General features: G+C 31.0%; 8 protein-coding genes across 8 annotated transcripts in view; 2 read left to right on the forward strand and 6 right to left on the reverse strand.

Annotated features, from left to right (window-relative positions):
* The first annotated feature begins 2,893 nt into the window (after window positions 1-2,893).
* Window positions 2,894-7,456, forward strand: LOC137818853 (uncharacterized). Its single transcript, XM_068622479.1, has 7 exons — window positions 2,894-3,449; window positions 3,570-3,719; window positions 5,189-5,287; window positions 5,381-5,425; window positions 5,726-6,074; window positions 6,211-6,400; window positions 6,649-7,456. The coding sequence occupies exons 1-7, from the start codon at window positions 2,954-2,956 to the stop codon at window positions 7,285-7,287; spliced, it is 1,968 nt and encodes a 655-aa protein (XP_068478580.1). The 5' UTR covers window positions 2,894-2,953; the 3' UTR covers window positions 7,288-7,456.
* A 3,270-nt stretch (window positions 7,457-10,726) lies between these two features.
* On the forward strand, window positions 10,727-12,827 carry LOC137812834 (uncharacterized). The gene is made up of 2 exons (XM_068615061.1): window positions 10,727-10,855; window positions 12,447-12,827. The coding sequence occupies exons 1-2, from the start codon at window positions 10,727-10,729 to the stop codon at window positions 12,825-12,827; spliced, it is 510 nt and encodes a 169-aa protein (XP_068471162.1).
* A 2,384-nt stretch (window positions 12,828-15,211) lies between these two features.
* LOC137812842 (small ribosomal subunit protein eS17y-like) lies at window positions 15,212-15,789 on the reverse strand. Its single transcript, XM_068615072.1, has 2 exons — window positions 15,458-15,789; window positions 15,212-15,269 (listed from the first exon to the last, which is right to left on the reverse strand). Exons 1-2 carry the CDS (start codon window positions 15,787-15,789, stop codon window positions 15,212-15,214), a joined length of 390 nt encoding a protein of 129 aa, XP_068471173.1.
* Window positions 15,790-30,709: 14,920 nt separating this feature from the next.
* LOC137812852 (small ribosomal subunit protein eS17y-like) lies at window positions 30,710-31,117 on the reverse strand. Its single transcript, XM_068615084.1, has one exon. It carries the CDS (start codon window positions 31,115-31,117, stop codon window positions 30,710-30,712), a length of 408 nt encoding a protein of 135 aa, XP_068471185.1.
* A 2,206-nt stretch (window positions 31,118-33,323) lies between these two features.
* LOC137819167 (non-specific phospholipase C4-like) lies at window positions 33,324-36,336 on the reverse strand. Its single transcript, XM_068622937.1, has 4 exons — window positions 35,637-36,336; window positions 34,111-34,520; window positions 33,857-34,027; window positions 33,324-33,731 (listed from the first exon to the last, which is right to left on the reverse strand). The coding sequence occupies exons 1-4, from the start codon at window positions 36,272-36,274 to the stop codon at window positions 33,400-33,402; spliced, it is 1,551 nt and encodes a 516-aa protein (XP_068479038.1). The 5' UTR covers window positions 36,275-36,336; the 3' UTR covers window positions 33,324-33,399.
* Window positions 36,337-40,976: 4,640 nt separating this feature from the next.
* Window positions 40,977-42,009, reverse strand: LOC137812861 (uncharacterized). Its single transcript, XM_068615096.1, has 3 exons — window positions 41,710-42,009; window positions 41,525-41,629; window positions 40,977-41,453 (listed from the first exon to the last, which is right to left on the reverse strand). The coding sequence occupies exons 1-3, from the start codon at window positions 42,007-42,009 to the stop codon at window positions 40,977-40,979; spliced, it is 882 nt and encodes a 293-aa protein (XP_068471197.1).
* An 856-nt stretch (window positions 42,010-42,865) lies between these two features.
* LOC137812869 (uncharacterized) lies at window positions 42,866-46,565 on the reverse strand. Its single transcript, XM_068615108.1, has 5 exons — window positions 44,460-46,565; window positions 44,248-44,414; window positions 43,864-44,172; window positions 43,688-43,772; window positions 42,866-43,600 (listed from the first exon to the last, which is right to left on the reverse strand). The coding sequence occupies exons 1-5, from the start codon at window positions 46,563-46,565 to the stop codon at window positions 42,866-42,868; spliced, it is 3,402 nt and encodes a 1,133-aa protein (XP_068471209.1).
* Window positions 46,566-54,565: 8,000 nt separating this feature from the next.
* The window catches only part of LOC137818313 (3-hydroxyisobutyryl-CoA hydrolase 1-like), a 22,115-nt gene continuing 4,591 nt past the window's right edge, over window positions 54,566-72,089 (reverse strand). Inside the window, exons 5-14 of the mRNA XM_068621649.1 lie at window positions 71,387-71,466; window positions 71,215-71,298; window positions 65,929-66,013; window positions 65,364-65,449; window positions 64,537-64,658; window positions 59,324-59,384; window positions 59,117-59,215; window positions 55,179-55,280; window positions 55,059-55,100; window positions 54,566-54,930 (exon numbers count right to left, since the gene is read on the reverse strand). Of these exons, the coding sequence (XP_068477750.1) occupies window positions 54,790-54,930; window positions 55,059-55,100; window positions 55,179-55,280; window positions 59,117-59,215; window positions 59,324-59,384; window positions 64,537-64,658; window positions 65,364-65,449; window positions 65,929-66,013; window positions 71,215-71,298; window positions 71,387-71,466 (902 nt within the window). The 3' untranslated portion in view covers window positions 54,566-54,789. The remainder of the gene's footprint in view (window positions 54,931-55,058; window positions 55,101-55,178; window positions 55,281-59,116; window positions 59,216-59,323; window positions 59,385-64,536; window positions 64,659-65,363; window positions 65,450-65,928; window positions 66,014-71,214; window positions 71,299-71,386; window positions 71,467-72,089) is intronic.

Consider the following 72,089-nt stretch of genomic DNA (forward strand, 5'->3'; position numbering starts at 1 on the left):
TTTCAAAAATGATTTTCTATCCGTACTTACAATAAATATTTTTTCTGATAAAAATACTGTCAATTACATATACATTATATATGTGTATATATATATATATATATATATATATATATATATATATATATTCATCAACTAGTATAAAAAAAATTAACTCGATTTAGACTATATTTTAATTTCAATATAAATTAAATATGTCATTAGTCCTTATAAAATGACAAATTTAGTCAAGTGAATATTTTGTACTAATAACATAATCATAAGAAAAATAAAAAGTTTTGAATTCAATCCCATACATTATTTTTTATTCATCACTCATAAATTTAAAATACTAGTTTTTTGGTTTTGTAAATTATTTTTCTTTGTTTTTTAACTCTCAAAAATATAAAATTAGAACATTTTATTTAATATACATAACTAAAATTTATTTTAAACTTTAATATCCATCACATACTAACATGTTATCAAATTGCTGTAAATATCACTCAAGATTTTCTTTATATACTGTATTCCATTATTGTAGAACATGCTAATCTCAAATCTTTTTAAAATTATGTGATTATGATAAAATTACATTAATCGAACATGATTTAATATATTTATAACAAACAAGTACTCCAAAAAATTCCTAACAAATTATATTATAGTTTTTTTTTAATTCCAAACAAATTATATTGTAGTCTTTTTTTAAGTGAAAGGCTATGATGTGCTATATAACATATCTATTTTTTATATAAGTAAAAAAATGAATTAATATATGATATTTTAAAGATGCTCTAACTCTATTAAAAAAAACAAGTTATGTATCCGCATAACTCCGAGAAAGATTATCAAAATTATGATTAAAATGTATGATATGTAAAAAAACTGTCCATTATATACTCAAAATTAGTACAATATTTAAAATTAGTGCAAATATATTTAATGTATGTCTCCCTCCAACACACACCTATTTTTTTTTTCTATACTTTCATTTTTTTTTAAGTTTTTGTTGTTAAAAGTGACGTCATCATAACTTATTTTTACTTTTTACCTGTATTAATAACAGTTTTAATTTAAATGTCATGATTATTTTTATAACAACGGTTATATAATCGTCACTAATTTTTAACGACACCTTCATTAATTATAGTTAAAAAATTATCTTCCATTATTGCTAAAAGTTGTTTTTAGAGTAATGTGTTGTTTGCATTATAAATTAGGATGATTGTATTACTTAAACGAATAAATATAAGAATAGATATAGAAAGAATATATAGAGAATTATACAGAATTTATTGTATTTTTTTTAATAAATATTTATATGTATATGTGAACTTGTTTATATTTAAATTTTATTTTAAAATATATTATAAGTTTTTAACCTTCTATTAAGTTTATATTACGTGGATAGTTATTTTTTAGTTGTTACATTCAACTACTCACGTGAAAATCAAAGGAACTAGACTTTAACTTCCGCATTTTTATATTTTATATTTATCAATTATATAAAAGTTTAGAACTTCTAAATTAAAAAAATAATTTTAAAAAATAAAAACAACTTTTCACTGTCACTGTTACTAATAAGTGTCCCTCCACTATTAAAAGAATCATATATCGAAGTGTTTTTAAAAATGAGAGATCGAATTGAAATTTTGACAGAAAAGGAATAAAATTTAACAAAGTAAATAGTAATAAACAAAATTAATAATTATAAAAAGTTGTTAATGGTAAATTATTTTAAGAAATTCTCATTATTTCGTGAACTAATTGAAAAATTCAAAATTCCAATCTTATACCTACCACACAATAAAAGAAAAGGATAAAGGGAAATCTCCATAAAGAATAAGTAAACATGATAAAGAAAAAGAAAGCATAATAAGATGCTCAAAATTCTTCTCAACTCTCACTTAATGCACCTTTAATAAGGTTTTTGCTTTAAGTTAATTTAGTAACAATTATAATTAATTTTAAAAATACTGAAAGAACACACCGCAATTTTGGGGTTTTTGACCATGATGGGATTATTTTTTTTTGTTTTTTACTAAAATGGGATCCGTTTAAAAAAAAATTACAAATTTAGACAAGTCGTGCCAATTCGACAGGACTTCATATGCATAAATCGTCCCAATTAGACACGAATATGTCATGTCATACTGAAGTCGTGCCAACTTGACACGACTTCTGCCTTGTCATAATTTTCTTCAATAGAAATTTTCTTCATTTTTTAATTAATCAAATAATCAAGTTATTACATTATCGTCAAACAAGATCCATACACAATTATCCAATTTTTTGTTCCTTAAAACTAACACTCTTAGAAAATTATGTATCAAATTAATTTTTAACATTACATAATTTACTACCCAATATATAAACAATAAAAAAAATTATGACATGGCAGAAGTCGTGCCAAGTTGTCACGACTTCAGACGATTTGTGCATATGAAGTCGTGCCGAATTGGCACGACTTGCCTAAATTTGTAATTTTTTTTAAACACACCCCATTTTGGTAAAAAGCAAAAAAAATAACTCCATCATGATAAAAACCCGCAATTTTGATATTGAGTCAATCGCTTTCTATTGTTTAAATTCTTTATTTTGTATAATGATTAATCTATATATTTTTTTATCTATAAGAAGGCACACTTTAATTGTATAATATTTATATTTGAAAAATACATTACATTAGGGAATTAATTATTTTAATAAAAAAATTATGTAAAAATAAGACAGACTATAATTGTATCATATCAGTATTTAAAAATATATTATTACATTAAAGAACTAATTCTTTTAGTTAGGTATCTTCTGATTTTTAGTATGTAAAAGTCTTATTTGTCACATTATACATGTATGTGTCTATATATAGTGAGAACTTACATATTGTGAGTGATAAAGAATGGATGAAATGCAGCAGAAGGAGGGAGGAGAGCTGGAGAGAGTGGAAGAAACGAAACTGTTTTGTGAGGAAATGAAAGAAGCTCAAAAAGCAGCCATGAAAAAACAATGGGAAGAGTTCAAGAAAATAATGATGGAAAAGCCAGAGAACATCCTCAAGCAGTTTGATCTGTTTGGGAACACTGCGATCCATGTTGCAACTCGCTCCCACACTCAACTCCTCTCAGAGTTCATAGAAATGGTGCCTGCAGAAGAAAGGTGGAACGCTTTGTGCAAGAAGAATGTTGAGGGAAACACTGTCTTGCACGAGATTGTGTTTTCCAAACATGCGCAGGAAATGGCTGATGTGGTGTTCAGATTTGAAGAGCAGTTGCTGACACCACAAAAGAATCCATTGCTGGAGCTCAGAAACAACGAAGGAGAAAGCCCTTTGTTCGTCGCTGCCATGCATGGAAAGCTGAAGATTCTCAAGTATATGGCTAACCGTGTTCAGAATCTTGGAGAACATTTTCGTCTATCTGATGACAAATATAATGCTCTTCATGCGAGTGTCATTGGCCAACATTTTCGTATGTCTTTCATTTCTCTCTGCTTACGTGTCTGCGAGTGTCAGGAGTAAATTTCAGATACTTTTTTATAGTTGATTCAAAGTGTTTGATTGTGGAATATGAGTAACTTTTTTGGTGCAGATGTTGCAATTTGGCTGGAAAGAATGGATGAAAACCTTTCTCTGGAAAAGGATGGGAAGGACTTAACATGTCTTCAACTACTTTCCAAAATGCCACAGGTTTTCCGAAGCTGTATTCACATGGGACCCTTGAAGAACACCATTTATCACTGTACTCTCCCCATCTCTCTTTTTTTTTTAACCTTTATAATAATTGATGCCAAGATTCTCTAATAATTAACATATTGTATAGTTTGTTTATCTACACTAGAGAGCATGACAAACCATTTTAACAGTCTTGTTTAATACTAGATCGTCTAGTGTCAAGTCTGTTAACAAACTGTCTAGACCATCTTTTCTGTTAGTTAGTTTTCTTTTATTTTTTGTATGTGTATATTTATTGCTTGTCTGACTTTGGTATTGTAGAAAATATATAACTCCTTTGTTAGTTCACCTCTTTTTTCTCTCTCTCTCTCCCTCACTCTCTCCTTTTTTTCTTTAAGTTGTCTAATCGGTCCTTGAGCGAATGTATTTGAAGAGCTTTGTTATGCATTCTCTTGCTTTCTTGGTTCACTCTTGAACTTTCTTTTATCTTGAGTGCAAAACTCAGTCCATAGTTGTTTCTATCTACATCCAAACTTAAGCTTATTCCAATTGTGTCTTCCATTTAAGCAGGAGACATTTTTGCTAAACCCCTTTGCCCTCCTATATTCAAAAGTTTGTTTTCCAATCTAGCAAGGATAAACATATATTCCAAACTTGAGGGGCTGATAAAATCACTATAGACAGTCTTCCGTTAGAACGTCTAGCTTGTTTATGTAGACTGACTAACAATAGATCTAGTTTGTTTGTTTACACTAGACCATCTAGCATGTCTAAATTATCTTTTTTGTTACTTAGTTTTCTTTTTTATTAGTTAGTTTTGTTTTTTGCTTTTGTTGCATATATTCCTTGCTTGCATGACTTTTGCATTATGGAAAATATGAGTTTTTTATTTGCTCACCTTTCTCTTTCTCGTTACATTTATTTGTTGCTATCATGAATAATTTCACGAGTTTCATCCAATCCATTCTTAAAAAAATATACCGTATACCATATTATAAGTATTAAGATTGACACTAAAACTATATTAACTATATTGATTATGATACAATTGTATTATTTTGTTTATGAGTCTCAAAATAGTGATATTGTCTTGTGTGAATGAGCTTGAATTTGTTATGAGGTGTTTTTTTATTAAATAACAATAACTATTACGGTGTGTTAAAGCACTTCCTTAAGGAAAAAAAAAAACAAAGAGACACCCATCCTATTTTCAATAAAGTCATTTTTTAACAATAAAATTTGTATAAATATATAAAGAAAGTAACCAACAAGAATATTTTTTCTTCTTTAAGTCCTATAGGAGGTGATCACATTTATTGGAACATTGATTGCTACGATGGTCCTTCGTTAGACTCTTTTTATCCTACAATGTAGGTGTCACACACTAATAACAATTTAATACACATATTTGTAATTTATTACTATACCTAATAAATAAATTTTGCTCTTTTTCTTAGAATTGTTGCAATATTTATCATAACTCTTTCATCATTGATACCTATAGTTAATGTTAGTTGGTTATGATTGGGGTTTCAGTGCTTCCTGATGAATATGATAATGATGAACACTCCCAGTTGTTTAAAAAGAAGGATGAAGAAAATGGTAAAGAGGATGAGCCTACACTCTTTAAATCAGGTGTTCATGTAAATTTAATTTCATTTTTCTAAAATATTGTGAGTGACATGTGTTTATAAATATATAACATTAGAAGAAATTTACAAATTTCAGCCATTTCAGAGATCAACTACAGGTTCTGGAAACACTTGGCCAAAGGTATTTCTTACAAGCTTTTTCTGTATTCAATTATCTAAAATTAATCATTACTACATTATTTTTTCCCACAAAGTATTTACTTTAAACAACAATACTAATTCTAGTTAAAAAATCTTCTTAAATTTTAATACAAGTTAAAAATTTATAAAAAATTATTAACATAATTAAGGTGAAATTTACTCCACTTATATAATTTATATAATATAAAATATTGTTATATTTAATTGACGTGACATAATATTATTTATATTCCACCAATTATTTCTTTATGATAATGGTTATGTTTGATCTTGATTTCAGAGTTTGAAGGAATTGACCAAACGTGGAAGGAAAAGAAAAAACATAAGTTGGCTGAACATCTAGCGAGCACTTTAGTAACAAATGACTTATCATGGCAAGCATCAAAAAATAAGTATAATAGGACAATATTGATTACAATGCCACATGATCCTATAAATGTCGTAAAAAGGAAAAGAGTAAGTGTACGAAAAAGGGAAGAGAGGCGTAAGAAAACTGAAGAACGTCCAGAACGCACTGCACTCTTCTTAGCAACTAAAAATGGAATTGTAGAAATTGTTAATAAATTTCTTCAAGTGCATCCTGCAGCTATATATCATGTTACTGAGAAACAACACAACATATTGACCATGTAAGAGTAGATCAAAGTTCTCTCTATTAGTAGAAAACTTACATATATACCACTATAAAAAAATTATTAAATAAAAAAAAAAATTTCTTTTAATAGCATCATACTAATTTTGATTAGTGTGTCAATTTATGCACAGGGTTGTTAAGTATCGACAGAGAAAAATTCTTAAACTAATAGAAAGAACAGGTACAATTGAATCATTGGTTGCTCAAATCACAGATAAAAGAAGAACTGTGTTGCATGAAGTTGCAAGAATGCATTACTACAAAGCAGAGCACTTAGCTGGAGTGGCATTCCATCTACAAGATGAGTTGCGTTGGTATGATGTAAGTACTTAATTAAACCTTTACAACTTACTATATACGCATTTCAACACTATTTTCTACATAAAATTTATTCACTTAAACTCAATCATAATGGGTTAGGTTTTTATTATTAATAAATATTTTCTAAATTTATATCTAATGAGTTATAAAAAAAAGATTTTGCTACCAACTTTAAATCTAAATAATTGATAACTAAATTATATATACATGCAATTGACTTAAAAAATAACTATTCTCTGTGCGTTCAGAGGGTGAGAAGATTCACACCTAAACATTATAACATGCACTGTGACATAGATGGACACACACCAGAAGATATGTTAGAAATTGAGCATGATGGAATGCTTAAGGAGGCAAAAAAATGGTTAAAGGAAACAGCTCAATCATGCTCCACTGTTGCTATTTTGGTTGCTACAGTTGTATTTGCTGCTGCATACACCATTCCAGGGGGAACTGAAAATGGTACTCCTGTATTCATTCATTCAAGTGTGTTTCTATTTTTTACCATCATGGATGTTGTGGCTCTTGCTACCTCACTTGCTTCAGTCGTCATCTTCCTTTCCATCCTCACTTCCCCATGTGACTTATGGGATTTTCACAAGTCTCTCCCTCGAAAACTGAATTTGGGATTTGTTTTGTTGTTCTTTTCATTGTTGACAACAATGTTTGCTTTCAGTGCAACCATGTTGCTCACTATTCGATTGGAATGGAAGAAATGGACATTGATATACAGTGCAACTTTCTTTCCTGCCACTATATTTGCAATCATTCAATTTCCTGTTTATGTCATGGCTCGAAGTATCACCAAGAATCTATGGAAGCAACTTAAGAAGCTCTTTCCAACAAGATTGATTCAACACTGCATGAGTCATATTGGATGTTATTAGTATTGAATGCACCATTTTAACTTTTGTGTGGACTTTGATTATACATTTTGGACTAAAAATAGTTGGTCATGTATGATCTTTAATGCATTCTTTGGATTTGAATATGGATTTAGTGAAATGATGAATTTGAGGGAAAAGAGAGTAAAAAATAAAGTTGTTTGGATAATAGGAGAGAGTTGAAAGTGAAAGAAAATAAAGAAAAAATTTATGAAAGTTTGTGATGTGAATTATAAATTTATTTTTTAATTGTTAAAATTGTAAGATTATAAATTTTCTCTTGTGGTTAAAATTAATTCTAAATAAAATATGATGTACATGAAACTTTTGTTTGATTAAAATATTATTTCTACTACGGTTTATGAACTTGAAAAAAAATAGTAATATCGTGCAAGCATACAAAATTGTTGAAAGTGGATTTTGATAAAATTAAGTAAAATAGGAATAGAAATAATTGTAAAATTAAATTAATATTATCATAAATTTAATATTATTATTTTTAATTTTATTATTATTAGTTTATTATTATTATTATTATTATTTTATAATCTCATTATTTTTATTATTATAATGATTATTAATGATTTGATTATTATTTTTATATTTTATTATTATCTTATAAATTTATTTTAATTATTATTGTTTTAAAATTTTATTATTATTATTTATAAAATTTATTTTAATTATTATTGCTTAAAATTTTTATCCAAAATCAACTATATCCTTACTATACTTTTTAACACTAATTTTAATTTAAAATATAAAGCATTAAATACATTTATATGAAGAAGAAAAAGAAGAAAAGTCAACACTTTGCACCACCACCTTGTACGATCATGGAGAAAAGGAATCACTATCTTATACTGTCATCTTGCACAATCACAAAAGTCAACACTTGTATCCACGTTGAAGTCGCCACTTGCAACACAACAACAAATAATGCAAAAACTCATGCAAATCAAGCATGTAGCGAAAACCAACACACATAATCAATTATTAACCAACATAATTGATTAACTTTCAAAAAAAAAATCCATAATTTATTTTCTCTAGTTCCTTAATCTAGTTTGTTTGTTTACACTAGACCATCTCGTTACTTAGTTTTCTTTTCTATTAGTTAGTTTTTTTTTTCTTTTGTTGTATATATTCCTTGCTTGCATGACTTTTGCATTATGGAAAATATATGAGTTCTTTGTTTGTTCAAATCTTGTTTCCCTCTCTTTCTCTTTCTCTTTACATTTCTTTTTTGCTATCATGAATAATTCCATGAGTTCATCCAACCAATTCTTAAGAAAATGTATTGTATACCATATTATAAGTATTAAGATTAACACTAAAATTATATTGATTATGATACAATCGTATTCTTTTATGCATGAGTCTCAAAATAGTGATATTGTCTTGTGTCAATGAGCTTGAACTTGTTTTGAGGTGTTTTTCTTATTGAATAACAACAACTATTATGATGTGTTAAAGCACTTTCTTCATGAAAAAAAAGCAAGGACACACCCATCTTATTTTCAATAAAGTCATTTTTTTAGAAATAAAATTTGTATAAATATATAAAGTATTTACATATATACATATAAAAATTCAAATTATTTGTGGTGGAACTAAAATTGATAGTAGTGACATCAACCTATCATGTTCCACCACTCTATTACCCCAACATAAAATCAATTATACATAAACATCTACATTATACTTTTCTCCTATTGTCTTTGTATAATATGCTCTTGTTTATACCACAAAAATCTTTGAGTTACTTGTAGACCTCTTTTAGAGGGTTATGCACTCTGACATCATAAGAGCCTACTTTTTTTTGTACTGAGTCATACTTTTCCAGTAACCCAACCTAACTACAAAAAGTGTAGCATTTCCATAGGCTTGCCTCCCTATCATGAGAATGTTTAGATTTAATTTTCCATAGTCATGCCTCCTAAAGAATGTTCAAATTTATACCTGTTATCGAATGCCTAAATATAGACTTAGTACTTCCAAGGCATTTCATATGTATTTCAAGACTCTAACAAATTTAATTATCTAAGGATTTGATGTGTATGAATGGACAAAATCACTAGTTCGAGTAGGAAAACTCTGTATTTGGAAATTTATTTGTAATCCAAATTCAAGCCTTAACTTGTGCTAAAGTGAGCACCTCCTTGGATGTTATTCATATGCGTACGAATAGTCCATATTATGGTAACCTACACATATCTCCATACAATTGGTGTTTTGCAACTTCTGTTTGAACCCCTTTTTTCTCCATTCCCAAGATCCATCTTTCTAGTTGCCTACCTCCCCTAATTTAGTCTCCTTAGTAGGAGAATTAGTGTACAACCTAGGGAACCTTTTTAGCATTAAGCAATTTATCTTCCCAAAACAAAGTCTTATTTCCTCTTTAGTATTATTATCAAACAAGTTTCTTTTTTGTCGATTTCCACTTACTTTTCTTATATTCCTCCACCACAAGGATTCACTATTGTTATCATTTTTGTTGTTTAGGCATCTCCAAGAACCATACTTTGATTCCAAAATATCTTTCCACAAGTCATATGTTTCTCTTCCCAATCTTCACTTCCCTTTTTCCAATAAATCTATGTTGAAAATTTCTAAATTTCTAACTCCTAATTCACCTTTTTCTTTAAATTTGCATATTTCATCCACTAAACCCATGCAATCTTCATACATCCATGTCCCCAACCCCGTAAATATTTCCTTTGAATCCATAGGATTGATGGCATCTTAAAGAGGGAAAGATAGAGTAATGGTAGAGTAATTATAATTGATTTTACCATTGTGATTACGCTTAAGATAAATATTTTCATTTCCATTTAGCCAGTTTCTTTCTAATTTTTTGCATCATACTATGCAGGAATTGACTTTTCCTTTGATTTCTCCCTACCAGCAAACCTAAATCTGTAAACAGTATTATCATTATACTACAATTTAGAATCATCTAGAAGCTTTCTACTGTGTTAAGCTCGGTGCATATTCCCATTAACTTAGTCTTAGAAAATTTGACCTTAAACTCTAATGCTAGTTCAAAGAAATGGAGAATGCTCTTTAGTACAAAAATATGTCATCAGTGAACTACCACATGTTCACTTCCACTTCTTTCTTTCCAATCCTTATCCTTTCTAACAACTTTTTACTTACTGTCTGCCTAACTAGTCTTGCCAATCATTCCGCTACAATAAAAAAATAGGAAGGGAGCTAATAGATTCCCTTGTCTCAATCCTTTAATTGGTGTGTTGAGTTCCTATTAACTAGGACATAAGTTCATAAGGATTCTAAATAACAAATTTTCCAATTAATCCATTTTGAAAAAAGAAACGTAATTGTTTTATTATATAATAAAGAAATTCCTAATTCTTAGAAATGATGCAATATTTATCATAACTTTTTCACCATTGATACATATAATTAATGTTAGTTGGTTATGATTTGGGTTTCAGTGCTTCCTGATGGATATGATAATGATGAACAACCTCAGTTGTTTAAACAAAAGAAGGATGAAGAAAATGGTAAAGAGGATCATGAACCTACACTCTGCAAATCAAGTATTCATGTAAATTTAATTCTGGTTTTCTAAATTAATTGTGACTGACATGTGTTTATAAATATATAACATTAGAAGAAAATTACAAATTTCAGCCATTTCAAAGATCAACTACATGTTTTGGAAATGCTTGGCCAAAGGTATTTCTTACAAAGCTTTCTCTATATTCCATTCTCAATATGTTATGCTTACTCTCTAATCCAGATGGCATAGAATCATTTATATTACATCAATTATTTTTTTATGATATTGTTTTTGTTTGATCTTGATTTCAGAGTTTGAAGGAATTGAGCAAATATGGAAGGAAAAGAAGAAACATAAGTTGGTTGAACATCTAGCGAGCACTTTAGTAACATATGACTTATCATGACAAGTATCAAAAAATGAGTCTAATTGGACAAGATTGATTACAATGCCACATAATCCTTTAGTTATGGCTAAAAGGAGAAGCGTAAGTTTACAAAAAAGAGAAGAGAGGCGTAAGAACAATGTAAAACGTGCAGAACACACTGCACTCTTCTTAACAACTAAAACTGGAATTGTAGAAATTGTTAATAAATTTCTTCAAGTGCATCCTGCAGCTATATATATATATATGTTACTGAGAATAAGCAGAACATACTGATCATGTAAGAATAGTCAAAGTTTTGTCTCTTAGTAGAAACTGTCTTTTAGTAGAAAAATGAGATCATTACAAGAGAATTATTAAATAAAAAATAATTAATTATTATATTAATTAAATTAAAAATAATTAGTATCTAAAATAGTTTATATTATTAATAAAATTTATAAACTAGCTTCTAAATTGGTATTAACTAGTTATCAAGGTTTTAACTACCAATTTTAGAATTTAAATTAATTTGTAGTAAAGACCTAATAGTTAAGTAGATACCAATTTAAAAACTAGTTTATAAATTTTATTAATAATAAAAATTAATTTAGATATCAATAATTTTTTTAATTTCTAATTTAGTCAATATAGCAACTAATTATTTTTTGTCTATAAAATTGTTTTTTATTTAATAATTTTCACGTAGTGTATAAAAAAGTAGTTGGGTTTTATAATCATTTTCTTTTAGTAGTGTCACACTAATTTTGTTTATGTAATTTATGCACAAGGCTGTTAAGTATCGACAAAAGAAAATTCTTAAACTAATAGAAAGAATAGGTATAATTGAATCATTGGTTGCTCAAATTACAGCTAAAGGAAGAACTGTGTTGCATGAAGTTGCAAGAATGGATTACTACAAAGGAGAACACTTAGCTGAAGTGGCATTCCATCTACAAAATGAGTTGCGTTGGTATGATATAAGTACTTAATTAAACCTTTACAACTTATTAGAAAAATTCGTAGATAGAAACTAATTTTAGAGACAAAAAGTAATTAGTTGTTATATTAACTAGATTAGATACTATGTTAGAGACTAAAAAAATTATTAATTTTTAAATTAGTTTCTATTATTGATAAATAGTTGCTAAATTGATATCTAATTAGTTACCAAAGTTTTTGTTACCAATTTTAGGATCTAAATAATTGGTAGCTAAATTATATATACATGCAATGTGACTTAGAAAATAACTATTGTGTGTGTGTGTTCAGAGTGTGAGAAGATTCACCCCTAAACAATACAGCATGCACTGTGACATAGATGGATACACACCAGAAGATATGTTAGAAATTGAGCATGATAAAATGCTTAAAGAGGCACAAATATGGTTAAAGGAAACAACTCAATCATGCTCCACTATTGCTATTTTGGTTGCTACAGTTGTATTTGCTGCTGCATACACCATTCCAGGGGGAACTGTAAATGGTACTCCTGTATTCCTTCATTCAAGTGTGTTTCTCTTTTTCACCATTATGGATGTTGTGGCTCTTGCTACCTCGCTTGCTTCAGTCGTCATCTTCCTTTCCATCCTCACTTCCCCATGCGAGTTATGGGATTTTCACAAGGCTCTCCCTCAGAAATTGAATTTGTGATTTACTTTGTTGTTCTTTTCATTGATGACAACAATGCTTGCATTCATTGCAACCATGTTACTCACCATTCGATGTGAATTGAAGAATTGGACTTCAACATTGATATACATTGTTGCTTTCTTTCCTGCCAGTATATATGCAATCATTCAATTTCCTCTTTATGCCGTGACTCGAAGTATCACCAGGTATCTATGGAAGCAACTTAAGAAGCTCTTTCCAATAAGATTGATTCAACATTGTTTGAGTCATAGTTGATGTTATTAGTATTGAATGCACAAGAACACATTGTAAGACCTTTTAACTTTTGTGTGGACTTCGATTATACATTTTGGACTAAAAATAGTTGGTCATGTATGATCAATGCTTTATTTGGATTTGAAGATAGTTTTGAGAGAAATGATGAATTTGAAGAAAAAGAGAGTGAAAAATAAATTTGTTTGGATTAAGGGAGAGAGTGAAAAGTGAAAGAAAATGAATAAAAAGTTTATGAAAGTTTGAGATGTAAATGATAAATTTATTTTTTTAATTATTAAAATTGTAAGATTATAAATTTTTTTCTTAATTTTAAATAAAATATTATGTATATGGAAATCTCATGTGATTACAACATTATTTTTATTAGAATCTTAAACTCTCTTGAAAACAATGTTAACATCGTGGATACACACAAAATTACAAAATTGTTGAAAGTGAATTTTGATAAAATTAAATCAAATTGGCACTATAAGAAATGAGGCATCTATGTTGTGAATTAGAAGTGATTATAATTTTTTTTTAAAGATCTACATCTGATTAAAGTTATTCAACTTAAATGTTTAAACTAATTTAAGTTTAAACTAATTTATTCACAATTTTAAAAGTATAAATTTTTGTAATTGAGTAGTATGTTGATTGGATGGTATGAAATATGAATTATGTAAATTTAAATCGAGACATAAATCAAAATATATATTGGGATTGTTAAGATATGTATTTACTATTAATTTGTTTAGAAAAATATATCCTGCTTGTGATATAATAAAATTTTGAAGTTATGTAGTGATATAATGAAATTATATGTTGTTTAAAATATAACTAATTTAACATATTGTTATGCAAATAACTTTATGTATTCATAAAGTAGTATAACAAATAGAGATATCTAAGTCAAATGCACAAGTCCTTTATTTTATGAAAATGTTTATTTTGATCCATGTTGATTATTATGCAAATAACTTTATGTATTCACAATGAAGTAGTATAACAAATTGAGATATCTAAGTCAAATGCACAAGTCCTTTATTTTATGAAAATGTTTATTTTATTTTACGATGAGCATATAAAAATGTTTATTTTATTTTAAATATTTTATTTTAATCATAAATATTTAAAATTTCTAAAATAAACATATATTTTTAAATATTGAATGAAATATATGTAAATATTTATTTTAAATTTTCATGTAAATATTTATAGTTTTTAGATGACATTTCAAATATTCTTACTTCTCTAACGTAGTATTAAATGTCTTGAAAACCTTATTTTGAATTTTTTTTCAACATCTAAAAAATTACTTTTATCAACAAAAGTTAATAAATTAATAAGCCTTTATTTTAAATCCTTTACACCAACAAAGATAATATTTATTATATTTAAGCCACTACATTTATAAAAACATAATTCCAAAATTATAGTTACATTTTCTATTATCAATATTTTAATTTTTTTTAAAAACTAAAAATCACAAATTTAATTCGATTTAAAACCATGTTTTACTTGCCCTTAAATAATTATTTATTTTCATCCTCTCAAACCAATTAAAATTTATTCTCTATACTTTTAATAAATTATTTCAATTTATTTTTCTCTAATATCAATTTCTTTCTTTTTTTTATTATTTTTCATCTTTTCATTTTTCTTTCCTCCCGTTTAAAAAAACCAAAGCCCCCTGAAATTCATCTCCACACAAATCAAGGCTTAGAGAGCCGAATTCCCGAGATAAATATTAAAATGAATTCATTCAAAGAAATAAAATTAGCTTGGTCCATTTGGGATTTTTTTTATAAAGGTAATGATTTGGAAAAAAAATTACGTAAAAATGTACCAAACTAAATGAATAATCCTAACATTCATTCCATTAAGCAAACCCTAACAAGTTCATTCAATGACAAGTTGGGGGTACTGAAAAAGGGTTCATGAAATTAGGTTTGATCCACAAGGTCAAATTCACCTTAAACTGAGAAAATTATTCAAATTTCCCACGAAATTACGAGAAACTTGTTGATTGGGTACTGGAGTGAGCTGATGAAGTTTTTCTTGGCCATAATTTAAGCGATCAAATGCTGGTTTTAAGAACTAAAACCTAAACCCTAAACTACGGATCAAAATCCAATTATCGAAAGCAACTAGGGTAAGGGTTTACCCCCATTCCCCGCAAATTGCAGGGGAATCACCACAAAGCAGCTTCCATTAATGAAAATTAACGGCAAAATTGGGAATAACAGAAGTATATAATTTGATATAATCAAAATCTAGAAATGGTTCCGATTTAAAGCAGCGACAGCAGCAACATGATAAAGGTAAAGAGCATGAATGAAAAGCAAAACTGAAAGTGAAATTCAGCGGTTTTGTGATAACAAATGGATCAGTACCTCCTGGTGAAGGGGAAGTTTTGTTGGACAGGGACAGGGTCAACCTGGGTGATGCCGCTGATTTCGTTGAGTCCGAGGGAGTGGAGCATATCCATGGTTTCCTTGTCCACCTCGATGTGCTCGGTGTTGATGGCGGAGATTTCGGGAACGAAGTCCATGCGTCGCTCCCTCTCCTCCTCCTGCAGCTTGAGCGAGATGCCGCGAACAGAACCCTTCTGGATCCGTTTCATGAGATGTGTTGAGAAACCTGCGATCTTGTTCCGCAGCCTCTTCGAGGGGACGATCGCCACTTCTTCTAGAAGCTTCTTGTTCGTGTGAAAATCCAGCGTCATCCTCGAATAGTAACGCTCGATCACTTGGCGTGAAGATTTCTTCACCGTCTTAGTCCTCACGCGCCCCATGCTTCTTCTTCTTCTTTCTTCTTCTTCTTCCTCTCTGCGGCTTCTCTTCTCTTCTCTTGCAGTGTTACTTCAAATTTAGGTTTACATATTTTATCCCAAACTTGGGCTTTCTTACTTTGGGCTTCAACTTTTCAAAAAATATATACATTACTTTGTTTCTTCCTGTACCCCTTTTCTATTCTTATGTCACTCTCATAATTTAAAAATATATAGGTTTTTTTTTCCTATTTGTTTTTTGGATTAAACTTTTTGAATAATACAATTGATGGTTAGAAGGTTAATAAATCTAAATTTGTTATAAAATAAGGGTATATTTTCGTTATAAATTTTGGAATAGTAGATTTGGAATTATTTTTTCATTTAGATAACTTAAATAAATATTTTTTTTACTTTTGTAACTTGGATCATGCATACATAGTTAACTCAAGTAAAAATAGTTAAATCAATTTGACAGGTGAATGTAAATAATAATATTGAATCGTTTAAATCATTTTAACGCAAATATTATATGTAATAAATAGAAATTAAAAATAAGAATTTATACAAATCATAATTAGAAGTAAGAAATGAGCATTATATTAGAAAGAACAATTGAAAAAGAAAAGAAACTCAGAATGATGAACTCCAAATATTTACACTAGAATATATTTTTTTTATCAGATAATCTATAATAAAATATGAGAATGTGAAATAAAGGATTAATTGCAAATAGAAATAGTTAATTTTAATAATAATGTATGATACTTGTTTTGTATATGAGTTCATTTGAAATATAATGTTTTATTTATGTAACATGACATTAACACTATTAAAATACAAACAAAAAATTAAAAACTGCTTCACAAAAAAAACAGTGACTATGAAAATGGTTCGATTTGATATTTTTAAACTAATTGGGGTCACACTATTAAATTGCAAATTCTAGTAGTTTTTCTTTACGAATAGTGGTGATTAAAAGTTGTAACAATTGTTATCATTTTGAAAATATAAAATCACATTAGCAAAACACAAATTTAAAAATAGATGGAAAATAATACGAATTCCCAGTACGTTTATTCTTGCTTTTAAAAATAATTTTCAAATACTCATACAGAAAAAAAAAATATACATCTTTTTTTATTGGTTTTTATATAAAATTTTTAAAAAGGGATAAAAAAAGAACAATTATTAACTTATGATTAGCTTTTACATTATTATTGAAAAGTGTATTATATTATTCCTTTTAGCAAAGATTAATTTTAAATATATTTTCGGTAGTATTAATTAATATTGAGTTATAAACATAATTTATTTATACTTAAAAGCTTTAATTATAATTTTTTTTTTGGATTAAAATTATGAATAAATTCATTCTCTTAAATAGGATTCTTCTTCTAATTTAGTTTACTTGTATCTTAACTAATTTTACTGGTAATATTGTATTTGTAGTCATAGTGGACGGACGGTCTAGTGGTTAAATAGGGTAAATGGTCAAGTAACTTAAGAAAGCAAATCAGTAACATCACGTGTAATTAAGATGAAGGTGTAAAAAGAGTATGGTGTGAATATTTTAAACTAGACAATTTGAAGGAAGTTTTTACTACACCAATGCATGAGTTTGATAGGAGCGCCTACTGATGTGACTGAGCCTTTGATAAATCAAGTTCAAGTGGCTTTTCTGAATTACAATGCAAAAAATTGAGTAAAAAAATATTTAATAAAATCTACAATATCTCATAAACAGATTGAGAAACATATCAGTTGACAAAATAAGAAGAAACAAAATTGCAACAAAACTAGAAACAAAATATAAAAATTCTAGAGAGTTGGAAACTAAGAATTCATCAATAATATTTGAACCACGATCAAATTCCGAAATCCATGGAGCAAAGAAACTTATAATTACAGATGTGGGAGGTAATTCTCATATTGGAGCGTCAACTATTCCGCCTACCATTGTTGGAATTAATTCTGATCATATTGAAAATCAGGTTGTTTCAAAATTTTGGGCTGACTCTACTGAGATGGAGGAGGATGATAGTGATAATGGGGAAGAAACAGTTCGCACTAAAAGAAAACCAGGGAGACCACCTAAGGGGACTGGTAAATCCAGGAAAACTGCTAAGGCAGTTCTCTCTACAACGTCGCAATGAAGGTCTCTTCTTTTTTTTGGAATGTCAGAGGATTGGGAAACCACAAAACTGTGGAGATGTTGCTTAGTTTACTTAAGCTACATAAACCTCTCCTGGTTTTTCTTGCTGAACCCATGATGTCGTACACTACTGCTTTTGACGTCCTTTTCAAATCTGTCAATATGCATTTGGTGGCTACATCTCCTATTGTTAATAAAGTTGCTAAGCTTTGGTGTTTGTCAGTTCCTAATCTTGTCCAAAATTTCTTGGTTAATGATCAATTTATCTCTGTAACTTGTCTTTGGCAGGATAAAAGTTTTAGCTTTGCAGGTGTTTATGGTGCTAACACATACTTGTCTAGACGATTTTTGTGGAGGGATCTTAGTTTCTTCACAGGGCCTTGGTGTATTCTGGGAGATTTTAATGTTGTGCTCTCGGCGGATGACTATAAAGGGGGAGTGGCTCCTAATCAGGTTTCTTGTAATGAATTCCTGGATTGGATTAATACTAATGATCTTTCTTGTATGCCTTTTACTGGATCTTGTTATACTTGGTGTAACGGAAGGAGAGGGTGGCATAGAATTCACAGAAGACTGGATAGGGCTTTATGTAATGGAGTGTGTCTGGATGAATGGGATTCTTGTACTTATCAAGTTCTTGTTAAAAATTGTTCTGATCATTCCCCTATTCTTGCTAGTCTTGCTAGTAATTCTTTGCGGAAGGTTAGCAATTTTCGTTTCTTTTCTATGTGGCTTCAGGACACTTCGTGTATGAAGCTTATTCATGATTCTTGGGCTAATAAGGTTGTTGGTTGTCCTATGTTTATCTTGCAACATAAGTTAAAAAGGTTGAAACTTGAGCTCCGGGACTGGAATAAAAATTCTTTTGGTAATGTTCACAATGCAGTTCTTCTTAAGCAGGGTATCCTCCTTGGTATTCAAAAAAACTTAGACACTGCTAGTTTGTCTGATAGTGATGGGCTTCTTTGTCAAGAAAAGATTGCTAAGGAGGAGCTTGATCATGCTCTTCACTGTCAATATTTGTTTTGGAAAGAAAGGGCTAAGATGTTATGGTTCAAGGATGGAGATCGAAATACATCTTTTTTCCATGCTGTGGTCAAAAGGAGAAATAATTATAGTGGGATTCATCGTCTACGGATTGATAATGAGGTTACGGAGGATCCTAAAATCATTAAGGATCATATTTTGGACTTTTATAAAAATCTTTATGCTGAGTCTATTTCTAATGTTCTGAATGCTGATAATATGGAAGATTTTATTGGTACTTATATTCCTCCTATGGTTTCCTCTGAGGAGAATATGATGTTGATTAAATGTCCTGATTTTTCTGAAATCAAGAATGCGGTTTTTCATCTTAACGGTAATAGTGCTCCTGGTCCTGATGGTTTTGGTGGTGTTTTCTATCATTCTTGCTGGGAAATTATTGGGACAGATGTTTGTAATGCTGTTCAACAATTTTTTAAACAAAATTGGGTTCTCCTTGGAATGAACAGTAATGTGGTATCTCTTATTCCTAAGATTCAGGGTGCTGATTCCATTAAAGATTACAGGCCAATTGCTGTTGCTAATTTCAAATTTAAAATTATTTCCAAGATACTGGCGGATAGGCTTGCTCTTGTGGCTGCTAGAATCATTTCTCCTAATCAATATGGGTTTGTGCAGGGTAGACAGATTCAGGATTGCATTGGTATTGCTTCTGAGGCTATTAATATGCTTTCTAAAAAGGTTAGAGGAGGTAATGTGGCTTACAAAGTTGATATTCATAAAGCTTTTGACACTCTGAGTTGGAAGTTCTTATTATTAGTTTTGAAACGCTTTGGTTTTCACCCCTCGTTTGTCAGTTGGATTAGTACAATTCTCCGTTCAGCTATGCTTTCTATCAGAATAAGTGGTAGTTTGGTGGGTTTTTTTCCCTGCAGTCGAGGTGTAAGACAAGGTGATCCATTGTCTCCTTTACTTTTTTGTCTTGCAGAGGAAGTTCTTAGTAGAGGTATTTCTAAGCTTGTGAATGATAAGAAGATTTTAAATATGGCTAGTCCGAAAGGTTATCTCACTCCCTCTCATATTTTGTATGCTGATGACATTTTTATTTTCTGTAGGGGGGATATTAAGTCTCTTCGAAATTTGAGTACTTTTCTTAAAACATATGGTGATTTTTCTGGTCAATATATTAATAACTCTAAAAGTAGTTTCTTCACCATGGATAATTCTCCAAGATTTGTCACCAAAATTCAAAATATTCTTTCTTGTAGTCATGGTTGTTTGCCTTTCAATTATTTAGGAGTGCCTATCTTTGTTGGTGCTCCAAAGTGTCGATTTCTTCAACCTTTGGCTGATAAAGTCAAATTGAAGCTAGCATCTTGGAAAGGTAAATCTCTTAGCATGATGGGTCGGATCCAGCTGGTCAATACAGTGATTACTGGATTTCTAGCTTATAGTTTTAATATGTATAAATGGCCAGTTTCTCTTATTAAGCAAGTTGAGCAGTGGTGCCGGAATTTTATTTGGACTGGTGATATTATGAAAAAAGGTATCGCTACTGTTAATTGGGCGAAAATTTGTTCACCTCTTGAGGATGGAGGCTTGAATATTATTAATCTTCATCATGAAAATAATTCATATCTTCTTAAGCTTGCTTGGAACTTCGCTTATAGCAACAAACCTTGGTCTTTACTCTTGAAAGCCAGAGTTCTTAAATCAAAATACGAGTTTAGAATGGTTTATAGATCCTCCTCTCTTTGGCTTGGAATTAAACAATTTTATTCTATCATACTTGATTATACTTCTTGGACTGTTGGTACAGGTTCTTTTATTAATTTCTGGAATGATAAATGGTGTTCTACTACTTCTTTAGCAAATATTGCAGGGTTATCTGATGGGGCTAACATTCCGGATACAGTCTCTCAATTTTGGTCAGGTTATGATTGGAATATTCCCTTATCTTTACAGCAGATGCCGCATTTTTTTAATCATATCATGGTTAGAGAGGAACAAGATATTCCTAATTGGATTCTAGATGAGTCTGGTCGTTTCACTCTTAAATCGGCTAGGACTTTTTTCTTGGAACCAGGAGTTCCAGGTGGTTGGGGTAAGTTCATTTGGTCTTCATCTATTCCGCCTTCCAAAACTTTAGTACTCTGGAAAATTTTTCATGGGAGACTTCCTACAGATCTGCATATTCAGAATAAGGGTTTGCATATATGTTCTATGTGTACGCTTTGTGAAAAGCATGAAGAATCTATTCAACATCTATTTTTTGAATGTTCTAATGCATTACATATTTGGAGTTGGGTTCGACAGATTTTTCTTACTTCTCATTTCTCTAATAAGGATGATCTTCTTTCTTTTATTAAGAGTGATGGTAGTCCTTTGGTTAAATTGATTAAACTTGCTGTGACAACCTTTTCTATATGGATGATATGGCGTATGAGGAATTATGCTAGATTTCAGGATAAGATTGAGGTTTCTAAGGCTATTTCGGTAATTAAAGATTTAACTCGTCTAGTGGGAAATTCGTCTAAAGCTTCAATGAAGAATGATATGTTGGATTTCAACGTGATTAAGTTTTTTGGTATTAAGACTCGTAGTGGGAAAGTTCTTCATCCTCTTCCAGTTAGATGGGAATTTCCTTCACCAGGCTGGGTTAAAATTAACACTGATGGGGCTGCTAAGGGGTATCCTGGACTTGCTACTTGTGGAGGTATTTTCCGTGGGAGTATGGGAGAATTTATTGGTGCTTTTTCAGGGTTTCTTGAAATTCAAACTGCTTTGGTTGCTGAGTTTTATGGAGTTATACATGCTATGGAGGAAGCTCAGAAGATGGGACTTACTAATGTTTGGCTTGAATGTGATTCTGTCTTGGTTTGTGCTGCGTTTACTGCTAGGACTACTGTTCCGTGGATGCTTCGTAATCGATGGAATACTTGTCTTAATTTCTGTAGGACAATCAGGTTTAGGGTTACTCATATTTTTCGTGAGGGAAATGCATGTGCTGATAAGTTGGCTAATTTAGGGTTCATTCATAGACAATCATTTCATTGGTATAATAGACTTCCATCTAGTCTGTTCTTAGAATTCTTTATGAATAGGTATAGTCTACCTATGTTTCGTTTTTGTTAACATGTGGGTTTTGGTCTAGTCCCCCCATATTTTTGTATTTTCTTTCTTTTTTCTTTTTTTAATAATACTTTTTTCATGTGATGGCAGATGATTGTTGTTACTTGAGATGTCAGCCTAGCCGAGATGTCAAGTTGCATAGTGATGCCTAACATGAAAAATTTTCATTAAAAAAAAAAAATCACAAATCGTATTAATTCCCACTCTGGGATAAGTTCATAAAATAGAGTCTTAGTTTTTTCTTTGTTTTCTTATTGTCTTTTTTGTAATTCTTTCATTTTTCTTCCGTATGGAAGGTTAAACTCTATTAGTGTAATTCTCTTATAATTTCACTATTAATTTTGAGGTTATTGTTCAATAAAGTTTTGTTTTAAATATTTTTTACCAAATTATACTAGACGATATGATCTTTTTGAATTTTGGTTTCTGTTAAGGAATTGTGTTTTCATGCTTGTTGAGTATTTGGTTCTTTTCTTTAATTGGAGTTCTTACTTAGTTCACTTAATTCTAATCAATCTCTTGTTTGCTTAATTTAAGAGGTAGAAGATAAACATTTCACGAGCAGACACTTAGAGACAAGTGAGATACTGAATATGTCAATAGACACTTATTCTGTTGATAAGATTCTATAGAATTTGATTGAGACTAGTTTGATTAAGTTCAACTTTGTTTGAGAATTGAAAGAATCATCATCTTATGTTAACCGATGAAAGATTCAATGCTGAAAGAAATTCCTAATCAACCTGTTTTCTCTATCAGTTTATCCCGTCTTTTTACATTATCTGCTAAACAATCTCAACATTTTTTTCAATTTACTGTTTTTGATAACTTTTAATGATTGCAGATAAATTTTGAACATTGATTAATTGAATTCACTATTGAATTAATTGACAAACTACTTGGAGTCAACTAATTCTATCTATTATATCATCTTTTAATATTAAACAATCTAGCATTGTGTTAGACAATCTATACTGGAATTATTTTTATTTTGATTGTAAAGGGACATCCATCAAATTTGGCATTGTTGTCGAGAAATTCAGTTTGAATTTGGTCCTCAATTTTCCAATTCACCTACAATTTTTCTACATTTCCTTATTTATCTGCATAATTTTTAATTTTCTTTTTTTTTATGTTTTACATTCTACTTGTACAGAGCTTTTTCAATTTTTGCATTAATCACAATATTATAAAAAAAAATAGTCTTTAATATATACTCATTCTTTAGGAACGTCTAATAGGTTATGATATGTTTATACAAATGTGTGTTTATCTAGAGCATGACTAGAACAAATCCAGGTGAATTACATTTATTTGATCCATAAATTAAATTTGCATACCATAGGCTAGCTAGACAACTTAGTATACTTAATCTTTTTATTGATAGACAATATAGCTATAGAGCATATAATTGTTTTTCATCACCTATTTCTACTTATTATGGAATAGAAACTGATATTATGGCTAAAAGAAAATTGAGAGAACTTATTGCACTAGAAGTTTCCATTCAGACCTTATGTATTCAATATCCTGATTCAAATGTGCAATGTGAATTAAAATTTGGTTTAATACATTTATTGCCTAAGTTTCATGGTCTAGTAAGTGAAAACATACATAAGCACCTCAAGGAATTTCATATCGTATGCACCACCATGAGACTGTCTAGAGTCCTAAAAGAACACATTAAGATGAAGGAATTTCCCTTCTCTTTGCATGACACAACAAAAGACTAGTTCTACTAACTTACACTAGGATCCGTCACTGGGAAAATTTGAAAAGAACACTCTTGGAAAAAAAATTCCCTACGTCTAAAGTGACTGGGATTCGGAAGAAGATATGTGGGATAAGGAAATTGGATAGGTGAAACCTATATAAGTATTAGGAAAGATTCAAGAGACTCTGTACAAGTTGCTCATACCACCAAATTCTTGAGAAATTGCCAATCCAGTACTTTTATGAAGGACTAACAATAATGGATAGGTAAATGATAGAAACTACTAGTGGATGAACTTTATTGTATAAGATTCCAGCTACAACTAGACAATTAATTCAGAACATGGCTTCAAAAATAGTTCAACATTAGAAGTAACTTTGCAATAGTAACTAAAGGGGTCCATGAGACGGGGACTATGTGTGTTGATCACTCAAAGTTGGAAACGAAGCTAAATTATATAGTGTCTATGGTAAAACAACTAGTCATGTCTCAAACAATTGCTAAGGTATGTGGTATTTGTACTTTTAATAATCATTATAGCTTAATGAAGGAGTAGTACTTAGTGCCCTCAAGCATAGCCTACCAACATTAACAATAATAGTATAATGTCCACTGGATTTCATTTTAACAGTAGATTGTCTAATTGATGTGACTTGATTTTAGAATTGCATATGGTATAGGTTTCACTTTGTTTATGATTTTTGAATTAAGTAGAATATGGTGATGAGCTCAAAGAAGATTGTCATTGGACACGAACTTAACCAAGTGGTTAAGTAAGTGTAAAGGTTATCTTCTAAAGAGCAAAAGAGAAAACACAATATAAGGTGAAGATGATGATGATTGCGGAATTAAAGAGCATAAGATAGAAATGACCAAATGTGAAAAGAGAAATAAAGAACATGAATGGAAAGACAAGGCGTAAATGAAGGAAGGAAAAAGAGAAAGAGTGAAAGAAGCTTATGGAGGAGATGACTATGGAGGGGTCACACCACTTGGAATGGTGGATGGTTCCAAGATGGGTGGTGAAGAGCCTCCACTTGAGGTGCACTACACTTAAGATAAGACTTAAATTCTAGGAAACTCGGCTTACTAAACACTCTGACATAGTTTCTTTTCTATTCAAAATTTAATGTGTCATTTACAAGAGGGAAGGAACCCTATTTATAGATATGAGTGCCTTAGAGAGGAAGACATGAAGGGTAGGGGTGTAAATGACTACAAGCTTCTAGAAACTAGGTTAAATGTGAGCACATGGGGGAGTCTTCTAGAATCTAGGTCAAAGGTGAGCACATGGGTGAGTTTCTAGAAGCTAGGTTAAAATGAGCTTTGGCACAAGTCCAATTTACTAAGTACACCCTTTTCTAGCTTAATTTTCTAATTGAAGCTCAAAGTGAGCCCAATTTATTTACTTAACTTGTCTTGTAAGAAGACTACAAGGAAGAATAGTTGATATTTTGGTTCATGTTCGGTTCTCCTTCTGTTCAGATTTGGTGGGCCTTGTCTTGTATGTTGAGATGACTGACCTAGTTGTGAAGAATTTGTGGTGTCCTTAGCCATTTGTTTGTCGAGTTGGTTTGTATCACTAATCAACAACAATAATATAACCATGATCTGTCATCCAATAAATACAACCCAGGTTGGAGGAATCATCCTAATTTAAGTTGGGGCAATAACTTATCACAACAATAGAAATAAGCTCACGTGGCATATAAATAAAATGTTATTAAACCTCCTTAAAATATAGCCTTTGCATTTACGCCAACAATTGCAACCACTGATGTTATATCATCCAAGAATGGACTTTCCCTAGAAGACATGATGAAGTAGAAGGTTGAGCACAACATGAATTTCCATTAGAGAATGAAGATAACCATTTAGAACCTCAAAAATCATATTGGTTAAATTGCCACTAGTGTAAACTAGATGGAATCTCAAGGGACCAACAAGTTGTCTTCCCAGACAGTTATCAACCTAAAAAATATTAGTGTAATTATGTTGAGATTATGGAAGAATATGTAAGAATCACAACAAGTTGAGACTTATAGCGCTAGACGATATGGCCAAACGGTCTAGTGAGTCTAATACAACTGTAGAGGAACCTGAACAAAAAAGAGTTATGTCTACTCCTCAGAGAAGTTCAACTTCTCTTTCATTCTCTAAAATAGTGAATTCCATATCATAACTCAAATTTTGCTAATAAAAATTAGAACTCTGACAATAGAGACCAACCATCTACTAGTAAAAAAGAACCGTCTATCAGTTTGGAACCCTCATCTTTTTCCATAGAGGTTTAAATTAATAAAGAGATTTTGGAAACCTTCAGGAAGGTAAAGGTAAACATTCCTCTACTGGACTATATTAAATAAATCCCAAAGTATGCCAAATATTTAAAGGATCTATACACATATAGATGTGTCTAAAAGGTAATGAGAAAGTTAACATGACCAAGAATGTATTTGCACTTATTCTGAAATGTAGGGCTGAAATTCCATAAAAATGAAAAGATCCAGGAGCATTCATTATTCCTTGCATCATAGCAATAACACATTTGAACACATTATACTTGATTTAGAAGCATCTATCAATATTATGCCTTTATTTGTTTTCACTTCCTTCTTTCTTGACCTTTTGGAAACTACATGTGTTGAAATCTGGTCAATAGGAACATAGTCCATCCTACAAGACTTATATATTATGTGTCCAACCTAGCATGTCACACAATAGCAATACACAAAGTTCACTTTCTCCTCTGTCCATCTCTCATTATTCCTCCTTCATCCTTATTTCTCCTGTTGCAAGATCCACTTACAATATAATTCCACATCTACTTTTGTCCTGTTTTTCATATCTATTCTCCCAGGTACTAAATTGCTACCCTCCAATTAGGTATTGCCTTTCTTTATATCTCTATACGCTAGTTGTGCGAATAGATAAGTTTATGTCATTGGTATGTTAATACTCAGTTATCCTAAGCCATTAGTGGATGTTTCTAAATTTTTATTTTGTTTCTCTTTTATACCTTATAGTCTACGTAACAACCCTTATGACAATACTTTCTCTCACTCTAATGCATCACTAAACTCCGATAAATATATATATATTTTTTCAATGACCGATTATATTTTTGACATATAACTTGGATACTTTTGCCTAGTCATGTCCCTTTATATGTCATCTCTTCATAGATTTTATGTGATGTACATGAATGTACCAATCGAAGTATGTGAAACTCGTCTTCAAAAATTTGTGTTTTATCCATGTTCACACCCTCATCTATTGGTTACTAAACACATTTTTCCTATCAACCTTCTCATTTCTACATACAACATTATTCTTTTGATCTCATAGACTCCAAATGACAGCTACCCACATCCTTTTCCATGTCATATTTCTTCTACCATTAAGCTCAAATAGATAACATTGTTGAAAGTTTTCTATAGCTTGATTATGATGCACTTACCCCTACACATTTATCACACATGTTCCACTACCTAATAACCACGTTACAGCCAAAGAACAAATGACTAATTGTTTCCTCCATCTCTTCACACATTGCACATTGCTAATTTGTTATATGATTTAAGTTTACCCTAGTAACCACAACATTTAGCATTTCCCTCTATGTAAAAGCTTGTGTTGAAGGCAGAGCATTTACCTTCTGGAACATAATGAATAATCCTATTCATCCCCACTGTTATTGCTCTACAGCCTTAGATAAGCTAACTTTACCTTGTATAATTCATCCTTTTCCTCTATCCACACTCAAGTATCCTCATTTTCCCTTCCTAAAGAATTCCTTTATACCTTCTATGAAAAAGTTAATTCATTCAAGTTAGTTGTTGGTTTCTTGTATAAACTATCGGCGAATGATCCAAATTGTAGCATTGTCACCAAGTGATGCATGGCCACCTCGAGACTCAAATTCTGGATATTCAAAGATAACTTACTGAACCTTTTTATGAAAGTTTGAAGTGACTCACCTTTTTCTTGTCGTATATTGACGAGTGCAATGGATGTTAGATGATGTGGTCGACTGATTGTGAATTGAGTGTCAAACATGGATAAAAGTGTTATAAAGCAATCCACCAAGCAATGGGGAAGCGTGGTAAACCAATTGAGTGCCCATCCTTTTACTGAGGTCGAGAATACTCGGCACGACACCGAGTTGCCAGATGTATAAAGACTCATTTGAGTTTTATACACATCCATGTGCTTGTCCAAATATGTGGTTCTATCATTTAGATCAATGTTCAGCCATTTTCAATTAGGAGGAAGTTGTGCTTCCATGATCTAATCAGAGAAGGGATATCCCTTAGGTTTTTCTTAAAAAACAAGAGTGCGTTCTGATTGATAGTGTCTAGAGGATTGATGAGTCTGAGTTCGAATAATGGTAGTCTTCTGATTTTGTGTATCCTCGGATTTTTTCGGGGAGGCTTGTCTTCCACCTTCCGGATCCAACCCTTGAGGCCCTGGTCCGGGTGGTGGTTTTATCACTTTTGGGTCTGGCTTTCGTTGCCCTGGTCCGAGTGCGATCCCAGCTAATTGTTGCTTCATTTGATCGTTTTGCTCCTACAGGATTCGTATTTCCTCCTCATTCTTCTAATAGAGGGTTTGTATCTCTTCCCTATTCTTCTGGCGCATTTTTGCCATCTCTTTTTGTAAGGTTTGGAGCATAACTATTTGGTTGGCCTTGTCATTTTCTCACTTTCCATTTGCCTTGTCGAAACCATTTGTGGCTTTTTAAGTCTATCTCGGCATCATGGTGGGTGTATAGGGCCTAGATAGTACCTGCTACTGGCTTGAACATTTGTCCCTTGTCCTTCGGTCGCTCCTCTTTCTCCTTCTTGTACTCGCTCTTTGGTACTCAGTCGGGAAAAAACCTGCAAAAGGTTCTCTGACGATCAAGTAAGTGTTATGTATAAGAGTGAGTGATATATTGATAAAAACGTAAAATAATTAGACCTATTTATATTGCTAATAGTCGTATCTAATATGCATCTTTAATAAAATAGTATTACTTGATTTATCGTTATTTATCAAATTTATAACATATTACCTTAATTATTGCATATCTTTTTACTCTCTATTAATGTACCAATTTGTCTGGTTGGTTAGCTACTGACTTACTCAGCTCCGACCTATACACTTTTAATTATTAAATAAATCACATCACTATATTCAATTTTCTTTATATAACTTTTGTGCAACTATTGTTACGTAAATTTATTATTATAATTTAGCATATATACAAAACTAATTTTATATTAAAAAATATTCAATTTCAATTGTGAATTATCTTTCAAATTCACATTTCAAAATTATAATTTTAATACTTTTCCTACTCTACGGTTATTAGACTGTTCAAACCACGATCATTGATTCACTCATTGGCGATAATCAACCACTAAAATACCTCCTGGAATCTCGACAACACTCACGGAACAATTCTATTGAGATTCTAGCTAGGCTCACAATTTATCTTCAAAATTTCACTATTTCTTTTCATCAGTTTCTCACACGAAACAATCCTACAATTATTTCTCATTTTTAATTTTTGTCACCACTTTTATCATAATAAATATTTATTTTTAATAATCATTTTAAATATTTTTACTTTTCTAACGTATTTAAATATCTTGAAAAACTCCATTAATTTTTTTTCAAGATCTACAAAATTATTTATTACCATAAAAAATGAATAAATAATAATATTTTATTTTAAATTGTTTAAATACCAAAAATAATATTTATTTTATTTAAACCATTATATTTATTTTTAAACGCATAATTCCAAAATTATGATTATATTTCCTATTATCAATATTTTCAGCTTTTAAAAACTAACAATCACAAACTGAACTCTAAACAATATTTTTAAACCAAATTTTATTTATCCTTAAATAATTATCCCTCCTCTCAAACCAATTAAAATTGATTCTCTATTCTCAATTAACTATTTCGGTTAACTTTTCTCTAATATTTTTTTCATTTTTTTTTCTTTCGTCCCTTTAAAACAAAAAAAAAAACATCAGATTCGTCCCCACAAAAACCAAATTCTCGGGATTCAAGAATCGAATTCGCAAAATGAAGAGTAAATCAATTCATTTCGGGAAAAAAAGGAGATTTGTCCATTTGGAAGATTTTTTTTATAAAGATATTGATGTGGATATTCCTGCGTAAAATGTATTTTCATATTAAATATTAAATACCTTGCAACTACCCTGTAATGCTTGTGCTACTTTCTGAAGTAAGAACTAAAACAAACGAATCAGATTTTGGAACTAAAATTATAGTTTATAACACGTTTTCAGCATTATTCTGGTTGAGAAATTTGTAAAAATGGACCAATATTCCATTAAGCAAGCTCTAACACAAGTGCCCAAATCCTAATCGTGTTCATGCTAGAATTTCCAATGATTCATTTGGGGTACAGAAAAAGGGTTCATGAAATTAGGTTTCATCCACAGGGTCCTCTTAAACTGAGAAAATTATTCAAATTTCCCACGAAATTACGAGAAACTTGTTGGTTGGGTACTGGAGTGAGCTGATGAAGTTTTTCTTGACCATAATTTAAGCGATCAAATGCTGGTTTTAAGAACTAAAACCTAAACCCTAAACTACGGATCAAAATCCAATTATCGAAAGCAACTAGGGTTAGGGTTTACCCCCATTCCCCGCAAATTGCAGGGGAATCACCACAAAGCAGCTTCCATTAATGAAAATTAACGGCAAAATTGGGAATAACAGAAGTATATAATTTGATATAATCAAAATCTAGAAATGGTTCCGATTTAAAGCAGCGACAGCAGCAACATGATAAAGGTAAAGAGCATGAATGAAAAGCAAAACTGAAAGTGAAATTGGGAGGTTTTGTGATGACAGATGATGGATCAGTACCTCCTGGTGAAGGGGAAGTTTTGTTGGACAGGGACAGGGTCAACCTGGGTGATGCCGCTGATTTCGTTGAGTCCGAGGGAGTGGAGCATATCCATGGTTTCCTTGTCCACCTCGATGTGCTCGGTGTTGATGGCGGAGATTTCGGGAACGAAGTCCATGCGTCGCTCACGCTCCTCCTCCTGCAGCTTGAGCGAGATGCCGCGAACAGAACCCTTCTGGATCCGTTTCATGAGATGTGTGGAGAAACCTGCAATCTTGTTCCGCAGCCTCTTCGAGGGGACGATCGCCACTTCTTCTAGAAGCTTCTTGTTCGTGTGAAAATCCAAGGTCATCCTCGAGTAGTAACGCTCGATCACTTGGCGTGAAGATTTCTTCACCGTCTTAGTCCTCACGCGCCCCATGCTTCTTCTTCTTTCTTCTTCTTCTTCCTCCTCTCTGCGGCTTCTCTTCTCTTCTCTGGGAGTGTTACTACAAATTTAGGTTTACATATTTTATCCCAAACTTGGGCTTTTCTTCTTGGGTGTTTCTTCCTACACCCTCCATTTTTCTTCCTGCACCCCTATACTTTTTAAAATACCAAAATTAGCATTGTTATTTTTATTTAAAAAGACACTATTCATGGCATGGCTACGTTTGTTTTTGTTCGTTGATTGTTGGTGCTGTAGAGGGTAATTTAAGTTGCACGAAGTAAGGGTGGAGATGTAAGTGTTGCTTTGAAGGGTCGATTGACTTTTAGAGTTAAGAATTGAGTTTTGTTGAAGAGGGTTTGGTAGTTATGGGGTTTAGAGGCTCTTGAAAATCGGATTCCATGACTGAATTATGAACCAAGCAATTTACAATTGCGAAAATAAGTACAAAATGGCTAATCCGTAAGTCAAGATTATGTATTTTGAATAGAGGGTGTTCCGGAAGCATTTATGTATAATGGATTTGCAAATCTAGAAAAGAAAAAATCTTTACAAAATGGTCGTTCGTTTCGGAATGTATATTTTGACTTATGGATTGGTGGATCTGGAATACATTTTTTCACTTATAGATTGGTGGATCCATAATGCATTTTTTGACTTATGAATTGGTGGATCCATAATGCATTTTTAGACTTATGGATTGGTGTGGAATGCATTTTGTGACTTATGGATTGGTGGATTCATAATGCATTTTTTTACTTTTGATGTTTTGTTGTGGTTTTTAATAATTTGTTGAAGTTTTATGGTAAGATGTTAATTTGTAGAAGTATGAATAATACCGAAGGATTTGAACAATGATTATATGATAAGGATCAATATATAAGCATACATTATGACTATTATAAATGCGGAAGAAGAAATTCACTCACAATCGTGTAAGAACTAACTTCATTACCATTAAAAATAATAATGTAAACAAAGTGTTCCTTCATCAAATTACAAAATAGAACTACAATTAAAAACATAAATAATACAAATAATCATTGTCGTCTATGTCGTCGTCTACGGACATACTTATCACACCATCCCATAATTATCTTATCACATGATTTTCATAAGTTATTATCGGTGAGTGAGTCACTAGACATCTAGGATAACTTTTACTCTCTACTTCGAGTTCGCATTCATTCTCCACCTCCATATGGGGTTGGGCTTCTTCAACTTCATGTTGAATATGTTTTTCATCTTCATTAACATGTCTTCTTCTACTAACAGAGTTTATGGGTCGTACATGGTCACCTTGTAAACCTCTTCCTCTAGTCTTCACCATTTTTATTTGTGCACTTACATTATTAAAATTAAAACAAAACACCTCACAAAATCTGCCGAATGAATCACCTCACAAAAGAAACCACCAATAACATCCCAATGTACTGCCACTCCTTGCCATTTATTTTCTCTCTGAAAAAGGTGCACAACGATTGTAGAGAAGGAAGGAAGAAAGAATGACCGTGGTATGGTGCTTTAGGATTTTTAATAAGTGCCAAAGATACTTTTGTAATTACACATGAATGTAGGGAGTGTAGGAAGAAAAAATGTAGAGTGCAGGAAGAAACACCATTTTTTTTTTCACTTTTAGCTTCAACCTTTAAAAAAAACACTATACCATATTATAAAATAATTTTTTTTCTTATTATTTTTTGGATTAAACTTTTCTGAATATTAAAATTGACAAGGTTAATAACACAAAATTCATTATAAAAAAATATATCTGTGTTATAAATTTTGAAATAGTGGATTTAGAAAAAAAAATTATTTAGATAATTTAGGATAAATATTTTCTTTTACAGGAGTTAGAAGATAAGACTGATATTTAGAGAGATCTATTTAATAAGTGAGTCTCAATAATATTCGTAAACTCACTTAGCATTTAAACCATTTTAATACAAATTATGAGTAATGAATAAAAATTAAAAGACAATTAAAAAAAAAAAAACTCCAAAAAGTTTGACAAGAAAGTATTAGTTGAAGAAAAAAATAATTTATTTTAATAATTATTAAATAAAGATTAATTTTAGAAATAAAAAGTAATTAATCATTATATTAATTAAATTATATATTATTTTATAAACTAAAATTTTGTTTAGTATTTAAAATAGTTTCTATTATTATTTAGTTTTCTTACAATAATTTTAAGTAATTAGATAAATAACAAATATATTTGATAGAGGTCCAAAGAAAATAAATAACATGAACATGAACTTGATATTTAGTATTTAATCTTTACATAATAGACAAGAGAAGATGTTGTGCAAGAAAGTTTTGGATTGTGGAGCTGTGTGTGGCTTTGCACAATGAACAATTTCAGATCCATCAATTCTGCTTTGCTTTGCTTTCTCACACTCATTCAAGAATGTTTGAAATGCATCTTCACAGTATTTTACTGCCTCTGAAACAGTTAAATTCTGTGTTAGTTTGGGGTATGTACTCTTATTATGATCCCCATTTAAAGTTGCTGTCATGTATATCAGTTCTTCCTGAAATTCACTCAGTTCTGCATTTTCATCACCACCAACCTCTCTTAGTTTCACAGGCTCGGGCATTTTCACTGAAATTTGTCTCAGAATTAGTCAAAATGGAAAAGAAAAATTGCTAAAACATAATTTGTGTAACTGAAGATTCTGCATAATTTTATAAAATCATTGTAGAAAGAGAAAAAAAAAGATATTTGACCTGGACAATCAGTACGTGGAGTGGTTAGAGATAAGAGATTTTCAAATGTTCCAGCCCATGCATCACGCTTTGTCAAGAACTGAGGAAGATTGAATATTTTCTTCACAGTTGCTGGTATTGATGAATGTTCATACTGTGATGTTGGGAATGGCCCAGAAGGTTCATGCAACACTGTTTACAACATTCATACTCAGTTAATAACTAAAACATGTTTCGAAAATGAGTTCATATTTATATATATGTTTTGATCACACCTTTTCCTGCTTGAATCCATGGAGAAATAATGATGGTAGGAACCCTAACACCCAGTCTATCAAACTGAAACTTGAATGGTGCAGGACCTGCAATGTCATCTGGGTTTGGAACTCCATCCACAGGTGTTGGCACATGATCATAGAAGCCTCCATGTTCATCATATGTAATCACGAACAATATTTCATTCCATTGAGGACTTGTTCTTAGTGCCTCATACACTTCTTTCACAAACCTTTGTCCCTCACCAACATCATGAGATGGATGATCATCATTTGCTGCCACTGATAACAACTCAAAATATCTTTGCTCAATCACCACGTAGTTTTCCAATCTCCCTTCTTCACAATGCTTCTTGAACTTTAAATCAAACAAATGAAAGTTGTCTATGTATTTCACTTTCCTCAGGTTTCTGAAATTCCTCCAAAAATTCACTTCTCAAACACTTGTATTTTCTCTTAATTTGTAAACCAACTAATACTATTATTAATACTAATACAATCCACTTATAATTAATCTTTATCATAAACCTCTCTCAGTAATTTTTTTCTATCACAAGACTGAATCTGAGAGTGAAGCCATTAATATATATAAATGCTACTTTACATTAACTTTTTCATTAATAAAGGAAAGAAACACAGGTTATGTCAATGTAAAGGGAAACATTCAGAATATATATAAAATATAAAATAATTTTGGAATCTAAATAAGGGACATGTGAATTACAGAGTGTATTTCTTTTTCTTTTTCTTCTAATATTGTGTTAGTTTATTTTATGGGATTTTGAATCCAAAGTTTTTGTTTTGCAGAGAAACACTATATAATCTTCATAAATCATTATATAATTAAGATAAACTTATTGATTTCATAATAATTATTTTGAAAATTATATCAATAATAGTTTACAATTAAATATCAGACAGAATTGTCGAACTATCTATTCCTCAATAATATGCATACACGAGTTTAACTAAAAAAAATGATATTTAAGAAGCAACAAAAATAATATTAATATTCTAAATTAAAATAAATATGAAAAAGAAAAATATTTCAAATTTAAAAATAATAATTTAAATTTTTAACTTTTCATGTATAATTAATGTAGAAAAAATTACTGTTAATAAATTACACTTATCTTAAATATAATTTTTTAAAACAATTATACAAAAAAAGGTTACCAGTAATTAAGATAATGCATAATGATTTCATAGCAAGATGAAAGTGTAAAATAACATCTCAATATAATGTAATTGAATTTTTATTTAAAAGTTAAATTTAAAACAAAATAAAAAATATTTTTTAATTATTAGTAACAACAAATCTTTGAATTTTGAATTTCAATAATAGAACCCTCAAATCAATTTTAAGTTTACATCTGATTCAATATTTTTTAGATTTAGCTAAAATAAAAGTTTTCTTTAAACTTTAATTAACTTAGTATTTAAAATAAATAAAAATTAATTAATTTAAATAAAATTGAAGTAAAGTTAATTTTGGATTGAAAGTAAAGAGAGGAAAAGTGAGTAACCTATAAAAAAGAGTGGATGGTGGGTATTGGTAATATATTCCAAAACTGAACCCATTTTCGTCCAAAGAATCAAATATAGTCTTCTGTGGTAAACCTCCAATGAGTTTCTGCGTGTCCTGAGTGGTCAACCCATACGACGTCGCAGAGTGAACGTAGAGCCGGTTCGGTTGGGTCGGACCGGGAACCGAAGCAAACCACCGATCACACACCGCAAACTCCTTAACCAACTCTCTATAAACCGGTAAAAGATCCGGTTTGTACCCGTTCATCACCGTCTCCGCCGTTGATCCCTTCTTTTGCTTCACCGAGTTTTGGGCGAACCCTTCCATTCTCGCCGACACTTTCTTTCTCGTCGAGGACTCGCTCCATGGCTCGCCGAAAACTTGCTCGTACACATCCTCGACCGTGTGACCCGGGTCCGGTTCAACAAAATCAGACTTGTCGGAAAAATAAACCCGGTTCGAGCTTGGCTCCAAGGTGGAAATCGGGTTTGACTCCGAACCGGTGACCCCATCGATTTCCGGGTTGAGGGACTTCATCCAACCCAACATGTGGTCAAATGAACGGTTTTCTTGAACCAAAACGACGATCGTTTTGATGGGGTAAGGCCATGCACTACCACCAGATCTTGAAGACATGTTCAATTATGAGTTTTGTTGTGGCAAAGTGATGAATTCTCAAAATAGATGGTGATATATATATATATATATATATTATAATGCAGATGGTTTAGCTAGCTCACACCTATGTAAGAATTAGGTGATGATTCTTTATCTTTTACTTTGAAATTTTAGTGGAAAATTGATTCTAGTTGTGGGCTCAATTTGACCTAATAATTGATAAATTTTTCATATTTGACCTAATTATTGATAATTTTTTCATATTTTTTTTATTTAATTACATTATACAATGATTTATATGGTACTTTTTATTATTATTATTATTATTATTATTATTATTATTATTATTATTATTATTATTATTATTATTATTATTATTATTATACTGTCTCTCTGTGAAATAGCTTGTTTTAATTTATGCTTTCCATTACTTTTTATGTGTCTTAATTATATTTTTATTGGTTGATGTGATTTCTCTTTCTTTGGTTTATCTTTCTTTTTTTCTGATTAGACAGAGAATCTGCTTTCCTTGTTGCACCCACTAATTGAGGAAGAATCACGAGTTTAGCTATGTTAATTATTGAGATTCATAGTTTGTTTTTCTAAATACTTCAATTATCAAATTATATTTAAAGAAATTATAACAATTCTTTTTAAAACAAATTATATAGTAAGTTCTTTTTATATCTGGAGTTTCAGAAAATAAAATATCTGGCAGAGACTTGTATTAGTTTACTAAACTTTTATGAAAGAGTGAGATATACGATTAAACTCCTTTGTAAAGAAAATTTATGAGAAGTTGTGAAGAAATGAAATGAAGGGCCCAAAGTGGAGAAATTTGACCAAAGAAGAAACATGGGAAATAGAGATAACTCTTTGATTGGTGATATATTTAGAATTTATAATCTATCTTTTTTTTTCTATAAATGTAATTTATTAGCTCTTCCTTCTATAAGAGTAAAATTGTAACATCCAATTGTTTATATTATCTTAAGAAAAAACATTTATAATTAGAGATTTGTTTCTGTCGGAAATGAATTTAGAAGATATTTTAAAGAAGACGAGATATTTATTTGTAAGTAGATTTTCAGTTAGACTCGACCATTCGATACTTAAGTAAGTAGAAGCTCAAAGATGATAATAAATACCTAATAAGAGAGTTAAAATTATATAATAGGATAAATTATACTTTCTAGAAAGAGTAGATATTTATAGATTTTTTGGGTGAGGGACTTTAATTGGTTCGTATGATGACCATTTATTGCTTATTTATTCATGATTATATTAATAATAATGAGTGGTTGATTATAGGATTTATACCATCACCATTTTATACCATCACCATTGTTTGACATTCACGACCTTCTATAGAAATCTTATGTTTAGAAAATTTTTATAAAGATAATGAAAAATAAAAGATGGTCTCAGTTAAAGGTTTGGATAATAAATACTAGGTTTGTACCACCAATATTGTATAATAAAACGATAGTGAAAAATAGGACTAATTAACGTTAAATTATTGTAGGTAATAATAAATTTATCTACAGAAGAAAATAGGCTAATTTTTTTGTGTTATTTAATTCAATTTCACAAATTTAATTATTTGTAAGTGGCGGTTGATTTTAAATTTTATAAAAATGAAGTGACAAATGTTGTGGCCACGAATTGTTTTGGTTTTGGTTTTGGAAGTATTGAAAGATAAATAATGATGATGAAGGCCACTTGATTATAAAAGTGGTAATCTTATTAAATACATCGTCACTTGACATGAAGAAATTCATAAGATTAACAAAATAATATTGATAATTAATATTAATACTTATCAATGACCAATTTTAATTCTCATGTCCAACTTCAGCAATATCATTTTCTGGACACTCTTTTAAAGTGAAATTTACGTGGTTACTTTAACTTTTATATAAAAGTAGGGGTGACAAAGCGGATCAGTCTGTCCCGCTTAAGTCTGCAAAATGTGGACTAGTTTTCATGGTCCGCGAGTTTGTGGGCTGACTCGCATTTTTTTTTTTGAAACGTGAAAGAGGAGTGGAGGTAGTAGTAGTGTGCAACAATGGAGCGGCGCGAGCGGCAGCAACACGACAGTTGCAGGCGAAGCCGCACGAAGTCGCAAGCGGAGCGAGCGACGACACTGCAACGGAAAGTGCGTCGTGTGTTGTGTGCGTTTTTTGGAACAGCATAGCTGCGTTGTGTTGAGTGAAAACCTAATTTTCTTTCACTCAAAGTTACGACTCTTCTACTGCCAAGTCAATTTTTTCTTTTTTTTTACAGGCCAACCCGCCTCGTCCCACTGCTGGCCTGCGCGGGTCGCGGGTTATGCGGGACAGACTAATGCGAGTCGAGCTAATGCGGGTCAACGGGTTGAAAAGGTCAGCCTGCCTCGCTTTGCCACCCATATATAAAAGTAAGAGAATCCAGTATAAATTATTATTTGATTTCTTTTAACTTTAAAACTTTGTTATATCTCGTAAATCAATAAATAAAAAATAATTTTAGAGACCAAAATAATTAATTATTATTTGATTAAATTAGATACTATTTTATAAAAAAAAAAATTATTAATATCTGAAGTAGTTTTTTATTATTAATAATAATTTATAAAATAATTTTAAAATTGATATCTAACTATTAGTTACTTACTCATTTATATTCTAAATTATTCTCTATTAGTCTTTAAGAGACTAATTTATAATATAAAATAGTAGTAGCTAAAATAGCTAATTTAGATACCTATTTATAAACTATTTTATAATTTTTTATTAATAACATAAATCACTTTAGATACAAATAATTTTTTATTCTCTAAAATAGTATCTAGTTTAATCAATATAGTGGTTAATTATTTTTTGTGTCTAAATTTAGTTGTTATTTAATGATTTTCTTATAATTAATAAAATAATTAAAAGTAAATTTAGAAGTTAGAATAAAAAATCATGTGTTCCTATCCTATTATCAAAGTATAATTTTAAATATTTTGATGATAGTAGAAGAATAAAATATCTACAAACAAATTTAGAGTTAGAAGGAATTATTGAATACTCAAAGATATTGATGTTTAATAGTAAAACTTAGAGAATCTAGTTATTGAAGAATTGATGACTAGTTATTTTTGTATGAGTACATTAGCATGTATAGATGCAAATTGATATGTGTAAGTTATTAAAAGATACATGAGAAGTAACTTTAATGTAGTTCAATCTCATGCTCTTGCTTGATGTTTACTTAAGTTATACATGTTTTAGTGATTAAAATTATATCTTTTATATCTCAATCAAACAAATTGAAAATAAAATGAATCATTGTGAATGTGTATATAAATTATATATATTATTTGAATAAATGTAATTGTAAAAACAACATAGTATAAGTGAGTCATTTCAAAGCCTCACTTATCTGATTGCAACCAAATTGGACACTACAAGAAAACCATAAAATAGAAACCAATTTGTAGAAACCAAAATAATTAGTTGCAATAGTAACTAAATTAGAGACCATTTTAGAAACTAAAAAGAAATTTGGTTTCTAAATTAGTTTCTATTATTTTCTGTTATTGTTAAATAGTTTATAAATTGGTATCTAATTAGCAACTGAGGTTTTTGCTACCAAATTTAGAAACTAAATAATTGATAGTTAAAACCTTAGTTGCTAATTAGATACCAATTTAGAAACTATTTAACAATAATAGAAAATAATAGAAACTAATTTAGAAACCAATTTTTTTTTTTAGTTTCTAAAATGGTCTCTATTTTAGTTCCTATTGTAACTAATTATTTTGGTCTCTAAAAATTGGTTTCTATTTCATGATTTTCCCAAGTTGCATCCATATATTGAGTAGCTTTATTTTTACATCTATTTGAGTTTTTTTTTTTTTTAGTTAGTTACATTTTCATTACTCACTTGTTTTTATTTATTCTTATCCTTTATAATCTTTGTTCTTATTTATCCTTTATAGTAGTCTTTGTTCCTGTTTTATGTGAGGAAATAATCTAGCTAATGAATTAGAGTTTGATCATGAAATAAAGATGATAATTAAGAGAGACAACAAGACAAATAAAAATAAACAATTAAAAAAGTAAAGACAACACCTTACCTTTAATAGTTATTCACTACAAGAAAAACTCAAATTACATACAGCCAATATCCGTATGTAACACACAAAATCCGTATATAAAACCTATTTACATACGGATTATATACGGACAAAAATCCATATATAAAACTGTCGTAGGTAACTATTACATACGGATTTTTGGATCCGTATGTAATTACATACGGATAAATCCGTATGTAAAATTCGTATGTAATTACATACGGATAAATCCGTATGTAAAATCCGTATGTAAATCCGTGTGTTATTACATACGGATAAATCCGTATGTAAAATCCGTATGTAATACATACGGATAAATCCGTATGTAAAATCCGTATGTAATTACATACGGATATATCCGTATGTAAAATCCGTATGTAATTAACAAGCAGACCTACATACGAATTTATCCGTATGTAACATTGTACACAGCACCATCAACTATTTGTATTTGGAAGCACCCCATATTCTACACCTGCATATCATCCATCAACATTCCAGTTTTCAGAAGACAAATATTCATCACATTCAAAGTTATCCATACATACAATACTTACTATTTTCCAATATCTAAATATCTAAAATGTATTTCATTAAAACAAAGTTCTAGAGAAGCTAATAATTATTATAATCTTCACCGGGTGAATTTTGTTGTTCATCATGATTATTATGATGTTGTTGGACTTCATTTGACTGCTGATTCGGTTGAGTTGGTGGCGGGGTATTTGGTTGCTGAAAAAACTGTTGTGCTGCAGCTGCTGCCTCAGGTGGTAGATATTGCATCATGAAATTTTGAAAGTTTTGAAACCTTGCATCCATGCGTTCAATATGCTGCCTAAGTTCAACAATTTCTTCTGAATTAGCCTTGTTATTACTAGAAGATGATTGTGTTTCTTGTATGTAGCGACCAACACAGTCGTCCTGACGATCAACACGTCCAATCCCATATACTCGTCCCTTGTACCTTCCACCTACAGTTTCTAACCAACAACGGCTTCTCAATCTTTCCTCCTCAGCAGGATCTAATGAAGTAGATATTGAGGTAGATTGTGACTCAGATAATGCTTGAGACAATCTACTTTCAAAATCTTCCTATTAAAATGAAAAATAATTGTTATCATACCAATTAAGGTAGATGAAAAAAAAAGTTTAAAAAAACTAACATGAGTCCGCCTTGATCTATCATCAACAAAATCTCCAGTGCTCTTCCGTATATGTGTTTGTTGAAACACTTCATCAACATGGACCGAGCGGCCAAGCTCCTCTGTCTATAAAGAAAACATTTCATAAATTAAAAAGATAATAATTAATCATAGATTAATATAAAAAATTTATATGGAAATCATACCAAACGAATAGTGTGTTCATGAACATTAATAGATCCTCCAGTGTGCAGACATCCACCTTTTTCAGACAAACGATTCTTTTTAGCTGTATCACATTTGGATCGATACACAGCCATGTTCCAGTGTTCTTGGAGGCTGTTCCAAACATTATTGCCAATCCATTCTGGTCGTTTACCTTCTTGGCGAGCATCTTTAAACATTTGTGAAAGGGTGTGAGAAGCTTTTGTATGGAAATTTTTCTTAACTTTTTCCTCATCCTCAGCCCTCCAAGTGACCTTCCTCTGCAAAACAACAAGAATCATCAATCCAAATTGTAAAATATAAAATATTTAAAGGGAATAAAAAACAAGTACCTTAAAACGTTGAAAAAATATATCTCGTTCACCCTTTGGGATTGCCCCCCATGTTGGCCATGGCTCACCAAATTGTTGCTTGATGGTGGCAGTGATGGCCTTTGATGCAATTTTTGATGGATAAAACCTAAATACCAAAACAAAGTTAGTCAAAATTATAAGACAATAATAATAAATTATATAAATTGAATTTTGTTATATTCTTACCCTCCCCCAATAGGCTGAATCAGAGGACGATCACTAGCTGAGAGGACCTCGTCCTCTAAGTTATTCGCTGCAGAAGCTGAGTGCGTCCCTCCAAGATTTGTATATGGGGATGGTGTAATATCTGGTGGGGTTGATGCATTAGAACCAACACGTGGAGATGGTGTTGATGCAATAACATCTTGTACTGGTGGGGTGGATTGGGTAGCATCTGGTACTGGTGGGGTAGATCCGTGAACTGAAGAAGGAATAAGTGTATTGGGTTGACTTGATGATGGATTTTGGTTGTTAAATCGTGATAACAATTTTATCACATAATTTCTTTTCCCCTTTTTTTGGTTGTTACTCGGTGATGGTTGATCAGAACCTCCTGATGACATCTATATATATGGCATGAAATGATAATGAAGGTTATATAAGTTTATTAATGGAGAAAAATATGTTGAATATAGTTTAATAAAAAAATTGAAATAAACATGTAAAAATTTCATCAGCAAACATAAAGCTCAAATTAATTGGAGTAATAAACAGTATGTTAACAACAACAATACAATACTAGTTCATACAATAGATATTATTTGTTAACATTGGCTTCCTAAGTCTATTCAGAGCTAGAGATGTCAAAGTCATCTCCATATTCATCTTCACTTTCTCCCTCTTCATTGTCTTCTTCCCATTCATTTGTTTCTTCATCTATCTGATCTTCAAATGATGATACATTGTTTATGTCAACTTCTTCAAGCTCAGCCTCTAAATCTTGTAATCCTGAAACCCTTTCAACTTCAATCACTTCATTAACATGTGACATTTCATCAACTTGGTATGGCACTTCAACTTCTACATCATCAGAATCTATACGACCTCTGGGTTTCGTTTTGATTGCAACACACCAGCCACGTTTGTCTCTGCGTGATGCTGCATATGGTACATAATAAACTTGTCGAACATTATGTGCAATGATAAAAGGATCAAATGGCACATATCTTCTATCCATTCGAATATCCACAATACCATATTTGGAGTCCACTCGTGTACCTCTTGTTGATGGATCAAACCAATTACAGTAAAATAATACAACTTTGTTATCTGAGGTCGAAGAATTGTACTCCACCTCATATATGTGTTGAATTACACCGTAGAAATCATCCTCACCTCCTTCTGTAAGACCCTTTACATGGACCCCACTATTTATTGTTTTCTTTCCCTCGCTCCATGCATGAGTGTGGAATTTGTACCCATTCACAAAGAAGGTGTGCCACTCTTTTACACACCTTAAAGGACCAAGTGATAAATCTCTTAAGTGTTGATTATTCACATTTAAAGGGTCTTTATGAACCTATAAATATATCAATGTCATTAATTTTTTATGAAATGGTTAAAGAAGTAAAAAAAAAAGTAAATTAGAGAATTTGTTGATACATACTTGTGTCCTAAACCACAAAGGAAAATCTGTATGTAAACGAGCCGAGGCATGTGATTCGGAAATTTCATTACAATGTAAGAAAGAGCTGTGAATATATAAGTGTCAATGCATTTGGTTACCGATAACTTAATGAATCAATAACAGTGTTTTAAAAGAATATCTTGCATGAGACTTACTCGAGGTATGGTTTAACTTCATTACAGTTGATCAAAATATGAACATGAGCTGAGTTCAATTCTTCATCAGTTAACCAACGAGTGATCTTCCTCCCAGAATGACGTCCAGGTTGGTCAAATACAGATAAGATTGATGGAAGCCTTTCACTTTCAATGTCCACTTCATTTCTACAATGTTGTGGTCTTAACATGAAGTTGTTGAAATAATGTGAACAAAAGTGAGTTGTCTCACGATGCAAATAAGATGCACAAATAGATCCTTCTACCCTAGCCTTATTCTTCACTGATCGTTTAGCATATCCCATGAATCTATAATCAAAGAAATATGTTATGATTGATAGTTATATTTCACATTAAATAAAGACTAATTACTCTTATTATTACCTTTCAAATGGGTACATCCACCTATAATGGACAGGTCCACCAAGTTTGGCTTCATATGCTAGATGGACAGGGAGATGTTCCATAGAATCAAAAAATGCCGGGGGAAATATCCTTTCCAACTTACAAAGAATTATTGGAATGTTTTGTTCCATCCTAGTAAGATCATCCTGATTTAGTGTTGTAGAACACAAATCTTTGAAAAAATGACTTACCTCAATAATGGGATTTAGAACATGAGTTGGTAAGGAACTAAATGCTATGGGAAGTAGGCATTCCATGAATACATGACAATCATGGCTTTTCATACCAAGCACCCTTCCCTTATTGACATTAGCACATCTAGCCAAATTTGAAGAATATCCATCAGGCATCCTAAGATCTTTTAACCATTGACACACATGTTTAATTTCCTCTGTTGCAAGTGTGTAATTTGCTTTTGGCTTCAACATCTTTCCATTAGGATGTGACTTCAGTTCCAAGTCTCTTCGCCTACAATACAAACTTAAGTCCATTCGTGCTTTGTCATTGTCCTTTGTCTTCCCAGTCACATTCATGACAGTATTAAAAATGTTATCGAAGAAGTTTTTTTCAATATGCATAACATCAAGATTATGTCTTAATATATTGTCTTTCCAGTATGGAAGATCCCAAAAGATGCTTCTTTTTGTCCAGTTATGCCACTCCCCGTAACCATGTATTCTTTGCACACCACTCTCAGTTACTTTAGGATAAGCCTTTACTCTATTCCAAACTTGTGTAGGTGTGAACTTAGGTGGTGGAGGATCCATGTCAACTTCCCCCTTCTTGAATGCATTCTTGTTCCTCCTAAATGCATGATCATTTGGTAAAAATCTACGATGCGAGTCAAACCAAGAATTTTTCCCCCCATGATGTAATCTAAATGCCTTTGAATGCTCCATGCAATGTGGGCATGCTAATTTACCATGAGTTCCCCAACCAGACAACATACCGTATGCAGGAAAATCATTAATCGTCCACATTAACATTGCGCTCATCATGAAGTTCTCTTTCCTTGAAATATCGTATGTTGGGACACCACTCCACAATTTCTTCAAGTCGTCTATCAAGGGCTCCAAAAATACATCAATACCAGCCTTTGGATTGAATGGGCCTGGTATGAGACAACTCAAAAACATATAAGGTTTAGACATGCACATTTCGGGAGGAAGATTATACGGGGTCACAATTATTGGCCAACATGAATAGGGTGCATTTGATGCTTGCACATATGGATTAAAACCATCAGAGCATAAACCTAATCGCACATTGCGTGCCTCCACAGAAAAATCGGGATATATTGTATCAAAGTGTTTCCAAGCCTCGCCATCACATGGATGACGCAAAACACCATTATTGCTTCTGTTATCATAGTGCCATGTCATTTGTCCCGCAGTCTGTGTTGAAGCATACATTCTTTGCAACCTTGGAATTATTGGCAAATAGAACATTGCTTTTACAGGAACTGGTTTTTTGTTACTTGGTCTGGTGTTCTGGTGATGATACCTTGACTTGTGACAAAATTTGCATCGAAGCAACGCTCCATCATTTTTACCGTATTCGTTATCATAGAAGAGCATGCAACCATCCACACAACAATCAATCCTCTTAGCCTGTAATCCCAATTTCGACACTAGCCTTTTTGCATCATAATAACTTTTAGGCAAACCTATTTTAGTAGGTGTTGCATCTAAAAGCATTTTTGAAATAAACTCTAAGCATTGGTCTGGAATATTCCAATTGGATTTGCAAGCTAATAGTCGGACACACATTGATAATTTGGAGTCAGATGACCCTTTATACAATGGCGCATTTGCATCCAACAAAAGGTCATAAAATCTTTGAGTTTCTTCGTTCGGAGGCTCTTCCATGTTATCTACATTTGGTACTCGGAATGACTCTTGTTGCCTAAAAGCATCATACACCATGTCTTCCATCAACCTAACTTGGTCATTTTGTGACTGAAGGTGTGCACCTCCAATTATTTCCAAAGGCATGCAATTATCGTTATTATCCAAGTCACCTTCTACCATGTCTTCACCATGATCACTCCAAATCCAATAATTAGATTTGAAACCATGTTTGTAGAGATGAACCTTCACAAGTCTTTCCTCCAAAATTCTTGTACAATCACACTTAGTACATGGACATCGTATTCCCCCATCATTCAGATAACATTCTTGTTGGCAAGCTTTGGTTATAAACTCTTCAACTCCCAATATAAAAGTCTCTTTCAAAGCACCTCTTCCTCTATAACACCTATCATACATCCATCCACGATTTGATGGAAACTGATCCATGTTCTGTTCATAAAGCAATTGACAAAAAGTCAACGATTTTTTCAAAGATCGTGCTATAAACGAACATTTAAGAGTTCGTGTTAGAAACGAACATGTAAGAGTTTGTGTTACAAACTCTACCTAAATCTTCTTTAGGTATTATAATTAGTAATAAAAAAATATTTTTCATGCATTAAATTACAGAATTTTATACATAAGAAATCGTAATGAGAATTTACCCAATGGCAAGATATTGGATTGTATTGACTTTTTGAATTATGGATTTATCACTTATGCCTACATTGACTCAAATGAGGAAGTGAACCATCAAAAAAAAGTTCACTGCTATCATTATTTTAAAATTATCAAGTTTTATAGCTAATAAATTCATACAAAAATTCATTAAACCACAATAACAGAAACATAAAAATATACATCAGCTCATACAATGTATAATGTATCACTTTACAGAGACAAACTAAAGCCCTGCACATTCCCAGCTCAATAACCCAAAAATAAACCATAAACCATGTATGCCAAAATAAACCAAAAAACCAGCAACTTCCTGCAAACAAAGAGAGCAGCATACAAAAAAGTAGATTCTCTTTTTTTCTACAATTTTTGTTACATATTAAACAAAACCTGAACGGTTGCAGCGGTGGTGGCCGGAGGTCACACGGTGGTGGCGAAACCGAAAGAGATCGTGCGTGCGGTGTGGCAGATAGGGTTGCTGTTCGCTGGTGCTGTTCGCTGGAAATGGGATTGTTGTTCGCTGTTCGCTGGAATTGAGGTTGTTGTTCGCTGGTGCCGTTCTGGAAATGGAGTTGCTGTGCTTTAGGTTTTAGTGAATGAAGATGCGTGGAGGGAGCTGCTGAAGAATACATGGGCCAGTGAAAGTAAAGTGAACTTGGGCTTAGAAGATTACGTTAAGGTGCCCGGTTTCAATTAAAATTCAACATTTATTTTTATTTTTATTTTTTTAATTATTTTGTTTTTTAATTTTAATGAAATAATATAAATCACATTTAATTTTTTATGTAATTTATTTTTAAAATTGTTTATTTATTTATTTTAATTGAATATAATTTAAATAAATATTCAATTACTTTAAGTAATTCAATATATTAACTTTAAATAGTCAAAAAAAATATTTTATTGAAGTGAAGGTTGGCTGAGTGGAGAACTGTAGTGAAGTGGCTGGGGTTCAAACTCAAATTCAACATATTCTTAATTTTTTATTGTTTTTTTTCTCAATTATTTTGTTTTCTAATTTTAATGAAATAACATAAATCACATTTAATTTTTTATGTTATTTATTTTTAAAATTCTTTATCTGATTATTTTTAATTGAATATAATTTAAATAAATATTCAATTACTTTAAGTAATTCAATATATTTACTTTAAATAGTAAAAAAAAATATTTTATTGAAGTGAAGGTGGGCTGAGTGGATAACTGTGGTGAAGTGGCTGAGGTTCAAACTCAAATTTAACATATTCTTAATTTTTTATTTTTTTTTCTCAATTATTTTGTTTTCTAATTTTAATGAAATAACATAAATCACATTTAATTTTTTATGTTATTTATATTTAAAATTCTTTATCTGATTATTTTTAATTGAATATAATTTATTAATATAATTTAATATTCAATTACTTTAAGTAATTCAATATATTAACTTTAAATAGTAAAAAAAAAATATTTTATTGAAGTGAAGGTGGGCTGAGTGGATAACTGTGGTGAAGTGACTGGGGTTCAAACTCAAATTTAACATATTCTTAATTTTTTATTTTTTTTCTCAATTATTTTGTTTTCTAATTTTAATGAAATAACATAAATCACATTTAATTTTTTATGTTATTTATTTTTAAAATTCTTTATCTGATTATTTTTAATTGAATATAATTTATTAATATAATTTAATATTCAATTACTTTAAGTAATTCAATATATTAACTTTAAATAGTAAAAAAAATATATTTTATTGAAGTGAAGGTGGGCTGAGTGGATAACTGTGGTGAAGTGGCTGGGGTTCAAACTCAAATTTAACATATTCTTAATTTTTTTATTTTTTTTCTCAATTATTTTGTTTTCTAATTTTAATGAAATAACATAAATCACATTTAATTTTTTATGTTATTTATTTTTAAAATTCTTTATCTGATTATTTTTAATTGAATATAATTTATTAATATAATTTAATATTCAATTACTTTAAGTAATTCAATATATTAACTTTAAATAGTAAAAAAAAAATATTTTATTGAAGTAAAGGTGGGCTGAGTGGAGAACTGTAGTGAAGTGGCTGAGGTTCAAACTCAATTTCAACATATTCTTAATTTTTTATTGTTTGTTTTTCTCAATTATTTTGTTTTCTAATTTTAATGAAATAACATAAATCACATTTAATTTTTTATGTTATTTATTTTTAAAAAATTTTATCTGATTATTTTTAATTGAATATAATTTATTAATATAATTTAAATAAATATTCAATTACTTTAAGTAATTCAATATATTAACTTTAAATAGTCAAAAAAAAATATTTTATTGAAGTGAAGGTGGGCTGAGAACCCTAAACCCTAAACCCTAAACCCGGGTTCAAACTCAAATTCAACATATTCTTAATTTTTTATTTTTTTTTTCTCAATTGTTTTGTTTTCTAATTTTAATGAAATAACATAAATCACATTTAATTTTTTATGTTATTTATTTTTAAAATTTTTTATCTGATTATTTTTAATTGAATATAATTTATTATTATAATTTAAATAAATATTCAATTACTTTAAGTAATTCAATATATTAACTTTAAATAGTAAAAAAAAATAAAAATTATTGAAGTGAAGGTGGGCTGAGAACCCTAAACCCTAAACCCTAAACCCGGGTTCAAACTCAAATTCAACATATTCTTAATTTTTTATTATTTTTTTTCTCAATTGTTTTGTTTTCTAATTTTAATGAAATAACATAAATCACATTTAATTTTTTATGTTATTTATTTTCAAAATTCTTTATCTGATTATTTTTAATTGAATATAATTTATTATTATAATTTAAATAAGTATTTAATTACTTTATGTAATTAATTAATTAACTTTTAAATAATCAAAATAAAATATAAAATTAAATTAATTTATGATATAACACACGTTAAGATCACTTATATTTTTATTTCTATTTTCAATATTTTTTATTGTTTTTTCTTTCTCAATTTTATTGTTTTTTAATTTTAATAAAATAACATAAAATACGTTAACTCGTTATTTCTAGTTTTTTAATTAACTAAATTTGTAATAGCTTACATACGGATTAAATCCGTATCTAAGAATTTATATTTTTAATTAAATTTTAAATAACATATATACGGAAAATATCCGTATATAATTTTTTTTAAAAAAAAAATTTACATACAGATCAAATCCATATGTAAATTAAAAAAATTAAAAATTTAAAAAATAGTTACATACGGATAATATCCGTATGTAAGTTTTTTTTAAAAAAAGTCGTTACATACGGATTTAATCCGTATGTAAGTTTTTTTAAAAAATAAAAAATTGTTACATACGGATTCCATCCGTATGTAAGAATTTCTATTTTTAATTAAATTTTAAATAACATATATACGGAAAATATCCGTATATAATTTTTTTTTTAATAAAACTTACATACGGATTTAATCCGTATGTAAATTAAAAAAAATTAAAAATTTAAAAAATAGTTACATACGGATAATATCCGTATGTAAGTTTTTTAAAAAAAAGTCGTTACATACGGATTTAATCCGTATGTATGTTTTCTAAAAAAATAAAAAATTGTTACATACGGATTCTATCCGTATGTAATTTTTTTTTTTTTAAAAAAATTCGTTACATACGGATTATTATCCGTATGTAAAAATCCGTATGTAATACTAACATTACATACGGATCTGCATACGTATGTAAAAAATCCGTATGTAATGTTGAAGTTATATACGGATCAGAATCCGTATGTAAAAATCCGTATGTAATGTCGGAGTTACATACGGATCAAAATTCGTATGTAAAATCCGTATATAATGTCTATTTTATATACGGATTTTGATCCGTATGTAAAAAACTGTATGTAATTAGCGATTTTCTTGTAGTGATTTTTAATTTGAATTCCAGTAGAGGCAATCATGGCTGGAGAATAATGAAATTTCTCATCACAACATTCAATATGTTGAATAAATAAAATGTAATTGATTTAAGAAAAAATGTAAGAACCTACAAAAAAAATAGCTTTACAGTTAAATAATATATTTTAAATGATACCTGAATATTAATTATTAAAGTGAAAAATATATATAAATAAAAAATCAGTTATTCATGTTTTATTTTAAAGAAACCATCCTCTCTAGAAATTTATTTTTTCCTTCCTCTGTCTTTTCTTTAACTTTTTGAACCCATTTATCACCAGACTGACGATCGTAGTCCGTCATTGAATTCCTGGCAACGAATAATGCAAGATTGTCTGATCAGAGTTTTAGACAAAGTAAATTCATTTTTCCTCATTCTTCCTTTGAGTCAGTTTTGAACTTTTTATATTATCTCTAGTATAGGCTTTGCATGCAGTTTTTCTAGCTTCAGGATTACTCCCTATTAGTTTATAGTCTTAATGCTATAGTTAGATCTTTGATTAAGACTATGTGGTGCAAGTTAAGCTACCATTGGGCTTTGTAGGATTGAAGCTCTTTGTGAGCACTCCTACTTCTTTTTAGGTAAGAGAAATTAGTTTTAATTTTCAATAGAACCCTAGGTTAGAAGAGTTGGATGTGGGGGTGACGTGCTCACTAGTCTTAAATTTTCTTGCAGAGTTGTTTGTTTTTTAGAAAATTATAGTGTTGATTGAGATTGAAATGTGAAATTGTAGATTTTATGTTGATTTTGGTCTGAATAAGTTATTAATGATACTTTGTTTGAGATTAAAAGTATTGAAAGGTAGTATAAAATGATTTGAATTACATTATGACTAAATTGAAGTATAAAAGTTGTATGTAAATGTTTTGTAAATCGTAATGATTGGAATTGGTTTAGAAATAATATATATATATATATATGTTGACATAGTAGCTCATTGAGAGTACCTTTATCATTATGAGTAAAGAAATGTCAATTTTAATGTTGTAAGTTTATGAAAATACATGTTTGAATGTAAATTTTGGTGAAATATGTTAAATAGGTTAGATTTTGAAAACTGTTTTTTGCATGTCTCGCTTGAATAAGGTGAAAAAATAGGGTGTTCTCGGGTCCATTTTAACTCAAGTGAGAGGGGATCTCACTCAAGCAAAAATATAGTGAAAACACTTTTTTGTATTGTATTTTTTACACACACAAATAAGGCTTTCTCAACAATGCTAACCAAAAAAGGGAGAGGAGATTCCCTTGATGAACTTCTCTACAACATTTAAAATAGCATAATTAGAGCCAAGTGCGAAATAGTTTTAACCCAACTGCCGAACTTATCATAAAAACCAAACTTATATATAATAAAGAGAAGAAAATCTCAATTGAGTGTCAAAAGTCTTCTTTATATTAATTTTCATAGCTACATTATCTCCTTTTTAACATTAGTAGTAATCATATTAATGACCTTTGATGAAATACAAATATTATAATTAATTTTCCTTCCTTAACAAAACCATTTTGATGATGGTTAATAATACGACTAAAAATACCTTCACCACCTTGTTTTTTTAGAAACAAAAGATATAACAATAGAGTTTATATTAGGAAGAATCCAATTTTGAGAGAAAAATTACTTAACAACTTTACGAGAATAAAAAAAAAAAGCTTTTGAAATCATCAAGACAAGAAGTACTATTAAAATTAAGATTAAAAATTACATTCTTTTTCTCTTCTTAGTAGACCCAACAATAAATAAATTATTTTCTAAAGTTATGTGTTACATTCATGACATATGGATAGTAGTAAATATTTACAAATTTCTTGTATTAAGTTTGTTGAGACCACTATAAGTCATGGTAAAGCATTGATTGATAGGGAATTAGGAATTACTAGCACTGCACTACAATAAAGACTTGAATGAAAGTATTTTTAGTGGTAAGTAAACGTCTGCAATAAAAGTCTAGCCAAACAAAAAGAAATTGTGACCTAAATTAAATTTAACCATTTTTTATTTTTCCTTATTCATAAAATAATAATTATAGTTTTAAAAATAAAATCTCTTACTTTTTAAAACCAATACATGTATTTTAGTTTTTATTTATTCATATATCAAATAATTATATATAATCAAATTTTATTTCATTAATATGAATTAAATTTTAAAATACATATTTTATTTATTTATTTTGTTTTAAATTTTTAAAGTGGGCCAAAAGGGCTCATTAACCCAACATAATGCTGGGTTAATCCGAAAAATTGATATCTGTTCAGAAAATAAGTTAGACCGATGGGTGTTTCTTTATGCACTCCAACAACTTTCTTCCTGAACCCATCATTTATAAAAAGATCGATTTACCTCTTTTAAAAATGAGTTCCAGATTACTCTTTCTAGAATGTTTTTGGAACATACTTTCTGAAAAACATTTTATGAATTTTGGATTTACAATTTCATAAGTAAAAAAATGTATTTCAGAATGATATTTTTGTCTTCCAAATTTCCTATTTCAGAAACACAATTTTGCTTACAAAATACCTTTTTTTCAGAATTATCCAAAACTATCAAGAATAATTTGAATATTTTAAAAAATATAGGGATGTAGGAAGAAACACCTAGACTGATTTCAATACAAGTTTTTAAGTGATCAATTGGGTTGAGCTGACATGTTATATAACTCTATGTCTTATTAGAGTTGTTGTCTTTTCAATATTTTTTAATCTAAGGTTTTGATTACCTTAGAAAATATGTAGTGTGAATAATTATATATATATATATATATATAATTATTTCTAGGATTGAAATCAAATAGATTAGTTCTAGAAGGGAGGAAGTTGAATAAAACTTTATAATGTTTTTCAAGATGTGATCATATACTATTTGAAAAGGATTTTAGCATCAAACACTACTACTAAAAATTATTAAAAAGAAATCAACTTTAGGTGCAAAAAATAATTAGTTGCTATTGACTAAATTAGATAGTTAAAATCTAAATAATTGATAGTTAAAATCTTGATAACTAATTAGATACTAATTTTAAAACTATTTGTCAATAATAGAAACTAATTTAGATACCAATAATATTTTTAATCTCTAAAATAATATTTAATTTGATTAATATAGCAACTAATTATTTTTTATTTTTAAAATTGGATTTTATTTAATGATTTTCTTTTTACGGGAATTCATGAGCAAACATGCCAATGACTTCAAAACAATATGACAATTTAAACTGAATTTATATATGTGGCTTCTTATGTTCTATTGAGACTTGCATATTCTATTGTATGATCAGTCAAAGAGTGTCATCTAAGAGTCATATGAGACAAAATAAAACAATCAAATGACTTGACAAAATCTAAGCTTCTCAACACATGACGTTCTTACAATTCTTCATTATGTACATCCTTAATAGAGATACTAGTTTACCAAAATGTAGACATTATTTATTATGATTTATTGTTGAAATCATTAGTTTTTGCCTGTACTATTTTTGTCTATTAAGACCAAATTGTCTTAATTTAATTGGTTGAGATTAAACTATTAGATAAAATTGTCGAATGGAGTCTAAAATTAACAAAGAGAACCTTAATCTGAGTGTGTAAGATGACAAACCAGAGGGTGTGTGCATATTGTCCTGGTGTCTCCACTCCATAGTTGCATTGCAACTTTTATCTTTTGGATTGTATGTTATGCAATCCCTTCCTTAATTGAGATACTATTGGTTTTGCTTTTACTCATATGTTATTGTTTCTTAGGTTACAATGCTATATTTTATTTCTAACTAGCATGTATGATTATTACTAGTTTAAAGTAAAACTTATTGGACTTATGTTAGACGCTCAGAAACAAGAAAATTTTAGCTCTAAACTTTTAACTCTAATTAAGAGATTTATTTAAAAGTGAACTTTGAACGATTACATTAACAATCTCATGCAACAAAAGTGGATCGTTACAACAAGAGGTTTTTGATGACCTTGGCACATGTAGAATCCACTAATTTTAAAATGTTATGATATTGAAACATTCAAGGATCCATTGATTGGTGTGACACTTGTCTTCAATACTTTTGGCTTGAAAATATGAGAATTGTTATGCTTTAAAGCTTTGAAATAGCATATGTAGGAAGATTGTTAAACCTTTTAGGAAGTTCCAAATCTTCCCATTCTTCATCCTCAAGCTTAGTGAAGTAACGGTCGATATCTCTATCACTAAGAAGCTCCAATTTGGAAGGTTCCCACTGAAAAAGACATCATCAATATGATAACCAAAATATAACTTTTCAATAAAATTAATTTACGTGTAGGAATGTTCATGATGAAATGGGAAACGGTTATACAGAATCAAAAGATCAGATTAGCTACCCACCTTTGGGTTCCTGTCCTTATCTAACAGTATAGCCCTACAACCCTGCAGTAAAGCATAACAATAAGCAAGCCATGAAAGAAAAATAATCTAAAACAACCATGGATAAGAATTATCAGATACCTCAAAGAAATCCTTGCTGTAGTGTCCTTTGAGAATATGACAAACAGTTCTATATTCAAGAACAAGGCATGGACCAATACCCAGGAGCCTGACTTCTCTAATCTGAAAATGGCAATAGGAAAAGATAAAAGTTGTTATAATTACAATAATGATATTATGACGATTACTTTGATGATGATGATGAGATGATAACAATCATAAGCAAGTTCAAAGATTATGATGACATTTGCTAGAAAAGAGAAAATTCATAAAAAGTTATATTTGGTTCAACTCATTCTCAAGATGTAATCACTTATTTTTCCTAAATTTCTTAAAGAACTCTAAGAAATGAGCAATTATTGCTTGAAAAATAAACTTAACCAAACAGGCATTCTATAGGACAGATGTAAATCAAGGTCATAAAATTGACTATATCCCTATCCATGTATTATGTTTCCAACAAGAAGTTGCAAGAATAAAAAATTGCTAATTGCAACAAATTGGCTACAATATCAACCTTGTGGCAATATCACTACTTGGCAAGACTTGGAAATGTATCACAACTCATGTGAACGATATATGTACTAATCTTTATTACTTGTGCAAACAGTGCACTTGAAAGTGTTTCCTTCAAACATTTTTCAACTGAGCCTCTCTTTCAACGTTTGCAAAGTTTTAAAAGAAAGAATCCATTAAACTCCTATTGTGTTTTTTTGGATTAGCCTCATGCAGGCTTGACTTTCTACATTCCCTACTAGCTATGTTATTCTTGCCCTAGCTATAGACTGACAGTTGTTGCTACTGAAGAAAGTACAAAAGAATTATCTTTAGTCTAGTGCTACGGGTATGACATGTCACCAGTCCATGAGTTAGGAGGTTTGTTGTTGTTTAAAGGAGGAGGGGTACGGGTCTTGACAAATTGGTTTCTAAGAACATATTGTTATGAATAGGTCTTATTGAAATAAAGGAAAAGAAAAAATAGGATAAATTTCCTTGTGTTTATTGGACATATAAGGTTATGTTTATATAGAAAAAATATACAAAAAATATGGGCTAAGTCCATTACATAAATAGAAATATCTAACAATATCTACAATATCTAACCATATCTATAACATCTAACACTCTCCCTCAAGCTGGTGCATATAATTCGTATACACCCCAACTTGTTACAAATATAATCTTAGGCCCTCATAAGGAATTAGTAAAAATATCTACTAATTGATCATTTGAGTTAACAAACTCAGTCTTGATATCTCCCGATACAATCTTTTCTTGAATAAAATGACAATCAATCTAAATATATTTGGTTCTTTCATGAAAAATTGGATTTGAGTTAACATATAAGTGTCATTTGAGTGACTTCTACAAATTGTAATTCTTTAAGTAATTATTTAAGCCAAATAAACTCACAAGTAGCTGAGGCCATAACTCTATATTATGTTTCTGCACTGGATCTCGCCACAACACTTTGTTTCTTGCTCTTTCAAGAGATCAAGTTATCACCAATGGAGACACAATATCTAGAAGTTGATCTTCTATCGGATAGAGATGCTACCCAATCAACATCTATTAATAACAGAAGAATTTAGTTTGGTTATTAGGACAATATAAACAAACCTTTTCCAAGAAAGCCTTTAATGTACTTTAGTTTGCGAATGACAGCATTCCAATGGTCTTAACATGGAGAATTAAGAAATTGACTCATCACACTAACTATAAAAAGAAATATTAGGACGAGTAACAGTAAAATAGTTCAATTGCCCAACTAACCAATCTTCTGTACTCCTCAAGAACTAAGAGAGGTTCCCCCTAATTGGTTAGAAGTTAGACATAGAGATCCATGGGTGTATCAACAAATTTCGAATTCATCAACCCAGTTTCCTCCAAAATATCCAATGCATATTTTCTTTGAGAGATAACAATACCAGTATTAGATTGTGTTACCTCAATTCCCAAGAAATATCTGAGTTTGCCAAGATCTTTAGTCTGAAAGTGTTGATAAAGGTGTTGTTTTACCAACAAGATGCCATGTTGATAACTGCTTGTAAGAACAATGTCATCAACATATACTACGAGATAGATACTCCCAACACTAGTGTGACGATAAAAAACTGAATAACCTGCTTCACTACAAGTCATACCAAACTGTCGAACAACATTGCTAAATTTTCCAAACAAAGTCCAAAGAGACTGCTTGAGACCAAATAAGGATTTGCAGAGATGACATACCAATCCAGGAGAATCCCCCTAAGCAACAAAGTCGGGAGGTTGCTCCATATAAATTTCTTCCTGCAAATCTCCATTAAGAAAGACATTTTTAACATCCAGTTGATAGAGACCATTGTTAAAGAGCAGCCATGGCTATGAATAAGCAAACAAAAGCCATTTTTGCCATCAGAGAAAAACTATCACCATAGTCTAAAACAAAAATTTGGGTATAACCCTTGGCCATAAGGTGGTGGCTCCGACAAAGTTCCAACCACGAATCCGACGACGTTCTGCGAGATGGTGGTGGGGCGACTAGAAAACACCGGTGAACGGTGGATTTACCAGAAAAAATTGAACCCTAACCGTATCTTCTGATACCATCTTAAGAAGTGGATTTTAAGCCAAACTCAACCTTACAAAATCATCTTATAAGGTGAGGTTTGCACCCACTTATATACTATGAAATGTCCTTATCTCTAGTCGATATAAGATCTCCAACACACCCCCTCACACCGAGACCTGTCAACTCGTTCGTGGGACTATATATTAATGGGTGGTTCAATTGCAAACCGATAGCAAGTGACCTGATAAGCCCAACAAACTCTAGTTATGATAGGTTTTAAATGAATTTGATACCATATTGAAATAAAAGAAAAGAAAAAATAGGATAAATTCCCTTGTGTTTATTAGACACATAGGGTTATATTTATATAGAAAAGAACAAACAAAAAATATGAGCTAAGACCATTACATAAATAGAAATATCTAACAATATCTATAATATCTAACCATATTTATAATATCTAATAATATCTTATAATATCTAACAAGTCTAAAAGTAATAGCCAAATAGAAGAAGGATTAGGGGCTCCAAATGCAAGGCACAAAAGTAATGCCACGGGGCCAAAGAAATGGCATGACTTTCTCCCATATTGAGAAGCTTCCAAGGATTGAATGACTCAACAAGTAATTATTGTTAGAATTCGGTTATGCACTATTGGTGGATTTTGTTAGATAGCTTTCCTGTTAGAGTGCCTTTATATCCCCTTGTACTGTTCGTTAGGAGGGAGGAAAAATATATCATATTGTCTCTTCCTTATCTTTCATATTTCTGGAGGTTCTTTGTCCTTGAAACAGAGCTCGTTTCTTATTAATTGTTCTAGAAAGTAAATGGTTAATGTGTTTTCCTTCTCTTTTCAATGGCATAAGGTTATCCAGAGAATTCAGCCTGATTGCAAAAGGTGATATTGTGCAATGCCTAGCTCAAAATCAGACCATATTCATACGTTGTTATATATTTGTTCCTTTATCAATTTCTTCACATCCCCATGTGAAGATGACGGAGGTTCCCTGGGTCCTTGGACTAACTTTTGTTTATTAGCTACTAGTTTTAGTAGAAGTAAAGGAGCTAGAATAGTGATATCCTCAATATGTGTTAACACTTTGGTGATCTGATTGAAACTAATTTGGATGAGCAACTTGGGATATGAAGTTGAACAAATTTAAAAACAATATCTTTAAAGGGAAGTCGTTTATAGATTCAGAAGCATTTTTCTCTCTTCCTTTTTTGAAGTATTCTTATCCTCTTAACTCTTTGCTATTATCTCCTCTTGCTCTTTATGAATTCATTCTGTTATATATTAAAAACACTACAAATATACTTGGAAGTTTGGAACAGGACATATAGAAGAGAAATGAACATTAGAATGTACATGAAACATAACTTATAATTCCTTCAGGACACATACCAATCTAAGAAAGATTTTCAGGCTTGTTGGAGATGCTTTCTTTAACGCTTGAACAGTTTCAGAAATCCAATGATCAGCCTTACCCATAGTTTCTATCTCCTAAAACAGCAAGACAAAATTCAGGTAGTTAAATGGAATAGGTTCATCCTTCATTACGCTAAAGAATATTAATCAGATACTTTCAATGGCATAACTCACACAACTTACAAGAGAAGATATTATTCCCTCAATTGATTTTCTTGAGAAGCACTTGTTGATCACATCCATCCTGCAATGACCCACCACAAAAAGATATAAATGAGAAATATACAAGACTAAGCTAGTGTGCTATGTTTCAATTATTGAAAAAAAACTATTAGAAATCTATAATGAGAAGAAAAGAATGTTCCTCAAATGTTCTGAAACTGAAAAGTGTTGAAATATGGTACAAATATTGCAAATATGGTACAATAAATATAAATTGATTGGATAATAAATATAGATTTGTTTGTAAGAAATCCTTAAAATTAAGGGATTGAGATTACAAGTTAGTTTAGTAGATTTGCTCCAGATTTAGAGTCTTTGGAGATTTATTTCTTTTGTTTCAGGAGATTTATTTCCTGTGTTTTAGGAGATTCATTTTCTTTTACTAGTATTTCGTTTTTCACTTAAATACCAATGTAATGCTTTTTTTAGATCAAGAAAAGTAATTCCATAATTATTGTTTATAGCCTACATTTTTCTTCACACAGTATCAGAGCTCCAGGTTTTTTGTGGAGCCCTGGTCTCTCTTTTTACCACTTTGGGCCTTCGTTGCCATTTTATCTTCAAGAGGGTGCAGCCTTAATTGTTGCAGTTTCATTGTGACAACAGTTGTTTTCTCTTTGTAAAATCACCCATTAGACAACCAGTTGCTGATTTGCATCTCCATGATGTCTGATCCAAAATCAACATACGGAGGATTCAATATTGAGGAGATAAAAAGACTGAAAGACCTACCGGGAACACTTTAGAAACCCTTTGAATTGTACTCTCTTGCTCTCTCAGGTAATGTTTCTTGTATGAGTGTCTCACATAGTGCTATGGATGACATGACATACTCGCCTCAACTCTTTCATTCTTGTTGCTAATGGCTCTTTAGCTACAGTTGCAGGAGATGGAGATATCTCTTTATCTTCCAAACTTACTCTTAAAAATGTTTTGCATGTCCCAAAACTTTCAACAAGTTTTATCTCCTTAAAAAAACTAACATATGACCCGAATTGCTTTGCAATGTTTTCCCCATTTTTGTGTGTTTTAGTCGGGGAGGAGGATCAGCCTTGCTAAGGAAAGAATTGGACTTTACTACCTAGAACCATCTCAAGAATCCAAAGCTGACTAACCCATGTCTCTACCTAGCGTATCAAATAAAGACACTCTTTGGTTATACTACTACGCTTAGGACATCCATCATTTTCTGTTTTAAAAATTATGAGGCTTGTGAATTAACTAAACACACTCATGTACATTTTCCCATTAGCAATAATAGAAACTCACAACCTTTCCAATTAATCCATAGAGATATATGGGGACCATATATTCTACCTAATATCTCTGGGGTGCATTGGATTGCACTAGGGTTACTTGGTGCTATTTGCTTAAACAAAAATCTGTCATGAGAACTGTTATTTCCTTTTTTATTCAATGATTCAAAATCAATTCGGGGTCAACATAAAATGACAATGCTAGGGATTATTTTAACCAAATTGTGTCTACTTATTTTTAATCCAAAGGGATTATTCATGACTCTTCATGTCTCTATACTTCCCAATAGAATGGAGTGACAAAGAGGAAAAATAAGCACTTGCTTAACACCAGTGGAGCAGTTCTCTTTCAAGAGAAAGTTCCAAAAACAAAGTTGTCTTCACTGTTGCATATATGATAAATAGACTTCCCTCACACTAGAGGAACAAAGTCCTCTTGAAACCCTTAAAAGAAAATTCCCTGACATTAAGATCTCAAATGGCCTCATTACTGGAATATTTGGGTGCACAACTTTTGTACTACTTGATCCCTGGGATGTTAGATGTGTCTTTCGTGGTTATTCAACAACTCAAAAAGGTTACAAGTGTTATAGGCTTTCATCTAAAAAATTGTATATCTCAATTGATTACATTGATGTAGATTATGCATATCATCTGCGGAATCAGAATTTAGGTCCATGGCACAAGGGCTATGTTAGGATACACAGAGAGGAGGAGTTAGTTAGAATTAGAATAGTCATGAGTTAGTTATTTGTTTTGCTAGTTAGATATAAATAAGAAAGAAGGAGAGGGGGAGGGGAGTGTGTAATATTTTTGTAGATTGAGCTTTAGCTCTTTGTGAAGGGGAAGCCCTTGAAGGAAAGAGTGCTCTCCTATTTCTTGTTCTTTTCTTTCTATTCAGTAAACACCTTTCTTTTCTTCTCTTTATAATTCTTGGATCCTAACAAATTAGTCCGACCTGCCGGATCCAAAAAACAGAGAGTGAGGAAGAGAGGATGGAACAGAGGACGGCTGCATTGGAGAAGTTGACCAGCGAACAAGGAAGATGGATTGCGGAAATGAGAGCAGACATTACTTGGTTGAAGGAAGGCATGCTGGAGTTGAAAGAAATGCTGCAAAATATCAAGTGGACAAAATGTCGGAGGGGGGAGAGAGTTCGATGAATGGTGATGAAAGAAGGTAAGATCGTTCAAGACAGGATAACAAGTTGGATAAGGAGGATGAAGGAGAGCTGAAACCGTGGTCCAGGAGGGTGGAATTACCGATTTTTTAGGGTGTGGACTCAATGGGCTGGCTGGCCAGAGCAGAAAAATTCTTTGAGGTGTAGAATGTGTCAGCCAAGGAAAGATTAAAATTGGCCTTCATCAGTATGGAAGGAAGCATCAGTCATTGGTTCAGTTTTTGGAGAAAGAATTCCAAGAACCCTTCTTGGGAAGAGTTTTCAATGGCGCTGAATAGGAGGTCCGGTGGAAAGGAAAGGAGTTTTGTTTTTGAGAAACTGGCAAAGATCAAACAGAATGGAAGAGTTGATGAATACATTCAGGATTTTGAGCTGTTAGTATCACAAGCACCGCAGACAGGGGATGAACAGCTGTTGGGTTATTTCTTTACTGGGTTACAGTCCAAGATTCGTAACCAAATCAGACCTCATGATCCCAAAGAGAAATCTGTTAATGAAGAGAAGAAGACCCGAGATGTGGAAGAATGTTCAGCAATGAAGAGTCACACCCTCTGCAGCGAAGAAAAAACCAAAAATGAAGGGAGATTTGCAAGAGAAGCAGAAATGATGAGGGCAGAAGGGATGCATCAATAAAAATAATGAAGACTATGTGTTGTAATGATCTTTTTCCTGATAGCCCAATTATAGAGTTAACCAGTAAGAAAGTTGAAGGTGGAGATGCAACCAAGCATCATTTTTTTCTAAATTCAGATTTACTTAATATGCATAAGAAATCATTGTTGGATCTAAATTTGATAATGAAGGTGGCTAGAACATCAATAACATCAGAATCTTGGAATTTCAACTTACTGGGTGCAGAGATTTTTATACACAATATCCTCTCATTCCCACCACCACCTAAGCCTCCAGACCTGAATTTGCATGCAGCAGCCAATGGGTTCCCTCCCTATGATAGAAAATATCACAATACTTTCAGGAAGCGTAGATAAAGATCATGGTGATGAAGATGAGCCACGGAACCAAGGTTCCATTGTTCCAACCTTGAGGACAAGGTTGTTTTTTTGGAAGAGTGTATTGTTAGGATACACAAAGAGGAGTTAGTTAGAATTAGAATAATCATGAGTTAGTTATTTGTTTTGCTAGTTAGATATAAATAAGAAAGAAGGAGAGGGGGAAGGGAGTGTGTAATATTTTTGTAGATTGAGCTTTAGCTCTTTGTGGAGGGGAAGCCCTTGAAGGAGAGAGTGCTCTCCTATTTCTTGTTCTTTTCTTTCTATTCAATAAAAACCTTTCAGTTGAAAGAAATAAATGAAATATATTTCTAAGATATTTTACAAATGTGATTACAGTCTCTATTTATAGACTATTTTACAACCTAATTAAGGAAAGAAATAATAGGTAATGAAAGTCAGAAATAATGGGTGTTTAAAGTTGTACAAATCAAATCACTAACAAATTTGTCCTAATAAATATAGAATGGAATTTGCACTTAATTATAACATAATTCTCCTGATTATGCAACACTTTCTTTTCTTCTCTTTATAATTCTTGGATCCTAACAGGCTATGTGAGTTATTATGGCCAAAAATTATCTTAGATGACTTGAAGATTAATTTGGAGGGACTCATGAAGCTCTACTATGAGAATAAGTCAATAATAAACATTGCACATAATCCCATTCAACATGACAAAACAAAACATATAGAAATAGATAGATACTTCATTAAGGAAAAATTAGAAGAAGGTTTAGCATGCATGTCATGCATTCCGTCCAAGCAACATGCGGCTGATGTGCGGACAAAAGGACTCAATACCTTAGACTTCTATAATCTCATAACAAAGCTGGGAATGGAGGACATTTATTCCTTAAGCTTGAGAGAGGGTGTTGAAATATGGTGTAAATATTTCACATTTATTATACAATAAATATAGATTGATAGGATAATAAATACAGATTTGTTTGTAAGAAATCTCTAAAACTAAGGGATTGATTAAGAGTTTATTTGGTAGATCTGCACCAAATTTAGAGTCTTTATGTCATGGAGATTTATTTCCTTTAATTCAAGGGATTCATTTCCTTTTATTAGGATTCCGTTTTTCCTTTAAATACCAATGTATGTTATTTTAGGTCAAGAAAAATAATTCCATAAATATTGATTATTGCCTACACTTTTTTTCACAAAAACCAAATTACTTGACAGATACAAGTTAGGCTGCTTCCTAGTAAAGTGACAGAAGGGGTTGTTACCACTCGGTTATAATTAGATACCCAATGAAAAAGTTGTAACTGTCACAGCTAACACAAGCAGATCAACTGCTTGACCAGGGCATGCCTGACAGAGGCCGACACATGGCAGCAATGTAACAGAGGATTCAGTTGAGTGGAGAGGTTGTTACAGGGGAAAGAAATTATTAGAAGGAGAGACACCAAAAAACAATATGATTTTTGGGCATATGAGAAGAAGACTAGTAGAAGGCCAAGTAAGAAGAGTCAATTGGGTGCATTATAGCTCAACAATTAGAGGCGGACTAAGAAAGACACTTAGTGAAATCATGATAAACAATATAGCTTTAAACCTAAAGATTTTGTTCATGTAACTGACTGCACCTATTGATTTTGGTTGCTGCGGCTGTTGTTGTATATGCTAAATTATCCATCTATCTATCTTCCGAAGGCTTTGGTTGTTTATTTATGTTTGTGTATATAATACGTTGTATTTATTTATATGCCTACCAACCTGTGATAAACACTGTCATCTTTTAGGAAAGGTTGCTCTGAGTACTTATCGATAATTACAGACACTGCATTTGGATCACTAGCTTCCACCTTGCATAATTCTTCTTCCAATAAAGACAATTTCTGCATATTGAATGATTATAAAAGGGAGAGTTGAAATATAACATAATACAATAAGAAAGAGCTATTATACATTATAAAATCATAATGATGTTCCAATAGAACATCCACCACAACAGATTGAAATCACAGAAGTTAAACTAAGACAAGTTTGTGTAAAAAAATCTCCAACTACCTAGCTAGGATAAGATTTAAGATTATGATATGGTTTTTATTGTAATTTCAAAATAAGGGAGCAAATGGCTTTAAAAGAAGACAGGAGCAATACCCGGAAAAACAATTGAAACTACCCAAATTGAAAGAAATCTGATTCCCAACTACTCACGCTTAATGGTTGCAAACTTGCAGTAGGTGTTAGAGACCAATAAAACAACAGCTCATTAACTTAAGGTCAGCACTTCAACTGCCACCTTACTCAGCAGGTGCATTCACTTGCCTGAATCAGAGGGTAATAAAATTTGACACCAAATTCAAGATATGAAAAGCATCTCTAACTTCCTAATATTTATCCATAGATATTTCATGACATACTTCCATTCCAGATTGGATTTTGATAGAAAAAAAAAAATCCCCAGGTCGGATTACATTTGGTTGACCATTTTTATTTCCAAACTGCAGTAAATTTTTCAGTGATTTCTGCACACAAAGTAATGACGGAAGACACTACTTGCCAGAAAGAGCCCACAATTACAGTGGTAGGTAGCATACCGATGAAGGAACAAAATGTGTTGCAAGACCACAAGCAAGCATTTCTGCACCATCCAACCTAGCACCTGTAAGACCAACATATTCTCCTGCAGTTTGTTTTCCAATAGAAATGAGAAAATGAGGGAAGTTACGTTTGAGGATGCTTAAAAAAGGTTGAAATAGTAAGTGTTCAAACAAAGTCGTATCACAAGTATTCTTTCAAACTGCTTTTCATTTAAAAATAAGTTCACAACTTTTTTATTTTTTTCACAAGAACAGGTGAAAACATATAAATCATTGAATCTTATCAATAACAAAAATTACATAGATTCATTAGCGTATAGTAAGGTACAAATTCATTTAAGATTCATCTTTTAAGATATGGATAGGTAGATAGCCAAAATCTATCAACTTTCAAATAGTGAATTGTAGGATTATGATACCTATGGTAACATGACAAAAGAATGTAGGACTGACAAATGGTGAGAACAATTAAAAGATAGAGAAATTATGTAACCTTAATACAAAGGATACCAATCAGGACTAAATATATTTGTAGATATTTTTTAAGATAAAACATGCATACCAAAAAAGCCAGGCAGTCTAGACAGGAAATATGTGGCACCTACATCAGGAAATAAACCCAAAGCAGTTTCTGGCATTGCAAAGACCTGAAAACACTAGAACATGTAGGTGATGAAGTACAAACAGAAAATTTAGGTCAACTAAGACTTGGATGCTTAGATGTAATGAGAAAGGTGTACACCTAACCTTCCTTTGCTATCACAATTTGTTTTATTTGGACAGAAAACAAATTTCTTAATAAAAAGAAGATAAGTCTAAAACTAACAAGAAAAACACGTCCACAGAGGTGCCCGAGGGTATTTCACAATCATACAATTATTTGACACCTGCGGTTACAGAGAAATGCCAGGTATAAATAGGTCACATGATGAAAATATCTTTTGCTCTTTAGATATTAAGAAAACTTGACTAGTTGGGTTTTGAAAACCCTTGATTTATTCCCCAATCAAGTTAACAAAAATCACTTGAAAAACTCAATTTCAACAGTGAAAGAGACACGTGAAACCAACTGATAGCAGTTCAACAAGGATAAAAGGTTAGCAAAACGCAAAGAAATGATATATTCTTATGTCAGATCTTTTCCAAGTAGGCAGTTTAATACCATTACTAACATCATTTTAATATGCAAAATAGTAATAATTATACTGACTATAGTTATCTTAACACGTTTAAAACATCTGATATATCTTGGAAAGATGATTCAGAATCCAATCAAATCTAATAGGGGCACTAAAATCAAGTATAAAATCCAGTATTCATATTTCCCTTTGAACAAGCTGATAATTAACAAAGAGAGACCTGATGAACCATGTGTTTTGTTAGTACATCTAGTTGAGACATGTGATCCAATGGTTCACCAGCCAGCAAACTAAGCACAGTGGAAAATAAGGTAAATGAAAAAAAAAGGAGTGCCAAATATAACATTGAAGTAATTAATAAAATAAAATAGTTTTCCAACTGTTAAACTATAAGAAATAGAGAGAGCTGCCACCGTGTGTATTTGTGACAACGCGGGTGTTTTATTTACATTGAAAAAATGGAGTTGATACAATAAATAGAGGAGATATGATATCGTCTAATAATAAAGATATGATACTAAAATAAATAATAGCATTTCAAATAATACAGATACAATTTCCTAATTTTGAAAGTTTGCTCCTTGTTTTTAAAGATATATAATTATAACAAGCCCCCATCAAGCTGAAACATATAAGTCATATGTGTTCGCCTACTGAAAATATGATTGATCCTTGGTTCTCTTGGAGACTTAGTGAATATGTCCCCTGACTCTGTCTTTTCTCTTATGAAATGATAGTCTACCTCGATGTGTTTGGTTATTTCATTAAGGATGGGGTTAAAGGCAATGTGTAATGTTGCTTGGTTGTCACATATAAGATGATTTGGAAATTTTCTTCAAATTTGAGCTCTTTGAGAAGTTGCATTAACTATATGAGCTCATAGGTGACTAAAGTCATTGCCTTGTACTCTGCTTCACTTGATCTTGCCACATAATTTTGTTTCTTGCTTTTTCATAATATTCAATTCCCCCCAACAAGAACACAATAGCTTGAAGTAAAGCTTCTATCATTAGGTGAGCTTGCCTAGTCAACATCAGAATACCCAGCTACATCTGCTACATAAATAAGGCCTTTGCCAAGGGGATTTTTTTACATATCTTAGGATTCATACAATTGCATCCCAATAGTCTTGACAAGGAGAGTTCAAAAACAAACTTACCACACTTATTGCAAAGGAAATTAGGAGGATGAGATGTCCCAAGATCTCAATACACTTCTCTTGAATGTGGTACAAGTTTGATACTTGGATCTATTGGTTTGTTTGTTGGCTTAGCATTTAAAATCCGTGTTCCTTCTAAAAGATCCAAAGCATATTTCCACTATGATATGACCAACAACCCTTGGACTAAGCAACTTCGATATCAAGTTAGTACTACAATTTATCAGGGTCTTTTATCTAGAACTACCGAGAAAGATATTGTTTTCGATGGATAATACCCTCCTTATCACTACTTGTGTTCAAATGAGATGATTACTAAATGCCATAAAGAGACTTGTGAACCCGACACATTATCTTATATACTATAATTTGGCCTTATCTTTAGTCAATGTGAATTTTTCAACAATAACTTAGGTTAGTATAGCGGGGGAAAGGTTATGGGTAGAATGTATACCTTTTTTCAAACAATAGACCAGTCAATCTTATAATAAAATGGATCTAGTAGAGATAGTGTCAGGGAAAGATTGGACATGTCTTCCACTATAATGTTATCCATTTGAGAATAGTATGGCATATGAATGTCAATAGGTCGTTGACAACATGATATAACTGAAATGGTGATACAAGAGAATCCTGATACATGGCAGAGTCATTTGGAGGTGATGAAAACAGATTAACAAAGGTGGGAAAGTAATTGCATATATCCTAATTAGAAGGAATCAGTGCAAAATATGGGACAAAATCAAAGAAAGAGACATCGACAAAAACAAAATACCGGTTAAGATTTATAGAGAAACAACAATATGTTTTATAGAGTGATAATACCCCAAAAAGACATTGAAAGACCGAGGAGAAAGTTTGTCCCAACCAGGTAAGAGGTTATATACAAAACAAGTGGAACCAAAAATGTGGGGGAAGACGGTAAACAAGGGAATGATGAAAAAACATAATGAGGTATTTAATCAGTAAGGATAGATGATAAGTTTGATTGATGAACATGATGTTAGGTAATATCTCCCTAAAGAACGTTGCGGAGAATGACTATGAAGGAGAAGGGTCTAAGTAGTTTCAATAAGATTTTTTTTTGCGTTTAACCACCCTCATTACATTGAGGACGTGAAGTTTCATAAAAAATACCATAGATGCCACAAATTGTTGGAATTCGTGAGACACGTATTCATTGGCATCATCACTACGAAAAGTTCATAGGAATATACCAAATTATGTTTTCACTTCATTATAAAATGTATGAAAGATGGGAAATAACTCTTATCGATTTTTCTTAACCAAATACAAATACATCTAGAATAGTCATCAATAAAGGAAATGAAATATTTAAAACCCAAAGGAGTAAAAGTATGAGAAAGACCATAAATACCATAATGAACTAAGAATTTAAGGAGATAAAGATCATTTATTAATCATGAAAATATTGACGAATGTGTTTACTATCTGACACGACTCACAATTTAAATGTTGGGACCATCTTTTGCAATTTGGTCAACCCGGGATGTTCTAATTGCGCATGAATCATCATTGGATAGACAAGACATAATAAATCTGAAAAAATAAAATGAAATAATTTGAGAGAGAAAATTAGATCAAACCACTTCACAAACACCAATAGAGCTGCCACCTCATGGGTAGGGTCATATGGAAGAGGCGAATTTGAAGCAAGTAGGTCAATCGTCAAGCATAGTTGCATGCATCACAGAGCTAGAGCTATGAGAGAGATGAGCGTGTAAGGGTGCTTAGATGAGTGGTTTGTCTCAACATTTGAATGGTTGAATAGATCAGCCCAACACAACACCAACCTTGTGCTCACTTAAAAAAAAATCCTCTAAAGATAGTGGGTCTACAAAGCTAACACAGATTTTAAAAAAGAGATGTTCTAGGTACCATGTTAAACTACAAGAAATAGAGAGACATTGAGTTGAAACTGTGTATTGTGATAGCATAGGTGTTTTGTTTACATTGAAAAAATGGAACTGATACAATAAGTAAAGGAGATATGATAACCTCTAGTAATAAAAATATGATATTAGAATAAATAATAGCATTCCCAATATTCCCAATTGTGAATATTTGCTCTGTATTTTGTAAAGATCTGTAATTATAACACCCACTACTATAATTGCATGATTTTGTAATGCTATATGATGAATCTAGGCATTATTAATGATCAATATTGTTTGGATATTTTAAAATTAATTCTAGAACCCTAACATAATAGGACCAAACATTTTGAAATGACGTGCATTTTATCAAAGATAATCTTGATAGGGGCCTAGTGGCTACAAATCATGTCCCTACAGGATTAAGATAAGAGACATTTTCACTAAATGGTTTCCTCAAGGCAGATTCCAAGATTTTGTAGGTAAGTTGGGAATGATTCATATTCATTTACCACTTGAGGGGAAGTGTTGTAAATAACAGATTATTAAGATACAAAATATTTTCAATATCTCCAAAGTAATTAGGAAAAAGTATCTTCAAAATCTTCATATTCATTTCAATATATTTTTATTTCCTTTATTAAGAGTTGTGATTACTACAAATAAAGATGATGAGAATGTAATTGGCATGATTGTTATCAATTAAATAATTCTTTATTTTTTTACATAGTTCAACTTTACTTGCACAAAGATTATAGGTAGAAAACAATTTTGAACTATTTGTCATATCATAAATGGCTCCCAAATCAATGATCCAAGGAGTTTTAAAACTCAGTTTAGAACTGAAGAGTAGTGAAGTGGATACTGTTTTGATTCCTGAATCAGAGCATGAAGCTCTGATACCATGTAATTGAGAAGCAATGTATAAGTTTTAGATACTTCAAGAGTGCCCCAGGCAGAGGTCCGTACTTCAAAATAACTGACCAATTACACAGATGCTTACCAAGTTATATCTGCTTCAGATAAACGGTCAACATTAGATTACTCCTCCTTTGGGTGGCGTAATTTATTCACATGAAGCAAAAATAAAGATAACATTGTAGCAAGGAATAGCGCTGACTAGAGGCTGAATACAAAGCAATGGCACGAGGGGTGTGTGAGATAATGAGGCTAAACAAGATTGTTGAAGAACTACATTTGCCTATGAATCTACCAATGGAACTATAATGACAATAAAGTTGCAATTACATATAACACAAAATCTCATACAGCATGTCAAACTAAGTATGTGGAGATTGATACACAGTTTATAAAGGAAAAGGTTGTTCAAGTACTAATTTTATATGCCATTTGTCCCAACATTTGGCAGACATTTAACCAGATGGTAGGATATTTTAAAACAATTTAATTCTAGAACGGTTAGGGTAGATATGATCAGTTTTTTTTCTGATCTTATCCTTATCTTTTCTATTTTATTTTTCCTGACTTATCTATATCTATTTTTTAATTTGAACTGTAATTAGATTGGTTAGAAAATCTATAACCAAACTCTTCCCATAAATCTCAATCTTTCAAAATTTGAATGATTAGTAAATACAATTTTCTTTCTTCCTTGAAACTACATTTAGATAGTAATGCTCTTAACAAAAAAGTACCGTATTCTCTGTAACAACACGAAATCTTCCATGTACAGAAGCACCAGCACCACCTCCCATAACAATTCCATTAAGAATGGAAACCTTCAAATGTTTGCAAACAAAGGTAAGGAAAAAGGTATGTGTCAATCATTACGAAAAAAAAATAAGTACTGTAAATAAGAAGAGTTACCTGGGGCTTACTATATGTTGCCATCAAGTAATTCAATTTATATTCAGTAAGGAAAAATTTGGCACCAGTCTTCCAGTCACCTATTTTCATAGAAAATAAAAATTAATAACTTTACATTAAAATTAAATACAACATTTGAAAATTCATGCACTCAAAGTAATTGAATTCTTATACTAGCTAGACATGTTGATATGAATGAAGAACTCCAAATCAGCACAATATTTCACATCAAAATAGCTACCCTCTCAAATTCAGATTGTAGAAATGATCACAATACAATGTACCAGGAGGTTACCACAAGGAGAGGCAGATATAACTATTAAAGGAACAAACAGAATATCATCGATTTTATATTAGGAAATGTTGAATGTAGTTAAACACATGGGTCTAGTTCACCTATATTGTAACTGACACACAAAGATTATTATTTGACTTTTCACCATACATCTGAATATGGTATCAGAGTATAGATTAGACTTGTGCCTTCCTAGTGGGCTAGACCCATTGTTTTGTTGCTGTAAATTTTTTTTCTAGAAATCGTGTTCCATTCTGATTACTGGCCTCCATCGCCATTCCTTTGGTTGTTTTCTGTCTTTTCATTGTTTTCGCTGTTGTCTGTCGTCTCATCATTGTTCTGCCTATAGACACCATTGTCAAAATCACCTCCGTCAGACAATCATGAAGTTGTTGATCCTGCATCCAA

Source organism: Phaseolus vulgaris, chromosome 10 (genome assembly GCF_000499845.2).
Source record: "Phaseolus vulgaris cultivar G19833 chromosome 10, P. vulgaris v2.0, whole genome shotgun sequence".
Classification (NCBI taxonomy): Eukaryota; Viridiplantae; Streptophyta; class Magnoliopsida; order Fabales; family Fabaceae; genus Phaseolus; species Phaseolus vulgaris.

Excerpts from the sequence above, each read along its gene's own strand:
- LOC137818853 (XM_068622479.1), top strand. The coding sequence starts at position 2,954 with ATGAAAGAAGCTCAAAAAGCAGCCATGAAAAAACAATGGGAAGAGTTC. Across the intron at positions 5,426-5,725 it reads CTGGAAACACTTGGCCAAAG|AGTTTGAAGGAATTGACCAA; the intron begins GTATTTCTTACA and ends TCTTGATTTCAG. Across the intron at positions 6,075-6,210 it reads CAACACAACATATTGACCAT|GGTTGTTAAGTATCGACAGA; the intron begins GTAAGAGTAGAT and ends ATTTATGCACAG.
- LOC137812852 (XM_068615084.1), bottom strand. The coding sequence starts at position 31,117 with ATGGGGCGCGTGAGGACTAAGACGGTGAAGAAATCTTCACGCCAAGTG.
- LOC137812869 (XM_068615108.1), bottom strand. The coding sequence starts at position 46,565 with ATGGATCAGTTTCCATCAAATCGTGGATGGATGTATGATAGGTGTTAT. Across the intron at positions 44,415-44,459 it reads TTCTAAATCCCATTATTGAG|GATGATCTTACTAGGATGGA; the intron begins GTAAGTCATTTT and ends ACACTAAATCAG. Across the intron at positions 43,601-43,687 it reads CTTTGTGGTTTAGGACACAA|GTTCATAAAGACCCTTTAAA; the intron begins GTATGTATCAAC and ends ATATATTTATAG.
- LOC137819167 (XM_068622937.1), bottom strand. The coding sequence starts at position 36,274 with ATGTCTTCAAGATCTGGTGGTAGTGCATGGCCTTACCCCATCAAAACG. Across the intron at positions 34,028-34,110 it reads ATGGATTCAAGCAGGAAAAG|TGTTGCATGAACCTTCTGGG; the intron begins GTGTGATCAAAA and ends TGTTGTAAACAG. Across the intron at positions 33,732-33,856 it reads TCCACGTACTGATTGTCCAG|TGAAAATGCCCGAGCCTGTG; the intron begins GTCAAATATCTT and ends GACAAATTTCAG.
- LOC137812834 (XM_068615061.1), top strand. The coding sequence starts at position 10,727 with ATGATTTGGGTTTCAGTGCTTCCTGATGGATATGATAATGATGAACAA. Across the intron at positions 10,856-12,446 it reads TCTGCAAATCAAGTATTCAT|AGTGTGAGAAGATTCACCCC; the intron begins GTAAATTTAATT and ends GTGTGTGTTCAG.
- LOC137812861 (XM_068615096.1), bottom strand. The coding sequence starts at position 42,009 with ATGATTCTTGTTGTTTTGCAGAGGAAGGTCACTTGGAGGGCTGAGGAT. Across the intron at positions 41,630-41,709 it reads ATGAACACACTATTCGTTTG|ACAGAGGAGCTTGGCCGCTC; the intron begins GTATGATTTCCA and ends TTTTCTTTATAG. Across the intron at positions 41,454-41,524 it reads ATAGATCAAGGCGGACTCAT|GAAGATTTTGAAAGTAGATT; the intron begins GTTAGTTTTTTT and ends TCATTTTAATAG.
- LOC137812842 (XM_068615072.1), bottom strand. The coding sequence starts at position 15,789 with ATGACGCTGGATTTTCACACGAACAAGAAGCTTCTAGAAGAAGTGGCG. Across the intron at positions 15,270-15,457 it reads AACTTCCCCTTCACCAGGAG|CTGCTTTGTGGTGATTCCCC; the intron begins GTACTGATCCAT and ends CATTAATGGAAG.